General features: G+C 43.0%; 1 protein-coding gene across 7 annotated transcripts; it reads left to right on the top strand.

Annotated features, from left to right (window-relative positions):
* The first annotated feature begins 17,450 nt into the window (after positions 1-17,450).
* On the top strand, positions 17,451-71,513 carry ccdc14 (coiled-coil domain containing 14). Of its 7 annotated transcripts, none has more exons than XM_068034544.1 (13): positions 17,451-17,733; positions 30,159-30,214; positions 32,055-32,130; positions 32,257-32,329; positions 32,987-33,118; positions 40,289-40,516; positions 40,713-40,807; positions 45,710-46,250; positions 48,553-48,694; positions 52,611-52,693; positions 53,697-53,915; positions 54,010-54,139; positions 70,331-71,513. In XM_068034544.1, the coding sequence occupies exons 1-13, from the start codon at positions 17,674-17,676 to the stop codon at positions 71,322-71,324; spliced, it is 2,829 nt and encodes a 942-aa protein (XP_067890645.1). In that variant the 5' UTR covers positions 17,451-17,673; the 3' UTR covers positions 71,325-71,513. The 7 variants fall into 7 exon arrangements, with proteins under 7 accessions (XP_067890645.1, XP_067890644.1, XP_067890643.1 ...); XM_068034543.1 differs by having other exon boundaries at positions 45,713-46,250; positions 54,007-54,139; positions 70,331-71,512; XM_068034542.1 differs by having other exon boundaries at positions 54,007-54,139; positions 70,331-71,512.
* The last annotated feature ends 576 nt before the right edge of the window (positions 71,514-72,089 follow it).

Below are 72,089 nucleotides of genomic sequence, written 5' to 3'. Positions count from 1 at the left end.
GGGTACTGCCTGTGTGGAGTTTGCAAGTTCTCCCTGTGTCTGCGTGGGTTTTCTCCGGGTGCTCCGGTTTCCTCCCACAAGCCTAAAGACTTGCAGGTTGATAGGTAAATTGGCCATTATAAATTGTCACTAGTATAGGTAGGTGGTAGGGAAATATAGGGACAGGTGGGGATGTTTGGTAGGAATATGGGATTAGTGTAGGATTAGTATAAATGGGTGGTTGATGTTCGGCACAGACTCGGTGGGCTGAAGGGCCTGTTTCAGTGCTGTATCTCTAATCTAATCTAATCATACCACTCAATATCTCTCCAGTTGAAACGAATGAACAGTCTATGGTGGGTAGGCGTTCAAGGTAATTCATCTGCAGCAGGCATCATACAGACCTTTCAGCAACAGGTTGCAGCAGCAGGTCTATTTACATTTTAAAGTAGCAGTCTAACAGTGGAAACTTTCTTGGGAGCTCAGAAACTTCCACAACACAAAAGTCAACAGGATTTACTCTCAGCAAAGGAGCCTTCTCTTTATAGCACAGCAACTACAGAACTCATTCTTGAGGCATGGATTTTTGACGGGAGGCAACAGCAACTTGTCACACTTGAAACACAGGTTTCCTTTCTCCAAAGCAGTTTCTCCACAGAGTATAGCAATTCCTCTTTTATCTGGGTCTCTTCCTCTCCCTTCAGGCATAAACGGCAAGTAGGATTTTAGTTCCCATAGAGTAGATTTTCAACTCCTTCAAAGTTCTTTTGACTTCATGAAGAGATTAGAATTTTACTTGATACAGAAATTATTCTTCAAGAGAAAGAGTTTTCTGGGCTGTATTCCTGGCCAGTCTCCAGCAGTAACTTTTTTTTAGCTGCTCGCAGCTCACCTGGTCTCTTTTTCTGCCAAAATGAAACTGAAAGCCTTTGTCACAAACAGTAAGAGTCACAAGACAATCGTAAAACCTTCAGATGGCTTGGATACAAATTTCCCTGCAGCCTGGACTTCAAATACCACAAGTCTCTGCAGTCACTTTCACAGAAAATAGCAACAGGTCTTAAAGGCACACAGACCTCTTTTTTTATTAAAAAGCAAAACACTTATGATAAGGGACACGGACTGCTTCAGTATCCGAGGAATTGTGAATGTTACTGAACATAGTACAATCACCAGCGGACATCCCACTTCTGACCTTATGATGGAGGGAATGTCATTGATGAAGTAGCTGAAGATGGTTGGGCCTAGGATATTATCCTGAGGAACTCCTGCAGCAATATCCTGCGGCTGAGATGACTGGCCTCCAACAACCACAACCAACTTCCTTTATGCTAGGTATGACTCCAAACAGTGGACAGTTTTCCCCTGGATTCCCATTGACTTCAGTTTGGCCAGGGCCCTTGATGCCACATGGTCAAATGCTGCCTTGATATCCAGGGCAATCATTCTCACCTCACCGCTTGAGTTCAGCTCTTTTGTCCAAGTTTGGTTCAAGGCTGTAATGAGCTCAAGAGCTAAGTGGCCCTGGCAGAACCCAAACTGAGCATCGGTGAGCAGGTTATTGCTGTTTAAGTGGCACTTGATAGCAGTGTCAACAACACCTTCCACCACTTTGCTGATGATTGAGAGTAGACCAATGGGGCTTGGCTAGGGTGTGGCTAATTTTGCAGCACAAGTCTTCAGTACTACAGCCGGGATATTGTCAGGATCCACACTCTTTGCACTTTCCAGTGCCTTCAGCCGTTTCTTGATATCATGTGGAGTGAATCGGATTGGCTGAAGACTAGCAGCTGTGATGCTGGGGACCTCAGGAGGAGGCCAAGATGGATCATCCACCCAGCACTTCTGGCTGAAGATCGTTGCAAATGCTTCAGCCTTTTCTTTTGCACTGATGTGCTGGGCTCCCCCATTATTGAGGATAGGGATATTTGTGGAGCTCTGATGCCAAGGTCCCATCGACAAAATTAGATAAGGTCCATAACCTCTAAAAGGTAGTTAAGCAATGGTGTAAAAGACGGTATCAAGCTAAAAAGGAAAGCTTACCCAAATGCAGGGAAAAGTGAAAATGGTTAATAAGGAAATGGCAAACTTATTAAATGAATATTTTATATCTGTTTTCACAGTGGAGGGAGAGGAGAATATTCCAGCAGTACAAGGGAACTTAATAATATGTCAAGGGATGGAGCTTAGTAAATATAAGGGAAAAAATGATAATGGAGAAAATAATGGGACTTCAGATAGACACATCTCAAAGAACTGGTGGCTTCCACCCAAGGGTATTTGTAGAATTAGACGAGGAAATTGCAGGTGAGTTATCATTGATTTGGGAATTGTGCCGTTGCATAGGAAAATTGCAAATGTCACTCCATTATTGAAGAAGAGTAGGAGAGAGAAACAGGTAACAGCAGACATGTCAGTCAAATGTCAGTTGTGGGGAAGTTACTAGAATCTGTTATTCGAGACAGTGACTGAGCACCTGGACAAATATGAGCTGATCAGAGAGTCAGCATGGATTTGTGAAAGGTAGATCATGTTGAAGTAATCTAGTTGAATTCAATGAGGAAGTCACTAACATGGTAGATAGTGTATGCAGATCAGGTCTATATGGTCTTCCAGAAAGCATTTGCTAAGGTCTCACAAGAAATTATTAGCAAAAGTGAGTTGTTTGGATTTGGAGGCAATCTTGCCACATGGGTCAGAAATTAGTTGGGAGGCAGAAGACAGAGAGTAGGGACAAAGGATTAGTTCTCTGATTTAGCTTCAGGACTTCTGGCCCTTCCTGCAGGGTTGCCACTTCTGTCGGGATGGTGATCCTGTAGTCAGTGGCCAGGAGAAGATTAGTGGTTTTATCTCCACCACCCATCCCTCACCACCCTGTCAAATGAATGGAAATAAAAATCGGGATTTATGTAAGACTAACTGCTGTCTCACCATCATCTATTTTAGACTATCGTACAAAGTCAAGATCTACCCCCTCTATTTTCAGTAGATGTTGGATAGCTTTAGTTAAAGGATACTCTTTGTCTTCTCTAGTCTTCTGTAATACTGTTTACCTAGCTGATGTGGAAAGCTACCTTTACAAATACAAAGTCTATTCAGCAGAGTAAAGGGTTATATTAGTTAAATTGTGAGGTTGTACCAGCTTTAAAGATGTCTGCAAACGCGACATGAAGTCCAGTGACATTGACCACAAGTCGTGGGAGTCAGTTGCCAGTGATCGCCAGAGCTGGCGGACAGCCATAAAGGTGAGGCTAAAGTGTGGCGAGTCGAAGAGACTTAGCAGTTGGCAGGAAAAAGACAGAAGTGCAAAGAGAGGGCCAACTGTGCAACAGCCCCGACAACCAATTGTATCTGCAGCGCCTGTAGAAGAGTCTGTCACTCTAGAACTGGCCTTTATAGCCACTCCAGGCACTGCTCCACAAACCACTGACCACCTCTAGGTGCTTACCCATTGTCTCTCAAGACAAGGAGGCCAAAGAAGAAGACCAGCTTGTCACAGGCAGAGATAAGTGTGTCATTTAACTGTTCTTTTTCTTTTTTTCTTTTGGGCCTCCTTATCTCGAGAGACAATGGATACGCGCCTGGAGGTGGTCAGTGGTTTGTGAAGCAGCGCCTGGAGTGGCTATAAAGGCCAATTCTAGAGTGACAGGCTCTTCCACAGGTGCTGCAGAGAAATTTGTTTGTCGGGGCTGTTGCACAGTTGGCTCTCCCCTTGCGCCTCTGTCTTTTTTCCTGCCAACTACTAAGTCTCTTCGACTCGCCACATTTTAGCCCCGTCTTTATGGCTGCCCGCCAGCTCTGGCGAACGCTGGCAACTGACTCCCACGACTTGTGATCAATGTCACAGGATTTCATGTCACGTTTGCAGACGTCTTTAAAGCGAAGACATGGACGGCCGATGGGTCTGATACCAGTGGCGAGCTCGCTGTACAATGTGTCTTTGGGGATCTTGCCATCTTCCATGTGGCTCACATGGCCAAGCCATCTCATTTAACTGTACAAGCTAGATAACAATCAAGGAAGGTGACAGTTAAGACAGCTAACTCAGATCAGTCATGTGCAGAAGCTGGGTTTAGCTGGAAGAGAGAATCTACATCGAACAGATAATCCCACCCTGAACACCCTCACCAACTCAATGTTGCCGCTCATCTATAGAGTTTAATGTTAGATTAATCTCACTGATAACATATCAGTCTCAAACACTGACCACAACTATAATTTGTTAATCAGTGATCCAGCTAATGCTGAATTATGGTAACATTACTGAATTGCCTTTGCAACCTGTTATTAATTTTGTTATGTAACTGTCTTATTAATTATTGGTCATTCAAATTGCTACTATTTATGTCAATTAATTGTTTGTACAATCTGCTTAAACTTAAGTAGTGATTATTGTGGTTTTTGGGGTTAATAAATAGTTGTTAGTACATGATTTGTTGTCTGACTATTTCTTTAATAATTTGACATGAAAGGGTTAATTCACTCACTCATTTGTTCGTATCTTAATTTTGGGTTGGTGATGTAAATTCATATCAAATGTGAACTGGGTAATGTTAGGAAGTTCAGCAAGTCAAACTTAGGCATTATTCACTCCAAAACTTCAGCTGGGCTGTAAACCCCTAGTGGTTCTTTAGTAAGAAGTTAAAGTGAGAGAGTTAAGGATTCATCTGGTCTCTTGATGTATACTCGTTGGAATACTAAACCCAGTGTTCTTATACTGTGAAGTTCTTTGCGATGTCCTGAGGAATGAAAGGTGCTATATAAATAGAAGTTTGCTTTTTCTTTATAAAAACACATTTTAGCTTGACAGAAAATAGTGGAATTTAGGATGGAAGATGACATCTAGTCTTAAATTCATCATTTTCAGAACAGCAGTCTTGTTACAGTGAATGCACCTTCACAATTGAGTATATACCGCAGGGCAAGAATTATAGCTGGGGGAAAGGAAATTATGATGCGATTAGGCAAGATTTAGGATGCGTAGGATGGGGAAGGAAACTGCAGGGGATGGGCACAATCGAAATGTGGAGCTTATTCAAGGAGAAGCTACTGCGTCTCCTTGATAAGTATGTACCTGTGAGGCAGGGAGGAAGTTGTCGAGCGAGGGAGCCGTGGTATCGCTTGAGAATTACAAGCTAGCCAGGAAGGATCTAAAGGGAGAGCTAAGAAGAGCGAGGAGAGGACACGAGAAGTCATTGGCGGATAGGATCAAGGAAAACCCTAAGGCTTTCTATAGGTATATAAGGAATAAAAGAATGACTAGAGTTAGATTAGGGCCAATCAAGGATAGTAGTGGGAAGTTGTGCGTGGAATCAGAGGAGATAGGGGAAGCGTTAAATGAATATTTTTCGTCAGTATTAACAGTAGAGAAAGAAAATGTTGTCGAGGAGAATACTGGGATACAGACTACTGGGCTAGATGGGATTGAGGTTCACAAGGAGGAGGTGTTAGCAATTTTGGAAAGTGTGAAAATAGATAAGTCCCCTGGGCCAGATGGGATTTATCCTAGGATTCTCTGGGAAGCCAGGGAGGAGCTTGCAGAACCTTTGTCCTTGATCTTTATGTCGTCATTGTCGACAGGAATAATGCCGGAAGACTGGAGGATAGCAAATGTTGTCCCCTTGTTCAAGAAGGGGAGTAGAGAGAGCCCTGGTAATTATAAACCTGTGAGCCTTACTTCGGTTGTGGGTAAAATGTTGGAAAAGGTTATAAGAGATAGGATTTATAATCATCTTGAAAAGAATAAGTTCATTAGCGATAGTCAGCACGGTTTTGTGAAGGGTAGGTCGTGCCTCACAAACCTTATTGAGTTTTTCGAGAAGGTGACCAAACAGGTGGATGAGGGTAAAGCAGTGGATGTGGTGTATATGGATTTCAGTAAGGTGTTTGATAAGGTTCCCCACAGTAGGCTATTGCAGAAAATACGGAAGTATGGGATTGAAGGTGATTTAGAGCTTTGGATCAGAAATTGGCTAGCTGAAAGAAGACAGAGGATGGTGGTTGATGGCAAATGTTCATCCTGGAGTTTAGTTACTAGTGGTGTACCGCAAGGATCTGTTTTGGGGCCACTGCTGTTTGTCATTTTTATAAATGACCTGGATGAGGGTGTAGAAGGGTGGGTTAGTAAATTTGCGGATGACACGAAGGTCGGTGGAGTTGTGGATAGTGCCGAAGGATGTTGTAGGTTACAGAGGGACATAGATAGGCTGTAGAGCTGGACTGAGAGATGGCAAATGGAGTTTAATGCGGAAAAGTGTGAGGTGATTCACTTTGGAAGGAGTAACAGGAATGCAGAGTACTGGGCTAATGGGAAGATTCTTGGTAGTGTAGATGAACAGAGAGATCTTGGTGTCCAGGTACATAAATCCCTGAAAGTTGCCACCCAGGTCAATAGGGCTGTTAAGAAGGCATATGGTGTGTTAGCTTTTATTAGTAGGGGGATCGAGTTTCGGAGCCACGAGGTCATGCTGCAGCTGTACAAAACTCTGGTGCGGCCGCACCTGGAGTATTGCGTGCAGTTGTGGTCACCGCATTATAGGAAGGATGTGGAAGCTTTGGAAAGGGTGCAGAGGAGATTTACTAGGATGTTGCCTGGTATGGAGGGAAGGTCTTACGAGGAAAAGCTGAGGGACTTGAGGTTGTTTTCGTTGGAGAGAAGGAGGAGGAGAGGTGACTTAATAGAGACATATAAGATAATCAGAGGGTTAGATAGGGTGGATAGTGAGAGTCTTTTTCCTCGGATGGTGATGGCAAACACGAGGGGACATAGCTTTAAGTTGAGGGGTGATAGATATAGGACAGATGTTAGAGGTCGTTTCTTTACTCAGAGAGTAGTAGGGGCGTGGAACGCCCTGCCTGCAACAGTAGTAGACTCGCCAACTTTAAGGGCATTTAAGTGGTCATTGGATAGACATATGGATGAAAATGGAGTAGTGTAGGTCAGATGGTTTCACAGGTCAGCGCAACATCGAGGGCCGAAGGGCCTGTACTGCGCTGTAATGTTCTATTTACAAAAAATACTTAAATGGTGCAGAAATTTGATGAATCCAAATTATTACATCCCTCACAATGATCTATCAGGTTTCTATGTTATTAAACAATCAGAATTTGGGGGTCAGTATACTGAAGTGAAATCTGCTGTACTGATTCTCCACTACTGTCTGCTTTTAAAGTCTTATAAGCCTGATCTGTAGTTTATAGCTTACGTTTCACCCTCAATAGTATTTATTCTTCTGCTTTTGAAAGTTAGCAAAATACGAGAGGGTTTAGTCGATTCAGTGAGCCAATTATAGTAACAATGGTTTCTGTTTGATCCACAAATCACCAAATATTGGATATAAAGTCTCACTCTGGTTAATAGAAAGTGAGGGCTTACTTATGGACGTGATCTTCTGGAAAGAATATAACTAATATCTAGTGAAGACCTAAAAATGATAGCTGTGCCGTCATCTAACCAAGATAAATTCACCGCACACAAAAACATTATTGTAGGAAAGGATTAGCCCATCCGCGATGTCCTTCAACAGTCAGATGATGACCGCAAAAACTGTCTGCTTGACTTGCATGAAGATGGCTTTCCTATATATTTGAGGCAGTCACCACTGCCAAAAACCTCAGCCATACCTTTCACACATGCCTTAATTGACATATATTGTATAGAACATTTCATGCTGTTGGTTCAGGTAATATGTTTAGGAGCAGGGACTTATATGCTTGCCCACTCAACATCAATACCTCTTTCAATGCCAATATGTCTTTTCTGAGGTGCCCAAAACTGAACACAGTTCTTCAGGTGGAGTCTGACCAAGGCTCTGTACGACTCAAACATCACTTACTCATTTCTGAATTCCAACACTCGAGATAAAGACCAACATTCCGTAGGTCTTTTTGATTGCATTTTGTACCCGTACACTAGCTTTTAGTACTTTGCATATACGGGTAAGTCACACTTACCCACATTATTCAACTAGAGCAGACAGACATTTAACACAGTGGCAAAGGGTCACTCTAAAATTCCTGCTACCACTGAGTCAAAAAGTATACAAAATTATGAGGGGCACAAATAGGGTAGATAGGAAAAAACTTTCTCCCATAGCGGAGGTGTCAATAACCAAGCGGCATAGGTTTAAGGCAAAGGGCAGGAGGTTGAGAGGGGATTTGAGGAAATTTTTTTTCACCCAGAGGGTGGTTGGAATCTGGAACACACTGCCTGAAGGGGTGGTAGAGGCAGGAACCCTCCAACATTTAAGAAGTATTTAGATGAGCACTTGAAACGCCATAGAATACAAGGCTACGAGCCAAGTGCTGGAAAATGGGATTGGAATAGATAGGCTTGATGGCCGCACAGACACAGTGGGCTGAAGGGTCTGTTTCTGTGCTGTATAACTCTATGACTTTAAACGCCCAAATGCTGCAAGTAGCAGTCCTGCTTACAACTGCCCTCACTGGAGCAAATGCCGCACAATACTTTACAATACAAGTGACTGTCCCCATTGAAAATTACCTTGATGGTCTGAGACTTCTCCAAGAAATCTGGGTTCCCTAGAGTCCTCTAATCCTGGTCTCTTGTGTGTCACCTGTGACGAAAACCCCACATGCCAAATGGAAAATATTCATTTCATCATGTGGAACTTTACCTGATACTTTTACTGAGATTGTTACAAATACCTTTTAAAAAACAGAACAGCGAGCAACCAAGACAGCCACACAGAATTTGCACATGAGAAGCCAAAGGCCAGTTGCAAACAGAGGTCATTACCCACTTTAGCGAGGTGCTCTCTGATTAAATTATTTAGAATGGTTTTGTCAACATGGTTATCAAAAGCCATCGACACCCATTGACTTCGAAAAAGTCAACTCCCCACTACCAAGTATGTCTGAACAGCCTTGACTTTCAAAGATCATTCCAGAAGATGCTGATTCAAACACAAAGAGGTGGTCACATCACATGACAGCTTGGGACAGAGAAACATAGAAAATAGGAGCAGGAGGAGGCCATTCGGCCCTTCGAGCCTGCCCCTCCATTCATTATGATCATGGCTGATCATCCAACTCAGTAACCTGTTCCTGCTTTCGCCCCATATCCTTTGATCCCTTTAAACCCAAGACTTAAATCTAACTCCTTCTTGAAAACATACCATGTTTTGGCCTCAACTACCTTCTGTGGTAGTGAATTCCACAGGTTCACCAGAAGAAATTTCTCCTCATCTCAGTCCTGAATGGTTTACCCCGTATCCTTAGACTATGACCCCTGGTTCTGGACTCCCCCACCATCGGGAAGATCCTTCCTGCATCTACCCTGTCAAGTCCTGTTAGAATTTTATAGGTTTCTATGAGATACCCCCTCACTCTTCTGAACTCCAGCGAATATAATCCTAACCGACTCAATCTCTCCTCATACATCAGTCCCACCATCCCAGGAATCAGTCTGGTAAACCTTCGCTGCACTCCCTCTATAGCAAGAACATCCTTCCTCAGATAAGGAGACCAAAACTGCACACAACATTCCAGGTGTGGCCTCACCAAGGCCCTGTACAATTGCAGCAAGACATCCCTGCTCCTGTATTCGAATCCTCTTGCTATGAAGGCCAACATACCATTTGCCTTTTTTACCGCCTGTTGCACCTGCATGCTTACTCTCAGTGACTGGTGTACGTGAACACCCAGATCTCGTTGTATATTTCCCTCTCTCAGTTTATAGCCGTTCAGATAATAATCTGCCTTCCTGTTTTTGCTACCAAATTGGATAACCTCACATTTATCCACATTATACTGTATCTGCCATGCATTTGCCCACTCACTCAACTTGCCCAAATCACCCTGAAGCCTCTCTGCATCCTCCTCACAACTCACCCTCCATCCCAGTTTTGTGACATCGGCAAATTTGGAGATATTACATTTAGTTCCCTCATCTAAATCATTAATATATATTGTGAATAGCTGGGTCCTAGCACTGATCCCTGCGGTACCCCATTAGGCACTGCCTGCCATTCGGAAAAAGACCCATTTATCCCTACCCTTTGTTTCCTGTCTGCCAACCAATTTTCTACCCATCGCAAGTCCAAATAAACCACATCTACTGGCTCTCCCTCATCAACTCTACTAGTTACATCCTCAAAGAATTCTAGTAGATTTGTCAAGCATGATTTCACTTTCGTAAATCCATGCTGACTCTGTCCAATTCTACCACTGTTCTCCAAGTGCTCTGCTATAAAGTCTTTGATAATGGACTCTAGAATTTTCCCCACTACTGACGTCAGGCTGACTGGTCTATAATTCCCTGTTTTCTCTCTACCTCCCTTTTTAAATATAGTGGGGTTACATTAGCCCTTTCCTATCCTGAGTGGTGTGAAACAGGGCTGTGTTCTCGCACCCACACTTTTTGGGATTTTCTTCTCCCTGCTGCTTTCACATGCGTTCAAATCCTCTGAAGAAGGAATTTTCCTCCACACAAGATCAGGGGGCAGGTTGTTCAACCTTGCCCGTCTAAGAGCGAAGTCCAAAGTACGGAAAGTCCTCATCAGAGAACTCCTCTTTGCTGACGATGCTGCTTTAACATCTCACACTGAAGAATGCCTGCAGAGTCTCATCGACAGGTTTGCGTCTGCCTGCAATGAATTTGGCCTAACCATCAGCCTCAAGAAAACGAACATCATGGGGCAGGATGTCAGAAATGCTCCATCCATCAATATTGGCGACCACGCTCTGGAAGTGGTTCAAGAGTTCACCTACCTAGGCTCAACTATCACCAGTAACCTGTCTCTAGATGCAGAAATCAACAAGCGCATGGGTAAGGCTTCCACTGCTATGTCCTGACTGGCCAAGAGAGTGTGGGAAAATGGCGCACTGACACGGAACACAAAAGTCCGAGTGTATCAGGCCTGTGTCCTCAGTACCTTGCTCTACGGCAGCGAGGCCTGGACAACGTATGCCAGCCAAGAGCGACGTCTCAATTCATTCCATCTTCGCTGCCTTCGGAGAATACTTGGCATCAGGTGGCAGGACTATATCTCCAACACAGAAGTCCTTGAAGCGGCCAACACCCCCAGCTTATACACACTACTGAGTCAGCGGCGCTTGAGATGGCTTGGCCATGTGAGCCGCATGGAAGATGGCAGGATCCCCAAAGACACATTGTACAGCGAGCTCGCCACTGGTATCAGACCCACCGGCCGTCCACGTCTCCGTTATAAAGACGTCTGCAAACGCGACATGAAATCGTGTGACATTGATCACAAGTCGTGGGAGTCAGTTGCCAGCATTCGCCAGAGCTGGCGGGCAGCCATAAAGACAGGGCTAAATTGTGGCGAGTCGAAGAGACTTAGTAGTTGGCAGGAAAAAAGACAGAGGCGCAAGGGGAGAGCCAACTGTGCAACAGCCCCAACAAACAAATTTCTCTGCAGCACCTGTGGAAGAGCCTGTCACTCCAAAATTGGCCTTTATAGCCACTCCAGGCGCTGCTTCACAAACCACTGACCACCTCCAGGCGTGTATCCATTGTCTCTCGAGATAAGGAGGCCCAAAAGAAAGAACATTAGCTACCCTCCAATCTGTAGGAACTGTTCCAGAATCTATAGAATCTTGAAAGATGAGCACCAATGCATCCACTATTTCTAGGGCCACTTCCTTAAGTACTCTGGGATGCAGACCATCAGGCCCTGGGGATTTATCGCCCTTCAATCCTATCAATTTCCCCAACACCATTTCTCTGCTAATACTGATTTCCTTCAGTTCTTCTCTCTCACTAAACCCTGTGTTCCCTAACATTTCTGGTATGATATTTGTGTCCACTTTTGTGAAGACAGAACCAAAGTATGCATTTAGTTGGCCAGCCATTTCTCTGTTCCCCATAATAAATTCCCCTGTTTCTGACTGTAAGGGACCTACATTTGTCTTCACTAATCTTTTTCTCTTCACATACCTATAGAAACTTTTACAGTCAGTTTTTATGTTCCCGCAAGCTTGCTCTCGTACTCTATTTTCCCCTTCTTAATCAATCCCTTGGTCCTCTTTTGCTGAGTTCTGAACTGCTCCCAATCCTCAGGTCTGTCGTTTTTTCTGGCAAATTTATATGCCTCTTCCTTGGATTTAATGCTATTTCTAATTTCCCTTGTAAGCTATTGTTTGGCTACCTTTCCCGTTTTACTTTTGCGCCAGACAGGAATAAACAATTGTTGCAGTTCATCCATGGACTCTTTGAATGTTTGCTATTGCCTTTCCACCGTCGTCCCTTCAAGTAACGTTTCCCAATCTATCATAGCCAACTCGCACCTCATACCTGCGTAGTTTCCTTTTCTAAGATTCAGGACCCTAGTCTCAGAATCAACTATGTCACTCTCCATCTTGATGAAGAAATATTTCATATTATGGTCGTTCATCCCCAAGCGGTCGCACACAACTAGATTGTCAATTATTCCTCTCTCATTGCACAATATCCAGTCTAGGATGGCCTGTTCTCTAGTTGGTTCCTCAACGTATTGGTCTAGAAAACCATCTCGCATACATTCCATGAATTCCTCTTCTACTGTATTGTGACTAATTTGATTTGCCCAATCTATGTGCAGATTAAAGTCACCCATAATTATAGATGTTCCTTTATCGCATGTGTCTCTAATTTGCTGTTTAATGCCATTCCCTACATCACCACTACAGTTTGGGGGTCTATATCCAACCCCCACTAACATTTTTTGCCCTTTAGTCTTTCTCAGCTCTACCCATACAGATTCCACCTCGTCTGGGCTAATATCTTTCCTCATTATTGCGTTAATTTCCTCTTTAACCAGCAATGCAACTCCACCGCCTTTTGCTTTTTGTCTGTCCTTCCTAAATACTGAATATCCCTGGATGTTCATTTCCCATCCCTGGTCACCTTGCAGCAATGTCTCCGTAATCCCGACTATATCATACCCGTTTACATCTATTTGCGCGATTAATTCATCCACTTTATTGCGAATGCTCTGCACGTTCAGGTACAAAGCCTTAAGGCTTGTCTTTTTAACATTACTTGGCCCCTTCCCACCATTTCTCACTGTGGACCTGTTTGATTTTGGCCCTTGATTTCTCTGCTATCACTTTTCTTATTCCCCTTACTGGCTTTTGTTCTTGTCTTTGATTCCCCCCTCCTCTGACTCCTTGCAAAGGTTCCCATCCCCCTGCCATTTTAGTTTAAACCCTCCCCAACCACTCTAGCAAGTACTCCCCCTAGGACATCAGTCCCGGTCCTATCCAGGTGTAACCTGTCCACTTTGTACTGGTTCCACCTCCCCCAGAACCGATCCCAATATCCCAGGAATCTAAAACCCTCCCCCTCACACCATCTCTTCAGCCACATATTCATCTGATATATCTTGCTATTTCTACTCTGACTAGCACGTGGCACTGGTAGTAATCCTGAGATCATTACCTTTGAGGTCCTGCTTTTCAACTTACTTCCTAACTCCCTATATTCTGCTTTTAGGACTGCATCCTTTTTTTTAACCTACGTCGTTTGTACCAATGTGTACCACGACCACCAGGCTGTTCACCCTCCCCCTTCAGAATGTCCTGTAACCGCTCTGAGACATACTTGATCCTAGCACCAAGGAGGCAACATACCATCCTGGAGTCTCTTTTGCGGCCACAGAAACACCTATCTATTCCCCTTACAATTGAATCCCCTATAACTTTTAGAACTTTTTAGAAGTTTAGACTTTTAGAACATTACAGCGCAGTACAGGCCCTTCGGCCCTTGATGTTGCGCCGACCTGTGAAACCATCTGACCTACACTATTGCATTCCTGCACGTTTTACTCCTCCCCTGTGCAGCAGAGCAAACCGTGGCGCAACGAATTGGGCAGTTGCTGCTTTCCCCTGAGAGGCCATTCCCCCAACAGTATCCAAAGCAGTATATCTGTTTTGCAGGGGAACAGCCACAGGAGATTCCTGCACTGCCTGCCTAGTCCCCTTGCTCTGCCTGGTGGTCACCCATTCCCTTCCTGCCTATGGGGTCTGAGCCTGTGGTGTGACCACCTCTCTATACGTGCTATCCACAATACTCTCCGCCTCGTGGATGCTCCACAGTGTCCCCAGCTGACGCTCCAGCTCCGAAAACCGGGCTTCCAGGAGCTGCAGCTGGAGACACTTCCTGCACACATGCTGGTCCCAGGTACTGGAATTGTTCCCGGCTGCCCACATAGAACACGAGAAGCACACGACTTTGAGCTCTCCTGCCATGACTTTAATCCTTTAAATTAAACCTTTTGGAAGATCTTAATATCAAGTAATATCAATTACTCTAAGGCCCTTCTTCCCTGGTCCTCGTTACTACAGAACTCTCTAAAAAACACTACTTACTCTATATGAAAATAAACTGTAGACCTTTCTTACATTAGATACTTACCCAGCTATTTAGAGCTATTCCCTAACAGCAGTGACTCACCAAACAATCACCTTGCAGCTTTCCTGTGATGTCACTGTTGGCTTTTTTTTTCAAAACTCCAGCGGTCTGGAAGAGGTCCGATTGCTGTCCGCTCCTGAGGGTAAGTGAAGGCCCCGAGCCTCGCGCTGGATTTATCCGCTCCCGGTTCTGGTTGTTTCCACACAGATCCGACTGCTCTCCATTCCTGAAGATCCTGAAGGGACCACTCTGGAGATTTGTGAGTGGTGACTCAGAAGTCAGACTGCAACTTTAAGCCAGCAAGAGAGCTGTAATCTCTCTCACTTTCCAGTAAAGTTCCAGTTAAGCCTCAGCTGCAAACACACAGCCCAGCACAGCCAGCAACCAGGGGACACGGATGAAGCCCCTCTTTTGCCTTTCGGAACCTGAGAAGCAAGCCTGAACCGTATGTGACCCAGCGAGGACTTCAGGACTACAATTTCAACTAAGGACTCTGGCACTAAGCTTCAGTATTTAAATTCCATTTATTTTACTGCAACCTCTCAACTTTTTTTTCCTTTGCAATCTATTTGTGTGCGTGTGTCTCTCTCTTGTGAATGTGAGCATGGACGTGTCACGTATTTTAGTAAGTTTAATCGGTTTAGAGTGTTAAGGTTAATAAACTTACATCTTTCTTGTTTAAACTCAAGAAAACCTGTCTGATTAGTTCATTTGCAATTATATCTGAGGAACAGGAGCAAGTGCTCACTGAGGTGGTAAGTTAAATCACTGTATTAAAAGGATTTTTTTTTTTTATTCATTCATGGGATGTCGGCGTCGCTGGTCAGGCCAGCATTTATTGCCCATCCCTAATTGCCCTTGAGAAGGCGGTGGTGAGCTGCCTTCTTGAACCGCTGCAGTCCATGTGGAGTAGGTACACCCACAGTGCTGTTAGGAAGGGAGTTCCAGGATTTTCCCACGTATGTGCTGCCCTTGTCCTTCTAGTTGGTAGAGGTCGCGGGTTTGGAAGGTGCTGTCTAAGGAGCCTTGATGCGTTGCTGCAGTACATCTTGTAAATGGTACACACTGCTGCCACTGTGCGTCGGTGGTGGAGGGAGTGAATGTTTGTGAATGAGGTGCCAATCAAGTGGGCTTCTTTGTTCTGGATGGTGTCAAGCTTTCTGAGTGCTGTTAGAGCTGCAACCATCCAGGCAAGTGCAGAGTATTCCATCACACTCCTGACTTGTGCCTTATAGATGGTGGACAGGCTTTGGGAAGTCAGGAGGTGAGTTACTTGCCGCAGGATTCCTAGCCTCTGACCTGCTCTTGTAGCCACGGTATTTATGTGGCGACTCCACTTCAGTTTCTGGTCAATGGTAGCCCCTAGGATGTTGATAGTGGGGGATTCAGCGATGGTAATGCCACTGAATGTCAAGGGGAGATGCTTACATTCTCTCTTGTTGGAGATGGTCATTGCCTGGCACTTGCGTGGCGCGAATGTCACTTGCCACTTACCAGCCGAAGCCTGGATGTTATCCAGGTCTTGCTGCATTTCTGCATGGACTGCATCAGTATCTGAGGAGTCACGAATGGTGCTGAACATTATGCAACCATCAGTGAACATCCCCACCTCTGACCTTATGATTGAAGGAAGGTCATTGATGAAGCAGTTGAAGATGGTTGGGCCTAGGACACTACCCTGAGCACTTCCTCAGGGTAGTGATGTCCTGGAGCTCAGATGATTGACCTCCAACAACCACAACCATCTTCCTTTGTGCTAGGTATGACTCCAACCAGTGAAGCGTTTTCCCCCGATTCCCATTGACTTCAGTTTTGCTAGGGCTCCTTGATGCCATACTCGGTCAAATGCTGCCTTGATGTCAAGGGAAGTCACTCTCACCTCACCTCTTGAGTTCAGCTGTTTTATCTATGTTTGAACCAAGGCTGTAATGAGGTCAGGAGCTGAGTGGCCCTGGCAGAACCCAAACTGAGCGTCACTGAACAATTCTGCAAGAGCAACTCACCTAGTCCCATTACCCTGCCTTTTTCCTGTAGTCCTGCAATTGCTTTTCTTTTCGGATAATTATCCAATATGCATAATTTTAATATAGTTCAGAAATCATATAATGCTCACAACTTATAAAAAGAGCTGCACATCTTTGAAAGACAGCAAATTTTTCATATGGCGCCAGATATACCATTGATTTGGATTGGGAGTGCTTACTGTGAGGAAATTGTCGTATTTACAAACTGATTTCTCCTGGATTAAGGACGCTGGGAGCGACAGTCCCTCAGTCTGAGAGCTGCTGGCCAATCATCGATGGACCCCGAGGCTACTAGTGAGTGATGGGGGCAGAGGAGGGTTTTCATGTGGTGGGGCTCATGGGTTGTAGGGGGGTCAGCAGCAAGGGCAGGGAGCTGGATCTCAGTGGGCCTTCCCTCCCTTCCTGTTGCTGGGTCTCTTGATCAAGCACTAAGTGCCTTTGAATGAGGGAACTCTCCCCTCCCCTGGAGCTGGCAAGGAACCCGCAAGGGTTTGCTTCTCACGCTCCCTGTGTGGCAACAGGCCTGTCCGCCGCTGGGCTAATACTGCCAGTGGCGGGAAGAGGCCCTTAATTGGTTATCAATTACTCAATTGGCAGCGGGGCAGGAAGACCATTCACAGGCCTTCCCGCCACAGACTTAATTGGGGTGGAGGCGGGAAGCTGGTGGGGTCCCCCACCACCCCGCCCAATTAAATGCCCTTCCCACCTTTAAACTCACTACTGGGAGAGCATAAAATCCAGCCCAATGGGTTATTTTTAAGTATAGGCTTATTTGGCGATGACAATACCTTGGTGCGTTTGATGTGAACAGCGGCATAAACAACTGCTTCCCCGCGAATTCTCTTCCCCGGCAGCGCCAACTAACGGCTTGCCCCGCGCCATCAACCGCCCTGCCTTCGAAATTCCGTCCCATCTGATAGGATGGCGCTGGGACGGTGAACCTGTGATTGACAGCATCTTTCACCACTCACAGAGCAGAGTTCTAAATAGGGGTGGATCAACCCGCAACGGGACCAATCAATTGTTTCGTCTAAGGCGGAAATTCCGTTCATTTGCCTCTGACAGCTGGAGATGTTGATAAAAGGCAAACCTGCCATTGTAAGTTAAGAGAAAACGATATTAGTTGGACAATTTATTTACTAATTTCATTTAGTTAGTGTATTTTGGATTGAAGCAGTTGCAAGTTTTACTTGCACATGTTTGGTGGGTAGGCGGGGCAGTCTACAGCGGCGGTGGTATTTGAATTGCTTGTGCTGTGAGGTTGTTCGGGAAAAACCTTGGTTTTCTGGCCTGAAAATGCCTGTCGGATACAATCGGGAGAAAACAATGAGGATGAAAATAACCAAGGCTTCGAAGGTAAGAAGTGCTGAGAATCGATGCATGCATTTATTAGAGTTAACTGTCAAATTTTGAAAGTAGTAATATTATATTTTAGTTTGCACATTATGCACGCAATTGCATTTAATTTAAATTCCATTAGTTACTGTGAATGGCTGCTGATATCCAAATAATCCGTTTGAAAATTAGCAGAGCTGGCTTGTCGTTAGGTTCTGTTTTGTTTCCGTTGTTTGTTTTTTAAAAAATTACTTCATATGTTTCCCTCATGTGAGACTTGTAGACACAGACGCACCAGTTGAGCGTAACATTTGGACTTGGGAGGCTCTATTGTCGAAGGTGTCATTTTATGGAAGAGACGTTATACGAAAACACTGTGCATGTCCAGGTATACCTTAACGATCCCAGGTGGCCGTAACATACTTCATAACACTTTTCCGCTCCTCATGCTTGGGAATGGGACTGCACAATTGAGTGGAGATGGAAAGCAGTTTGAGAACTTAAGATAGTCAGAAATTCAAGGCCCTTATCGTAGAAGAAAAATACACAATCGTGAAATATGTTGAGGAGCACCTTGGAGAAGTGAAAACAAGTTGAGACACATTTAACACCTTTCCCACCTAATGCCAAATCAGTTTGCTGAGCTGGTACAAGCAGACCAGAGCAACTAATCCTGGGTCATTCGGTCTCATCTTGACTGGAAAAATGAACGATTTGACAACGAACGGGAACCAACACTGTTTCTGCATTGTAGATAACTATTTCAAAAACAACCATGCAATTGAGTCAATTTCAAAACCTGGGAGTTATGCCATGTTTCCACAGAAATTGTTGATAACTGGATGTGTGAGAGAATTCCTTAAGTATTTCTCCAAAAGCACATCTTGTAAGCTGGTAACTGAGTGGGAGTAAGAATTGGAATTTGGTGAGAGTGGGAAATAGCCTGCGGGTAGGTAGTACAAAAAACTGCTTTTTATTGAACTGCAATTTAAATTTTCATATTGTCATGGAATGAGGTGATACTTAGTAGCTTTGGTGGACATCTGATCTTTTCTAGTAGTCTGAAGAGACCACGTCTGCTGACTAGGTCAAAGGCTTTGGTGAGATCAATGAAAGCAACGTAGAGGGGCATCTGTTCGTGGCATTTCTCCTGTGGCTGACGAAGGGAGAACAGCATGTCAATGGTCGATCTCTCTGCTCGAAAGCCATACTGTGCCTCAGGGTAGACATGCTTGGCCAGCTTCTGGAGCCTGTTTAAAGCAACTCAAGCGAAGACTTTCCCCACTATGCTGAGCAGGGAGATTCCACAGTAGTTGTTGCAGTCACCGCGGTCACCTTTGTTTTTATAGAGGGTGATGATATTGGCATTGAGCATAGCCTGTGCTGCTCCTTCATCCCAGTACAGGCAAAGTATTTCATGTAGTGCTGAGAGTATAGCAGGCTTAGCACTCTTAATAATTTCAGGGGTAATGCTGTCCTTCCCAGGGGCTTTTCCGCTGGCTAGAGAATCAGTGGCATTACTGAGTTCCGATTTTGTTGGCTGTATGTCCAGCTCATCCATGACTGGCAGAGGCAGGGCTGCATTGAGGGCGGTCTCAGTGACAACATTCTCCCTGGAGTACAGTTCTAGGTAGTGCTCAACCCAGCGGTCCATTTGCTTGCGTTGGTCAGTGATTGTGTCCCCTGATTTAAATTTGAGGGAGGCGATCTTCTTGATGGTTGGCCCAAAAGCGCTCTCAATGCCATCATGCATTCCTCTGATGTTTCCGGTGTCTGAGGCCAGCTGACTATGACTGCATAGGTCATTTGCGCAGCGCCTGGCTGTTCTTTGTGCAGCGCTTCTGGCTACTTTAAGTGCTACGGATGTTAACTCGCTGGGGGCTTTCTTGTAGTTCAGCAGTGCAATGCGCTTAGCGGTTATGACGGGTTCCAGCTCTTCATTATGACATTGAAACCAGTCTGCATTCCGCTTCACGCGTTTGTCATAGTTGACTCATAGACTTCATTCCATGACAATATGAAAGGCACAATTCAGCATAGCGGTGCCTCATCAGACCCCTTTCCTATCCTGAATGGTGTGAAACAGGGCTGTGTTTGGGATTTTCTTCTCCCTGCTGCGCTCTCATGCATTCAAGTCTTCAGAAGAGGGAATTTTCCTCCACGCAAGATCAGGTGGCAGGTTGTTCAACCTTGCCCGTCTAAGAGCGAAGACCAAAGTATGGAAAGTCCTCATCAGGGAACTTCTCTTTGCTGATGATGCTGCATTAACATCCCACACTGAAGAGTGTCTGCAGAATCTCATCGACGGGTGTGCGGCTGCCTGCAACGTATTTGGCTTAACCATCAGCCTCAAGAAAACTAACATCACGGGACAGGACGTCAGAAACGCTCCATGCATCAATATCGGCGACCACGCTCTGGAAGTGGTTCAAGAGTTCACCTATCTAGGCTCAACTATCACTAGTATCCTGTCCCTCCAATGCAGAAATCAACAAGTGCATGGGAAAGGCTTCCACTGCTATGTCCAGACTGGCCAAGAGTGTGGGGAAAATGGCGCACTGACACGGAACACAAGTCCACGTGTATCAAGCCTGTGTCCTCAGTACCTTGCTCTACGGCAGCGAGGCCTGGACAACGTACATCAGCCAAGAGCGACATCTCAATTCATTCCATCTTGGCTGCCTCGGAAGAATCCTTGGCATCGGGTGACAGGACCGTATCTCCAACACCGAAGTCCTTGAGGCGGCCAACATCCCCAGCTTATACACCCTACTGAGTCAGCAGCGCTTGAGATGGCTTGGCCATGTGAGCCGCATGGAAGATGGCAGGATCCCCAAAGATACATTGTACAGCGAGCTCGCCACTGGTATCAGACCCATTGGCCGTCCATGTCTCCGCTTTAAAGACGTCTGCAAACGCAACATGAAGTCCTGTGACATTGATCACTAGTCGTGGGAGTCAGTTGGCAGCGATCGCCAGAGCTGGCGGGCAACCATAAAGGCGGGGCTAAAGTGTGGCGAGTCGAAGAGACTTGGCAGTTGGCAGGAAAAAAGACAGCAGCGCAAGGCGAGAGCCAACTGTAACAGCCCCGGCAACCAATTTTATCTGCAGCACCTGTGGAAGAGTCTGTCACTCTAATATTGGCCTTTATAGCCACTCCAGGCACTGCTCCACAAACCACTGACCACCTCCAGGCACTTACCCATTGTCTCCCGAGATAACGAGGCAGAAGAAGAATTTAAATTTTACATTTTAACTACTGCCTCTTTTTGTCTGGGTTGATAGAGTGGTACTGGACAAGAGCCCAATGTTGCCAGGACAAAAACCACCAACAAACTAACAAGTATCTCTCTCCAAAAGGAGGGCTCGCAAATACTGATGGCACAGTAAAACTAAAAATGCATGTTTAAGTGTTAAATACAAAATCTGGGCATTCTATACTTTTGGATAAATAAAAGTGGAAAGCTTCAAGTGAATTGGTGGACACCATGTGATCCTGTTCCAAAGTCATCTAGGCTTCCATAAGATCTTCAGAGCAGGACGTAGTCATAGCAATCCTCTCCATGGATTCTACACATGGTAGTTTTTGCTCGGCCCAATAATAGTCCTACCTAGAGGTCATCCAATCCCCTCACCTGCCCCAGTAAACTGGGTGAGTAAAGATGGCATAAAATGAAGGCCCAGTTGTGTGCCATATGAACTGCCCTATCGGTAAGCTTGATGAAGACAGCATTCCCATATATTTCAGAGGCCATTGCCGCAGCTGATGGGCTGACAACTTTGTCATGGCTTTCATACATTCACCCTCTTAAGATAGCTGTTTGCAACACTTTATACCATGTTTCCAGATTAACCAAAAAGAGATTTGAGTTGGTAGTTGCCCTTGCCCACTCCCTGGGGCCTGGTTTTGAAGGGATGCCATGTTGTAAAGTGCCACAATGGCATACAGTTCTATGTAAGTTAATCATTTATGCAGGGTTTTTGGGCTCTACCAATCCTCACACAAAGATCTCTACTCCAACTATAAATTAAGGTTATAAATTTATAAAACAAACTTGATCAGGCCACAAGGAATTAAAGCAGTAAATTTCAGTCAACAAAGAAACAGGCAGGTCTATGTAGCCTTGCAAGATGGTAAGAGAGGTGTTTCAATGAAACCAGGATGAGTATGAACGGTGGTGGGGAAGTGCTATCTTCACCCAGGTAGGGACATCTGGGCAGCACAATGCTACTCATGCAAAATCTTCATCTAGGCAGTTCATTTGTAGTGTTGATTTCTATTCTAAATTATGTCACATTCGCATAAGCCTAGCCCTGACCTGACTTCTCTCTCTCTTAGGCAGTAATAACTAACAAAAGCAGTCTCTTTGCCAATCCTTTCTCCTCCTCCTCCTTCCTTAAACCTCTTGCACCACAGCAGTTTGGAAAATGAACAGAAACAAAGGCCAGAGAACAGTCCATCTACGTTCCTCTGTCTCCCTTTTTTTGTTTCTCTCGATGTTTCTTGGTTAGATAAAGGGCCAAGACCGAACAACTCTAAATCTATCTTCTGTCTTTTGCTCTTGCAATCCTTTTTGCTTTAGAACTGGAGTCACTAGTCAGTCAGTTGGCGTCCAATACTTTGCCTGTTTCATCTGGGCTGATGGAGTAGATAGAGAAGTCCAATGCCACCAGAACAAAAAGTGCCAACAAATCCTCCCCTCTAGAGGAGAGCACTGCAGATGGTCTAGTCAAACTAAAGGTGCATGCTTTAGTGTTATAAGATGACTTGCTTATCTTTGACAAAACAAGTTGTGTTCTGCAGTGCTTACTGGTTGCAGAAAGCTTCAAGCACACTGCATGGTCACATTCTGAGGTAACCCAGGCTTGCACAAGTTCTCTGAAAAGAACTAGCAGTTGGAGCAACCCTCCCCACAGACTCTGAGTTCTGGAAATTAATACTGGTGGTTGACTGCTGCCCACCAGTTGAAACTGGTTGATGTCTGTACTCTTGCAAGCCATCTCCATTGTGTACTAATTAGAAGTGAGGTGGCAACAATTGGTATAAGGACTATTAAAATGAGACTTTGGTGAGTAGAAATTAAGTACGGGGCGAATTAGGTGCTTGATAGAATAACCAATCTTAGTCAAGTAAAATCAGCTTTAAGGTGGGACAAGCTAGCTAAACCTAAAATGACAACACGGCAAGGGACAGGGATGCGTCATTCCTGCAAGACTGGAGTTTCAAGCATGTGGTGTTGGCTTGGGTGAACGCATCTTTGGGCAGTTTCACTCGTATTGTTTCCATTTCCTTCTCCAGTTAAGATTTGTGACTTTGATAAATGGATCGCATTCAGGAAGAATTTTGAGATGCTGAGTTGGACAATGGAGGGGAATGATGAGTGACTATCTGATAGGCAGAAAAGGTTAGAACGGCTTTGAATAAATAGCTTTCCAACAACAACTTGTATTTATATAGCATGTTTCTGTCCCAAGATGCTTTTAAAGGAGCGTTAACAAACAAAATTGTGCACTGGACTACATGAGATATTCGAACAGATGACCAAATGTTTGTTCAAAGAAGTCTGTTTTAAGGAGCGTATTAAACCTCTGTGCCTTTTAGGAAGGAAATTCCTAATGTTGAGGCCTAGGTAGTTGAAGGTACAGTTGCCAAAAGTGGAGTGTTTTAAAATTGGGGATGTGCCTGTGTGGTAAATGAAAACTCTGAGCAGGGTCACCAAATAAATATCAATGGCATCAACGAACAAGAGATGGCTTGATATGGAGGGGTGTCAGCAACATACCTAGAAATACAAAAGCAAAATAGTGCAGAATTCTGAAATAAAAACACAACATGCTGGAAATACTCATCTGTGGAGTGAGAAATAGAGATAACATTTCAGATCTGAGACATTTCTTTGGAACTGGGGAAAATTAGAAATGTAATGGGCTTTAAGCAAGTGAAGTGCGGGGGGGGGGGTGGGGTGTGGAGAGAGGAGGGAGGAGAAGAACAAAAGGGTCTGTGATAGAGTAGAAGACAGGTGAGATTAAAGGACAGTTGGTGCAAGGCCAAAGGGAGCGGTAATAAGACAAGTGAAGAAACAAAAGTTGTCTCGGAGGCATGAATAGCAGAATAATGAACAGCTGCTGTCCGATGGAAAAAGAGACCAAAACCGAAATCTGCCCAGAAAAAGGAAACCATGGCAGAGACTATGTCTGAAATTGTTGAACTCCATGAATCCAGAAGGCTGTAGAATGCCTAATCGAAAGATGAGGTGCTGTTCCTTGAGCTTCGGTTGAGCTTCGTTGGAACACTGCAGGAGGCTGAGGACAGAGGTCAACTTGAGAGCAAGGTGGGAAATTAAAATGACAGGTGACCATAAGCTTGGGATCATGCTTGCGAACTGAATTAACTTGTTCAGCAAAGCGGTCACCCAGTCTGTTTGGTCTCCCCGATTTATGTAGCAACGAATACAGTATACTAAATTGAAAGAAGTGCACATAATTCACTGTTTTATCTTGAAGCAGTGTTTGTGACCTTAGGTGAAGCATTCCAAACGTGCTGTTCCACTACACCGTGGTCCATTCCTTAGTCACCTGCAAAACCCTCTCCCCTTTCCCATGACACCTTTTCCATGCAAGTGCAGGCAATGCAACACCTGCCTATTTACCTCCTGGCTCTTCACTTTCCAGTGCCCCCTGAATTGAAATCCATTTCTCCCACACCAATCTTTGAGCCATGCTTTCAACTCTGATCTTCACCATATGCCAATTTGCTCACAGTTCTGTTCATAATCCACAGATTATTACCTTTTTTTTTTTTTTGTAGTTCTGCTTTTTAATTGAGTCCAGACTGGCCAAGAGAGTGTGGGGAAAATGGCGCACTGACACGGAACACAAAAGTCTGAGTGTATCAGGCCTGTGTCCTCAGTACCTTGCTCTATGGCAGCGAGGCCTGGACAACATATGTCAGCCAAGAGTGACGTCTCAATTCATTCCATCTTGGCTGCCTCTGGAGAATACTTGGCATCAGGTGACAGGACCGTATCTCCAACACAGAAGTCCTCGAGGCGGCCAACATCCCCAGCTTGTACACACTACTGAGTCAGCGGCGCTTGAGATGGCTTGGCCATGTGAGCCGCATGGAAGATGGCAGGATTCCCAAAGACACATTGTACAGCGAGCTCGCCACTGGTATCAGACCCATCGGCCGTCCATGTCTTCGCTTTAAAGACGTCTGCAAACGTGACATGAAATCCTGTGACATTGATCACAAGTCGTGGGAGTCAGTTGCCAGCGTTCGCCAGAGCTGGCGGGCAGCCATAAAGACAGGGCTAAATTGTGGCGAGTCGAAGAGACTTAGTAGTTGGCAGGAAAAAAGATAGAGGCGCAAGGGGAGAGCCAACTGTGCAACAGCCCCGACAAACAAATTTTTCTGCAGCACCTGTGGAAGAGCCTGTCACTCTAGAATTGGCCTTTATAGCCACACCAGGCGCTGCTTCACAAACCACTGACCACCTCCAGGTGCGTATCCATTGTCTCTCGAGATAAGGAGGCCCAAAAGAATAGTTGCTCATACTTCCTCAGCAGAACTTCTTTCTTAGTCCTACCAAGGACTGTGAGTCATGCCTGTAAGGGAACCCCAGCCGCAGTGCTGGAGGACCTTGGCCTTTATCAAAGAGGTATGAGGTTCTTGCTAACTGTGTGGATGAGGACAAAATCTGCAAGGTAGACAAGCAAACTTCATTCAAGTCAGGAAGTGAAAAGGAATGTGGTAGGGAACTGTACAGCCAAGTGGATAGATATTGTTCTCTTCACCTGCGACTGGGTATTCTGAATGTTGTATTGTCTGCCCAGTGCCAGAGTTAAGGACATCTCGAGGCTGGGGAAGAATTTGGAGTGGGAAAATCCAGTTGTCATTGTCCGCCTAGGAACCAATGATATAGGTAGATCTAAGAATGAGCGAGCTTGAGGAGCTAGGGTCGAAATTAAAATGCAGAACCTCACTGGTAATAAGCTCTGGATTGTACCTGAGCCACATAATTAAATTTGGTTAAATGCCTGTCTGAAAGGAATGGTGTGGGAGGCAGTGGGTTGATTCATGGAAACTGGCACTAGAACAGTGGGGGGACAAAAAGGAGCTGTAGCCTTTGGGATGGGCTGCACTTAAACAGGGTTGGGATCAGTGCCCTGGTGAATCAGATAACTAGGGTATTGTAAAAACAATATGCAACAACAGGTCTGGCTACATTTGGTGAGAGAAACAGTTGACTTTTCAGATTGACCTTTCATCATAACTGGAAATCATTAGAGATGTAACATGTTTTAAGCAAGTACAGAGGCTAGGAAAGTGTGGGGTGGGAAGGACAAAATAGAAGGTCCCTGATGGGTTGGAAGACAGGGAAATTAAATGACAAATGGGAAGATGGTGCAAGTCAAAAGGAGTTGATAGGACAAGTAAAGAAACAAAAGATGGGTCTGGAGGAGGTGTTCAACAAAAAAAAAAATTCATTTATAGTGTCTTTCATGACCACTGGACATTGGCTTTACTGCCAATGAAATACTTCTGAAGCATAATCACTATCTTAATGTAGGAAATGAAGCAACCAATTTGCACATGGCAATCGCGCTCTCTCTCTCGCTCACAATCTGTTTTGTGATGTTGATTTGAGGCTTAAATATTGGCTAGGACACTGAGGATAATTTCCCCTGCTTTTCTTCAAAATAGTGCCATGGGATCTTTTACATTTCCCTCTCCTCTTTCCCTCCCCCTGCAAAGTAGCTAGATGATGCCTTGGTTTAACGCTCCATCTGAAAGACAGCATTTCTGACAGTGCGGTACTGCACTGGAGTGTCAGCATATATTTTTGTACTCGAGTTGTGGAGTGAGCCTTGAACCCAGGATCTCATGACTCTCAGGAAAGAGTGCTGCCAACTGAGCCACGGCTGACACACAACTTCTGTGCCCCATGTGAAGACTGAACTTGTGACCTTCAGATTGAGACTGATGCACTACCTACTGCATTAACGAGGCTGTAAATGGGGGGGTGGGTGGGGTGGGTGCTGCTGTCCAAAAGGGGACAGAGCTTATGATCTAAAGTTGAACTCCGTGTAAAATACCTAATTGAAGGATGAGGTGCTGTTCCTCGAGCTTTTGTTGAGCTTCATTGGAACAATGTCAGAGGCAGAGATCAGAGTGGGGCAGAATGGACAGCAGCTCTTGGTGTTTATTCTTCCTTATGTCATTTCATCTCTACTGCTTTCCATCCCTTTTGTTCTCCTAACCATGCTGCCCACCATCCCTATTTCTCTGACTCTGTACTTGTTTAAAACCTGTTACATCTCTAACCTTTTTTCAGTTCTGATGAAAGATCATGAACCTGAAACATTAACTCAGTTTTGCTCTGTTGCTCTACAGATGCTGCCAGACCTGAGTATTTCCAGCTTTTTTATTTTTATTAGTTCAGATGGGCTTTAAATTGATGAGGGGGAAGGTTGTTGGAAGTATCAGGAAAGGGTAAATTGAAAAATAATGAAATACTGAGGCTGTAGAGCATAATACTTTGGATTAAAAAGATGCAGAGTGGATGAGGAAGGAACAGAGCGCTTAACAAAAGTAATGGCGTATTCATGACTTTTTTTTCTTTGGCTTCCTTATCTCGAGAGACAATGGGTAAGCGCCTGGAGGTAGTCAGTGGTGCGTGGAGCAGCGCCTGGAGTGGCTATAAAGGCCAATTCTAGAGTGACTGGCTCTTCCACAGGTGCTGCAGAAAAATTTGATTGTCGGGGCTGTTACACAGTTGGCTCTTCCCCTGCGCCGCTGTCTTTTTTCCTGCCAACTGCTAAGTCTCTTCGACTCGCCACACTTTAGCCCTGCCTTTATGTCTGTCTGCCAGCTCTGGCGAACGCTGACAACTGACTCCCACGACTTGTGATCAATGTCACAGGACTTCATGTCGCGTTTGCAGACATCTTTAAAGCGGAGACATGGACAGCCGATGGGTCTGATACCAGTGGCGAGCTCGCTGTACAATGTGTCTTTGGGGATCCTGCCATCTTCAATGCGGCTCACATGGCCAAGACATCTCAAGCGCCGCTGACTCAGTAGTGTGTACAAGCTGGGGATGTTGGCCGCCTCGAGGACTTCTGTGTTGGAGATACAGTCCTGTCACCTGATGCCAAGGATTCTCCGGAGGCAGCCAAGATGGAATGAATTGAGACGTCGCTCTTGGCTGGCATACGTTGTCCAGGCCTCGCTACCATAGAGCAAGGTACTGAGGACACATGCCTGATACACTCAGACTTTTGTGTTCCGTGTCAGTGCGCCATTTTCCCACACACTCTTGGCCATTCTGGAGATAGCAGTGGAAGCCTTTCCCATGCGCTTGTTGATTTCTGCATCTAGAGACAGGTTACTGGTGATGGTTGAGCCTAGGTAGGTGAACTCTTGAACCACTTCCAGAGCGTGGTCGCCGATATTGATGGATGGAGCATTTCTGACGTCCTGCCCCATGATCTTTTTTTCTTGAGGCTGATGGTTAGGCCAAATTCATTGCAGGCAGCCGCAAACCTGTCGATGAGACTCTGCAGGCACTCTTCAGTGTGAGATGTTAAAGCAGCATCGTCAGCAAAGAGGACTTTCCTTACTTTGGACTTCGCTCTTAGATGGGCAAGGTTGAACAACCTGCCCCCTGATCTTGTGTGGAGGAAAATTCCTCCTTCCGAGGACTTGAACGCATGTGAAAGCAGTAGGGAGAAGAAAATCCCAAAAAGTGTGGGTGCGAGAACACAGCCCTGTTTCACGCCACTCGGGATAGGAAAGGGCTCTGATGAGGAGCCACCATGTTGAATTGTGCCTTTCATATTGTCATGGAATGAGGTGATGATACTTAGTAGCTTTGGGCATCCAATCTTTTCTTGTCGTCTGAAGAGACCACGTCTGCTGACAAGGTCAAAGGCTTTGGTGAGATCAATGAAAGCAATGTAGAGGGGCATCTGTTGTTCACGGCATTTCTCCTGTATCTGACGAAGGGAGAACAGCATGTCAACGGTCGATCTCTCTGCACGAAAGCCACACTGTGCCTCATGGTAGACGCGCTCGGCCGGCTTCTGGAGCCTGTTCAGAGTGACTCAAGCAAAGACTTTCCCCACTATGCTGAGCAGGGAGATTCCACGGTAGTTGTTGCAGTCACCTCAGTCACCTTTTGTTTTAATAGAGGGTGATGATATTGGCATCGCGCATGTCCTGAGGTACTGCTCCCTTGTCCCAGCACAGGCATAGCAGTTCATGTAGTGCTGAGAGTATAGCAGGCTTGGCACTCTTGATTATTTCAGGGGTAATGCTGTCCTTCCCAGGGGCTTTTCTGCTGGCTAGAGAATCAATGGCAACACTGAGTTCCGATTTGGTTGGCTGTATGTCCAGCTCATCCATGACTGGTAGAGGCTGGGCTGCCTTGAGGGCAGTCTCAGTGACCACATTCTCCCTGGAGTACAGTTCTAGGTAGTGCTCAACCCAGCGGTCCATTTGTTTGCGTTGGTCAGTGATTATGTCCCCTGATTTAGATTTGAGGGGGGTAAATAAAAAGAAATAAAGCTAAAAGCATTCAAAATAAATGAATTTAAAAGCAGATAGAAGTCAGTGGGTTTGATCTAATAGCCATTACAGAGATGTGGTTGCGGAGTGACCAAGGTTTGGAATTAAATATACCTGTATATTTCTCATTTAAAAGAGGCAAAATGGAAGAGGAGAATGATCTAGAATATGATGATTCTGATATAAAATCGTCTCAAGACAGTAGATAAAAGAATTTGGTGTTTTCATTGGGTCTTGTGTGTCTCCATTTTTCCGTCTTCCTTCCTTCAGTCTCTTATTCCCCTTGCTCACTCTGTCTTTGAGTCACTTGCTGAAATAAAAATGCATAGCTTTCAATTAAGTTCAGTTGAAAACTGACTTTAATCATCCAGGTTGCCTTTAAATTCTCTTGGATTGAGGCATATTTGACTTCAAGTAAAGGCTATATTGGCGGGGGTGGGAAATAAACATTCAAAATAGCCTTTACCTGAATAAAAACTTTCAAAGCTTTACCCTCTGATTTCTCTTCAAATAATTTTGATGAACAACGAAGCAAATATTTTTAGAAATTGAACAAAAACACTTGAACTGTGGCTACCAAATGCTACTTGTGTATGCTGGGAAATTACACAATAAAACTTAGTGTGGTGGTAAAGTGTTGATACAGGGTTTCCTAAATGTTAACATAAGCATTCTGACATTGTGACACGTATGGTTTTTGATATTATTACATAGTTAATGTGCATGAAATTTGTATAAAATGTCAAGGGATCAACCCACAGTGATTTTTGGTCATCCTTTTAAAGGAATGGCCCATGTAATATAGTCAGAAATTGTCAACTTATTTCAGGATTTATTTTGTTAATGTATAAAAATGGTCTAATTTTCTTGCTAGGCACTCTCTTCAGGAAGGTTAGTAGGTGCTTCCAAGCAACGGACTGGAAAAAAGAGGTAAGACCACTTTCTTCTTTTTGAGTTATTAACTGTTAACTGAAGCTTTTAATATTTACTAACATCTTTGTCAGCATTGTCACATTTTAGGTATTAACTTCTGAGGGGGAAAATACAGCAGCTGTTAACATTTACATTAGAGGCAAGCTAAGAATACTGACAAAAAGGGCAATTTAGTTTTTTAGGAAGATGTGTAATAATGTTTTGAATACAATGTTAGGGGTCTTTTTTTAGAGGCTGCTAACTTTGGCCAGAATTTTATGTTGCCGGCTGAAAAGTCGGGGGCAAGCCCCACTCCGCTGGGCCTGGGGAGCCACACCAGGAATCTTTGCTCCCCAGGCCCTTAATTCCCTTTGGGTGGGATTTCCACCTTGAAACAGGAAGTCCTACCTAATGGAGTTGTCAGCCAATCAGCGGGCTGGCAGCTCTTAGTCCCAGCAGCGCCACTGGGAGTGGTGGCCACTTCTGGGCCTACACCCAGCAATCGGAAGCAAGAAGGGACGATGGCCCCCGAATGATAATTGTCCCCAGCAGGGCCCCAAAAAATTATCCAGACCCCAGTGAGGCAAGTGGGGGCGGCCCTCTGGGAACAGGAGGGTCCCTCCCCAAGCCTGCATGGAGTCTGCCCGGTTTTACCTGGTGTTCTTAATGCCTTTGCCGTCCTGGTAAAATATACCAGTAGTGGCAGGAGGAGGCCCTTAAGTGCCTATTAATTGGCCAGTTAAGGGCTTGGCCTGGGGTGGGCGGGCCATTTCTCACCACCACCCCACATAAAATTGCAGCAGAGGTGGGAAGGCGTATAGAAAGGCCCACTTCCCGCTCAATTTTACAGCCCGCCACCAGCTCGCTCGTTGCAGTGGCTATAAAATTCCAGCCTTTTTTTTTTCTACACCAGGCTTTCAGAAATACAATACTAGCTATGATTTAGTATGTGGGCTTCTATGCTCTTACAAAATTCAATAGATTTTTTTCATAATTGTGGAATTATAGAAGATTGGAAGCAATATAGCTCTTACTGTATTGTACAGTGCCACTATATACCCTTTTTCTTAAGATAGTTGTGTCTTAACATGCTCATTCAGTAGTTTTCTTGATCGTGTTCTTAAAAGAAGAAAAGCTGTATTCCACTGAATTGCATCATCTGAGATGTTCTAAAAGGAAGCAATTATTGGTGCCTCAGTCTTTTATCAATGTTGCTTCTTGTACCAACCTAGCTGCAAGATAATAGGTGTCAGCAGTGACTCAGTTGGTAGTGCACTCGCCTGAGTCAAAGTTGTGGGTTTAAGACTCACTTTGAAGACCTGTGTACAAAAATTTAGGCTAATTCTTCCGTGCAATACTAAGGGAGACGTGCACAGTCAGAGGTGCCACATTCCAGATGACACGTTAAACTGAGGCCCTGCCTGCTCTTTTAAGGTGGATGTAAATGATCCCATGGCACTATTTCAAAGAGGAGCAAGGGAGTTATTCCTGGTATCCTGGTCAATATTCACCTTTCAATCAACATCACAAAAATAGATCTTGTTATTATCATGCTGCTGTTTGTGGGAGATTACTGTGTGCAAATTGGCTGCTGCATTTCCTACATGACTACACGTCTTCAAAAGTATTTAATTCTCTAAACTGCTTTGGGACATACTGAGGTCATGAAAGGGGCTATATAAATGCAAGTCTGTCTTTTTAATGCCTTGGAACAAAAAATGGTGTAAGAAATGCAAGTGGGTTTTAAAATATTTCTTGTGACATTTGACATTATGTAACAATTGAGGTAAAACAGTTCACCTTCAAATCGACATGGAAAGCAAAGGTTTTATGGAATCCATTTTTGTTTTCTTGCTAGGATTGCAGGTGGAAAAGCTTCAATAACCTCTGTAGAGTCTGGTTACTCTCTGTATTCCACTGATTCTGAGGATCAGGTATAATCTTTTGAAGACTGATTCTTCTGGTTTTAGTTACAATAATTGTGCATTTAAGTACTGAATTAATGCAGATATGAAGAGTTTTATCTGGCACTCAACCATAAGTTGTCTTTTTTCCAAAAGGTTACCAATATTCATAAAGGCCTTGACCGATGTGCAGCTTTATTGCAGGATATTTTGAAAAATGAGACCACAGGTATATTTTGCATTGTTTAGTTCTTTACATGATCAAAATGTGATGCTATATCATTTTGAAATATGTCAGCATTGATTTAATCTGTTATCTCATTTGCATGAGAAACTTCACATTGTTATCATAAACACTAGCTCCATCAGCATCTGAAAAGGTAAGTTAGTATTTTGGGTAGGCCTGAGAATGGATTTCATTTTTGAGGGGTGAAAAGTGCTGGATGCTTAGGCAAAAAATCATTTTTGGCAGGTTATGAATATGCATTAAAGGACATAAACAGGTAAAATAGCTCATTTTAATAAAGGTGAGCAAAGTAGAATGTTAAAGAAAGAAACCGGTAGGAAAATGGGGAGACAAAGGTCTAAAATCACTACAGTCAAACCAGAGAACTAGAATATCCAGGAAGAAAGTATACTGTTCCTGAAATTTTAATTGGAACTAAGACTGTTCAAATCGAAGGGGGGGGAATTGAAGTGATGAGCCTTGGGGAGATTGGGTTCATTCTTGTAGACAATAAGTTTCCTCTGTTTTCCTACACAACGTTTCTGATCACAGTTGGAGATTTCACTTCAGCAATACACCTTTTTAAATCTGGCAATGCAATGTCAATATTTACACATTAGAAAATGTACTGATGCTCTGTTTTATGCAAACCACTGTTAGATGTGAAGGTTGCTCCTCTGAATTCAGGGAAGACAAAAGCAAAAGTAACATCAAGCAAAAGAGAGAGCACCAAAAAAGAAGTCAAGAAAAATGGTCCTGTTTCCTGTGCTGACTGTGTGCAAAAAGGCACTGGTGAGTTATAGAAGAGGCAAATTAATATCATGGCTTTTTGAATAATGTGGGTTTCATACATCTATCATTTATGAATTATCTGTTATTTTACATGGAAGAAAAGTAGGGAAGTATTCTACCCCAAACTTTTTTTTTTTTTCTTTGCTTCTGCTGGGCTAGTATAATTGTAAAGTCTCACTGCTGTAACTTGTATTGGAGATATTTCTTGTCACTTGTAATATTACTCTTCTACATATGCCAAGAAAAGATTACTAATGTAGAGCAAAAAGTTTTTACATGAAAATCTAATGAAAACAGAGATTCTGTTAGAGGTGTGTCGAGCACTTTATGTACCTTAATTTCAATGAAAACCCTTTTCCAGTCAATTTACCAATCTGAGTGACAGATCAGATGAGTTCAGTACTTTTGGTGTCCATCACTTCTCACAGCCATGTAAGTGCCCTGGAGGACCTCCAAGTTAATGAAACATGAACACCTCGGCATGCCAAATCATGTTTTCCATCCTAGCTCCTAAATTTTTGCTTTCATGAAGGGACCTACACAAGATCAGATAAGGCATGACTTGCCTATATTCCACTGATGATCTACCTCTGGGAGTTGGTCTTCAAAATGGGCCTTCCATCACTAATGAGTAATGTCTTGTTTATATACACAAGCCATTGGTTTTCAAAGCCTTCATCTTTTTTAATTCTAACTTTTATTTTTATTCGTTCATGGGATGTGGGTGTCATCAGCAAGATGAGCATTTATTTGTTTACCCCCCCCCCCCCCCCACCTTGCCAAATTGCCCTTAAACTGATTGCTAGTAAGTCTTCAACTACCAACTCCATTTTGGCCTTTTAAGCTGAAGCTCCATTTTGAGAACACCTTTCATGCAAATTTATAGGCCATTTCCTAACAGAAGCATTGTGGCGAAGGGAAAGCCAAGGTTTGAAGGACTTGGGCAGATGAAAGTGGTTATGGATGCAACAAACTGGTCACAGTCAAGGAGATCTGTGACGGAGACCATGGCTGGAATATTTCCCTTGGACGGGAGTTGTCCACTGACAGTCGGTGGCGATCCAGTCTGGATTTTAGTCCCCAGGCCCTTAATTGGGCTTAGGTGGGTCTTCCACCTCATTAATGCAGAAAGTCCCACCTAATGGATCTGCCGGCCAATCAGTGGGCCGGCAGCTCTTAGTCCCAGCAGTGCAATGTCACAATCCACATTGAGAGCAGGGAAACAGCACTGCTGCCGGGAAGAATATAGAGGTAAGCTTTTAATTTAAATCAAACATCATAGGCAATCGAGTAGGTGATTGGTTTGGGAAGAAGCTACCTGCTTGGTGAGTATCTGGTAAGTCATTTAAGGTCTGTTCTATTTTAAATGTAAAGGATTAGTAAAGGAACTAGTGGTAAAATTGAATAAAATAATTAAGTAGTTAACTAAAACACAATAAGGATGGCAGGACAGGTGATGTGTCACGGCTGCAGCATGTGAGAGCTGCTGGATGCCAGTGTGATCCAGGGCAGACATGTCCGCAGTAAGTGTTTGTGGCTCGAAGAGCTTCGGCTCAGTGTCATTGAACTGGAAGCCAAGCTGCAGACACTGACACATCAGGGAGGGGGAAAGTTACCTGGACATTTTGTACCAGGAGGCGGTCACACCCCTTAGGATAGCGTCTTCTGATTTGGTCAGTGTTCAGGTACAGGAAAGTGTGGCTGAAGTTGAGGCAGGTAAGGGGACCTAGAGGGCAGGAGCGCAGGAACCTTGGCCTTTGCGATTCTCCAACAGGTTTGAGGTTCTTTAGCTTGTTTGGATGAGAGTGGGGGCTGCAGGCTGGATGAGTAACCTGACCATGGCACCATGATGCAGGAAGCTATTCAAGTGGAGAGAGAAAAAAGGAACGCAGTGGTGGTAGGGGACAGTATAGTTAGGGGGATTGACAGTGTTCTCTGCAGCAAAGAGCAAGAGTCCAGATGGCTGTGTTGCCTGCCCAGTGCCAGGGTTCGGGACATCTGCTCAGGGCTGGAGAGGAACTTACAGTAGGAGAGGGAGGATCCAGTCATCATGGTCATGTAGGTGCCAACGGCAGACAGGACAAGGAAATAGGTTCTGTGTAGTCAGTATGAGGAGCTAGGCACCAAATTAAGAAGTAGAACCTCAAAGGTAGTAATTTCTGGATTATTACCTGAGCCATGTGCAAATTGGCATAGGGCAAATAAGATTGGGGAAATTAATGTGTTGCTGAAAGACTGGTGTACTAGAAGTGGGTTTTGGTTCATGGGGCACTGGCAGCAGTACTGGGGAAAGTAGTGGCTGTACCATTGGGATGGTCTACACCTGAAGCGTGTTGGGGCTGGTGTTCTAGCGAGCCGTGTAACTAGAAGTAGAGAGGCATTTAAACTGAATAGTGGGGACAAAGGATCAAATTTGGCAAGATATGGTAAATCGGAGTAGAAACCAAGCAAGAGAGGAAGGTATTAATATGGGAAATGATCGACTGTGATAGGAAGGGACAGTGTGCAAATCTAAGAGTAAATCAACAGATAAGGCTAGAGGTTACAAAAATAATAAAATGACAAAACTCAAGGCTCTATCTGTACGTAGCATTCGAAACAAAACCGATGAACTGAGAATGCAAATAGAAATAAATAAGTACGATCTGATAGCCATTAGAGACATGGCTGCAGGACAACATAGATTGGGATCTGAATATTGAAGGGTACATGGCATTTAGGAAGGACAGGAAGCTAGGAAAAGGTGGAGGGGTAGCTGTTAATTAATGGTATTAGCGCAATAAAGAAGGATGACCCAAGTTCAGGAGACCAGGATCTAGAAGCAGTTTGGGTAGAAATGAGAAATTATAAAGGCAGAAGGTCACTTGTTAGGTGGCCTGTACATCACTTCTACATTAACCACACTGTAGGACAGGATATAAAGGAAGAATTAATAGCAGCTTGTCAGAAAGGTACAGTGATTAATTATGGGAGATTTTAAGCTACATATTGACTGGAAAAATCAGTTGGGCAGAGGTAGCCTAGATGGGTACATAGAATGTTTTCGGGATAATTTCTTGGGAACAATACGTTCTGGAGCCAACTAGGCTATAGTTGACCTGATATTTTACATCAGTGATTTCCTGACAACGCAGTGGCCCGCTGACGTCGTCAGAGCGCGACAAGCTGTGCAGAGGTGCAGCTACATCATGCCAGGACTAGGTGGCGTGTGCACTGGATGATGTCGCACAGTGCCAACGTTGTCACGTATCCGTGCCTGTTTTTCTTTCTACATCGCCCGCCCCCCCTCCCCCACACCCCGGCAGATTGTTCCCTGCGTTCTAAGCCGCGCTGCTTCCCTCTTCTAAGCCTGCCTTGCTTCTTCGGGCGGCCTGCGGAGTCTGATCAAACATTGGAGCAAGTGACTTAGAGGAGGGAAGCAGCATGACCTAGTGCTAGCGGCTTGGGGGGGGGAAGAGAGAGAGTGGGGGGGGGGGTGGCACGAGCAGGGAACAGTTGGCCAGGGAAGTGGGCGAGGAGCAGTGAGGTCTGGAGAGAGTGGCTTGGGGGGGGGGGGGGGGTGGTGGGAGGAGGGAGTTGCTGATAGGGAGGAGGGGGGAGAAAGTGAGTTGCTGAGTGGGGAGAGCAGCCAGTGGGGCGGGAGCTAGCAGCTGCGTTCAGGTGAAATCCGTCCTGGTCAGTCATATAAACAAATCTCCGTAACGAATTGGCAGCAGTTTTTATACTCTGATTTTTTCAATCGGGGTGACAATTCACTATCTTCCATTGGAAGATAATCATAACATTTCTTTTGTATTTAATAGGATTACTGGAATATTAAATGGATATGAGGATTACAGTTAGTATCCTATAACTACATAGCATATTACTGGGCTTCCATCCAACTTAATGTATGGTTAGTTTGATAGGAAATGCTTCTGGCTAGATTGTTTCTGTGATAAATTGGGCAGCAGCATCTTTAATTCTGGTAGCTGCCTGAATGTCACAGACACTGACATTCCAGTTGAAGAGCCTGCATTTGATCATGTGCAAGTACTGTGCCACCTACTGGTTATGTTGGCAGCAAATGCAGACATCTTGCATTCTGTTTGAGGGAGAGAAGAGTGGGTCCAAGACTAGTATTTTAAACTTAAATAAGGGCAATTACGAGGGCATGAAAGCAGAGCTAGCTAAAGTGAACTGACAAATCAGGTTAAAGGATAGGTCAATAGAGATGCAGTTAAGGGGATATTTCAGAATACACAGACTAGATGCATTTCAATAAAGAAAAATTCCAAGGGTGGGAGCCACCATCTGTGGTTAACTAAAACAGTTAACGATAGTATAAAACTTCAAGAAAAAGCATATAATTGTGCAAAGATGGGAGGCTGGTCAGCAGGCTGGACAGAATATAAAAGACAGCAAAGAATGACAAAGATTGATGAAGATAAAATTTAGAGTATGAGAGAACGCTAGCTAGAAATATAAAAAGAGTTTCTAAAGATATTTCAGAAAGTTAACAAAGTGAGTTTTGGTCCTAATAAAAAGTGAGCCTGGGGAATTAATGGATAATGAGATGGCAGATGAATTTTGAACAAATATTTTGCATCGGTCTTCACTTGATACAAGTAACATCCCAGTATTAGCTGTAAGTCAGGAAATGGAAGGGAGGGAGGAACTCAAGAAAATTACAATCAGCAGGGAAGTGGTACTGAACAAATTGTCAGCTGCAGCTCCAACAAGTCCCTGGGTCCTAATGGACTTCATCCTAGTGAGATAGTTGATGCATTAGTTTTAATTTTCCAAAATTCCCTAGATTCAGGGAAGGTTCCTTTTTAGATTGGAAAATAGCAAATGTAACCCCTTTTATTGAAAAAGGGAGGAAGACAAAGCAGGAAACTACAGGCCACTTAGCTTAACATCTGTCTTAGGGAAAATGTTAGAAACTATTATTAAAGACGGTATAGCACGGCATTTAGAAACATTCGAGGTAATCTGGCAGAATCAACATGGTTTTGTTAAAGGGAAATCATGTTTAACCAATTTATTGCCGTTCTTTGAGGGAGTTACATGTGCTGTGGATAAAAGGGAACTGGTGGATGTATTGTACTTAAATCTCCAGAAGGCATTTGATAAGGTGCCACATCGAAGGTTATTGTAGAAAATAAAAGCTCGTAGTGTAGGGGGTAACATATTGGCATAGATAGAAGATTGGCTAGCTAACAGGAAACAGAGTAGGCATAAATGGGTCATTTTCTGGTTGGCAAGATGTAACAAGTGGTGTGCCCCAGGGATCTGTGCTGGGGCCTCAACTTTTTACAATTTATAAAAGGAACGAAGGTATGGTTGCTAAATTTGCTGATGAGACAAAGATGGTTAGGAATGTAACTTGTGAAGAGGACATAAGGGGGCTACAAAGGGATATTGATGGGTTAAGTAAGTGGGCAAAGACCTGGCAAATGGAGTATGATGTAGGAAAGTGTGAAATTGTCCACTTTGGCAGGAATAATAAAAAAGCATATTCTCTAAATGGTGAGAGATTGCAGAGCTCTGAGATGCAGAGGGATCTGGGTGTCCTTGTGCATGAATTGCAAAAGATTAGTATGCAGGTACAGCATGTAATTAGGAAAGCAAATAAAATGTTATCGTTTATCACGAGGGGAATTGAATAGAAAAGTAGGGAGGTTATGCTGCAGCTATACAGGGCATTGGCGAGACCACATCTGGAGTACTGTGAACAGTACTGGTCTCCTTATTTAAGGAAGGATGTAAGTGCATTGGAGGCAAGACGGAGAAGGTTTACTACTGGAATGGGCAGGCTGTCTTATGAGGAAACATTGGATAGGCTAGGCTTGTATCTGCTGGAATTTGAAGAGTAAGAGGCAACTTGATTGAAACATTATAAGATCCTGAAGGATCTTGACAGGGTGGATGTGGAAAGGATGTCTCCCCTTGGAGAATCTAGAACTAGGGGTCACCCATTTAAGACAGATGAGGAGAAATTTTTTTTGAGTGTTGAGTCTTTGGAATTCTCTTCCTCAAAAGGTGGTGGAAGCAGAGTCTTTGAATATTTTTAAGGCAGAGGTAGATAGATTCTTAATAAGCAAGGGGATGGAAGGTTATCAGGGGTAGTTGGAAATGTGGACTAATCATTCAGCCATGAACTTACTGGTGGAGCAGGCTCAAAGGGCCAAGTGGCCTACTCCTGCTCCCAATTTGTACGGCTATATGCGAAACCATCTAGGTAATAGCCATCTGTCATTTCACTACTCCCCAGATTATCATGTAGAAGCTTGTGATACTGCTAGTAATTTAGATTTAACAAAGGTATTTGTCAGTATTTCCTTTTACTTTTTAAATAGCTATATTCTTTAATGTGGGTTTATGTCCTATTTGAAAATGAAGACCAGGAATTTTCCATTTCTCATTAAGGTTATATTTTTTACTTTTTGTTTGAAACAACTTTACAGTATATTGAAAACAAAAAAAATTCTCATTGGCTCATGTGAAATGCAGAAAGATCATTAATTATGATAACTTGGAATATTTCAAAATATTACAGGAAAGACTTTTTTAAAAAAAAAAACTGATTTAACAGCTTGTCAAGAGCTATACTGACAAATAACTTGATTAAATCTAAATCACCAGCAGTTCCCATATGTGAAACTCATGAGTTCCTACCTGTGTAACTGAGTCCCAAAGCTTTCTGCCAGATGGCTATCGTGGCAGATGGCTATTATCTGGATTGTTTCACATAAATTGCACCTCCGGTGGTTCGATGATGAGCAGCACTGATGGTGTCCATGGAGAAGTCTGGAGCCTAGACTGTCTGGTCTCCCATCTGATGGAAAATGTATAGTGGCCAGCAGCCTGTAGAGGAACTTAAGTGGAAAAGGTAAAGCCTTTAAAGATCCATTCAGAGCATCATAAATTGTCTGTCTGCTTTTGGGATTTTTGTTCACAGCTGTTCCTTAAAATTGCATGAATTTCCAGATTGCTATCTGATTATAGGATTTGTATTCCCAAATCACTTCCTATTTTGAGATTTTTAAATGATTACATATGCTTTCAGAAATCATGTAAATATTTTCAAATTCTTACTGTACTGACAGCTATTTTAATGTGAACAGTTTGTCTTGTGCTAGGCTAATTTTGCTAAATTTCAGATATTTATTTTATACTTCGTTTCAGCACCAAAGTTCAAGATGACCCCTGATGCAGCAGATGTAGGTGTGAACAACACTGTGCATCTGTCAATGATGCCGCAGTTTACAATTCCATCAAGCCAGCATTCTCCTGTTAGAAATCAGTGCCTCTCTGATCATGTACAGACACAAATGGGTCTTGTAAATGGCCACACTCCAGTAAGTCCCTCTAATGGGATACCTGCCCGACCTTGCTACACAATTTTGGATTCTGGCAAGTACCTGCTTAATGACTTTACAGTAAATGTCAGTCAAAAAAACACTTTCTTTTTGTGTTTTAGAATGCTTAAGACATTTGCAGATAGTGTGTACTTAGTATAATTTAAGTTTCTATGTGCCAATAAATAGCACACCATCTTTTTTACTTGAATGAAACCAGTAGCTACCATAAACAAAATGTGTTTTCTTAGGATCCCAAGTTGTTCCAACATTTAATTGTCGACTACCTACCTCTACACCAGCTATGTCTCCAAAGAATGCTGAGCATCCATCAGTAATACAATCTGTGAGTATATAAATAGGTTGTTCTGTTAGATATTTTATTCACAATGTTTGGGACATTATAATGTAAGTAATCCTTAGACTAGCAGATTCAGGGGAATTCAATCTCTCTGGACTAACCAGATTTAAAAAAATGTCACCTTGCACACTGAAGCTTTAAAAATAAGTATTTATAACTACTAGGAAATTGGGTTTATTGCTGTAATCTAAATTACTGAAATCCCGATTACATAAACATTTTAAATCTTTGCTGCCCTGTTTCATTTTCTTTCTCTGTATTTCCTTTTTTTTCCATCTAACTTGTTTTAGTTTAACTTTCATTTTATGCCTATTCTTAGACTTCTCTGACTATCCCAGCATTTTTTTGCACTTTATCTTTGGCCTCATTTTTCCCACTGTCTATTTTTAGAAATGCATTTAACTTCAGAGAAAATGCCATTTCATTCATTAAACATTAGCCTCATAGCCCTTTTTTTTTCAGCCAATCAAATAGCTGGACATTTGTTCTTTTTAATTCATGCCAATAATGGCATGGGAAAGGCTTCCTTCAACCCATATGCATAATCCAAGAAGCGATGAGGTGGATTTGTGGCTAAATACTGCTACAGGGATGCAACGGCTCTGGCCTAAACTGACCTGTCACTCACTGTCTTGTAAGGACTTTCAGCCAGTCTATTTGTGAAAGTCCCTCACTTGAGGAACTGGATTTAGCAGTGAAAAATAAAGACTTCCATTTATCTAGCACTTTTCATGATCACCAGATGTCTCAAAGTGCTTTTACAGCTAATGAAGTACTTTTGAAGTGTAATCATTGTTGTAATTGCTGACTAATAATTTGGTATGTGACATTGGTCTTCTACATCAAGGTAGTTGATTCATTGCATTGGTCTTGCCACGAAACCCAAAGTTTGTTGTACATCAGTTGAGGAAACTGAGATTTGTGCTGCTAGATGGTCTTGCTTGGAGGTTGACTCCAGGTTTGGTACCTGTAATCATTGGGTTGCAGAGAAACGAGAAGCTGCTGCTGAAACTCTGCACCATAGGTGGTGGAACTACTATTCAATGATGCATGTTATTTTTTCCTCTGGCTTTTCTTTTTGTGTTGCTCATCATCCAACTCTAGATCCTGGTAGCTGTTTGCTTTGAAAGGCATCCCATTTGCACTTGTCATTATTCTGATGCACAACTAGTAACTACCCTTTTTGGAGGGCAGATAAGCAAGGTCTCTGGATTAAGTTGGCTTAAGATTCTAACTTGGTTTAATTGCGGTGTTCCTATAAGGAAAAAGTATGCACTCCGTGTTCAGCAAACAAAAATTATGCTCCGTTGTTTGGTTTGGAGGCTTTTAAGCATGGTAATGTCAACAATCTAAAATAATCGTTCTTCCTCCATTTAAAAAAAAAAAAAAAAATCATACCTTTTAAAACCTAGGATGGCCTGTATCTGAGAGTTTTAAAAGAAGTGGCTGCAGTGATTGTGAATGCATTGGTTGGAATCTTCCAAAATTTTTAATTCTGGAAAGGTCCCAGTGGATTGGAAAACCACAAATGCTGTCTGCTCCCATCTCTTTCTCACGGAACTGAAGACACATGAACCCCAAGAGACAAAAGTCTCCTACAGTGAACAAGGTTTAAGAAGAATACTGGGCCCCAACGAAAAGCAAGACTACCTACAAAAGAACTATAGTGAGCTCGAAGCACAATAACAAGAAACTCTTGATATTGCCTCAAACCTGCCAAGAATGAGGCACACATTATTTTGCCACGTGAACATTAAAACTTAATATTGTTGCCAGGAAGAAAAGAGGGCTTAACAAGGAATTTCCAGGCCCCTTGCCGGAAAGACCTGTTTTTTTTTTTTTTTTTTTTTTTTTTGCATACCAGCAGCCAGTGTTGGAACAAAGGAACCAGTCCCTGCTTCCCTCTACACACAAGACCTGGTCAGACTAGGTTGGTCAATTGACTAACTGGCAGTTCGTGGTTTTGAATTTGAACTTGCCACAGAGTTTTAAAAACTCTGGAAAAGTGTTTGCTCCTGGACTGAGAACCTCTCTCTTTTGTCTGCCCTATCTCTTTCTTGTGGAACTAAAGACCTGTTGAAGACACATGAGCCCCAAGAGAGAAAAGTCTCCTACAGTGAACAAGGTTTAAGAATACTGGGCCCCAACAAAAGACAAGACTACCTACAAAAGGACTACAGTGAGCTCGAAGCAGAGTAATAAACTCTTGATATTGCCCCAAGCCCCTCTACTCTTTTTTTTTCTGTCTCTATTTGCATGTGCGTATCGCACATGCATGCTAGTATGGGGCGCGGTATGTATTCGTAGGCATTAACCAAATTAGAGATTAAGTTTAAGTTTTAATAAATTTCGCTTTTTCTTTAAACCTAAGGAAGTCTGTTTGTGCTCATTTCTTTGCCTTTATAATTGGAAAGTGGTGAACAAGGATTCACCAAGGGGGAGCTCAAAACAGTGGATTTAAAAATTAAATCCTGTTGCAATAAGACCAGGTGAAAGGGATCCCTAGACACCTTTCTCACCTGGTTGTCACAATATTAATGACTTGGATGAAGGGACTGGGTGTATTGTAGCCAAATTTGCTGATACAAAGATGGGTAGGAAAGTAAGTTGTGAGGAGGACAGTGTCTGCAAGGGACATAGGTTAAATGAGCGGGCAGAAATGTGGGGAAAATGAGGTTGTCCACTTTAGCGGGAAGAATAGAAAAGCAGAATATTATTTAAATAGGGAAAGACTGCAGAATGCTGCGATACAGAGGGACCTGGGTGTCCTTGTACGTGAATCACAAAAAGTTCACATGCAGGTACAGCAAGTAACTAGGAAGGCAAATGGAATGTTGGCATTTATTGCAAGGGGGATGGAGTATAAAAGTAGGGAACTCTTGCTACAACTGTACAGGGCATTGGTGAGACTGCACCTTGAGTACTGTATATAGTTTTGGTCACCTTACTTAAGGAAGGATATACTGGATTTGGAGGCAGTTTAGAGAAGGTTCACTAGGCTGATTCCTGGGATGAAGGGGTTGTCTTATGAGGAAAGGTTGAGCCAAAACTCATTGGAGTTTAGAACGAGATGTGATCTTATTGAAACATAGATTCTAAGGGGGCTTGACAGGGTAGATGCTGAGAGGATGTTTCACTCGTGGGGAAATCTAGAACTAGGGGGCACAGTTTAAAAATAAGGGGTCTCCCATTTAAGACTTAAATGAGAAGGAATTTCTTCTGAGGGTTGTTAATCTTCGGAATTCTACATCCCAGAGAGCAGTGGAGGCTGGGTCATTGAATATATTCAAGGCTAAACTAGATAGATTTTTGATCTACACGGGAGTCAAGAGTTATGGGGCCAGGCAGGAAAGTGGATTTAAGGCCACACTCAGATCAGCCATGATCTTATTGAAAGACTGAGCAGGCTTAAGGGGCCAAGTGGCCTACTTATATTCCGCTGCTCCTATTTCTCATGTTCTTATACAAATTTGTCCAGAAGTGGTACATCATTGCCTTTGTTGACCGTCGTTTTCTGTTGAATGGATTTTTTTTTTTCTTAAAAAGTTCGGGATGACAACAGAGTCTTTAATGAAGAAATTTGGGTTCATTGAAACTCTGAAATGATATGCCACAACAATAGTTTGGCTGGGAGGGGTTAAATTATTCTGAATTATTGGTCCACAGTTACTGGCAAGATTTAAAAAAAAAAATCCAGTTCTCCTTGTTTATTCATGGATTTTCCTACTTTTTTAGTTTCTGCATAGTGCCACCCAGTGGCAGAAATGGAGTACCACTCTAAAAATGTCAGTGTTGAAATCTCATTCAGTGCTATTTAGTGGCAAAATTCAATAGCACAGCTGCAACATTTGACTATCGTCTGACTTGTTAACAGTTTTTAAAAAAAAATGGAAAAGTTAGTGGTGAGAAAAGGTTGATTTTTGTCCATCACAATCTATCTCCCTAGCACCCTAATTTTCATATTGTTAACATCCAGCTTCACTGAACACGCCAAATGTTTGTCCTTAGGCTTACTATTCCTGGTTTACTTTTGCCTGTCCAAATAATTTATTATGTTCTATATCTTCCTGAGTCCATCCCTTTAATTGTGATATTTCTAGACTGTATTAAAAATCTTCTTGTACCCTATCCAACGCAAATGCATTTTGTGCTATGGCCACCATAATTGAGCATGATCCTCCAAATCTGGTTTCACCAGAACTTTGTAAATCCTTAGCATAACCCAATACTACAAATGCTGGGAATCCAAAACAAAAACTGCTGAATACACTCAGCAAGCCTGGCAGCATCTGTAGAGAAAGAAGGAATATTAATGTTTCGGGTGTAGCTCTTCATCAGAACTGCTTAATAAAAAAAAAAAAGGGCTCATTTAAAGTATTGCTATATATGGACTCCTCAAGGGTACACTTTAAAATAGTTTCCATTATGTTATCGGTTATTGATAGGCTAATATTAGATTGGTTGACCTTTTAAAATCTAGAGACAGTAAGGTAAAATTTGTCAGGGCCTATCAGTGCTGCATGGGCAATGCTTGTCCAAACAGAGGCCCAAGGCTGACCCAAAATTGGGTCTCTGACAGTTATCTAAATAAGTTGGGTAAACTGTTGGCACTAATTGCACCGCTTCAGGCAGCTCGCCTTTCAGGAGGATTGAATTCTGGGGCTCTTACCCAAAGTCACTGCTGGCAAGGCAAGTCCTGGAAAGAGGACTGGGAAGGGCACTCCTGCTCCTCCTGGCTTCACCTTAAAATTCTAATTAACTAGGATTGCTATACTTTCATAATAAATTAAATTCCTTACATGCAAGCTTTTTGAGCACTGTTTTCAGGCTTACTATCTTGCCAAATGCTTTTATTTGTATATTTTAACTTTTTTCCATTGTTTTTAGCAGAGTATGCCCAGTGACCTTTACAATCAACCTGTTGCTCATGGAGGGTTGAACTTTTTGCCAGCTTATTCAGCTTCAGCTACCATTGCCCCTCCATTCCAACCTCTGGTGACTTTCGCTCCATCTGCAGTCCCACCTGCTGCGCCTGCACATACTTTAGCTCACCTGGTTTGTGACAGTGGTGGAAGTCACAGCTTGATTAACCAAGGCCCGCAACAACTAAAAGAACAAGAGCTACTAAAGTGTATCCAGTGTCACGTAACCCAAATGCAGCAGCAAGGGGAAGAGCCCAAGCAAGTGGTTTGGAAAGCACAGGTACAGTCCCAAGGGACTGACAAATCAGATACTGAACAGAGTGATGGAAATACAAGTGAAGATGATCACAATTTAGTGGATATTACACCAGTAAGGGACACCAGCTGCCAGACCAGTTTTGACAAACATACAAGACCTAAAAAGCAAAGCCCTGACACAACAGCTAAGAAAGTGAAAACTATCAGATATCTTCTGAGTGAACTGAAGGCCCTGGTTGCTGATCAAGGTATTTGCAATAAAGTCTGTGATTTACTTTTTGGCAGGTGGAATATCTACTAGTGATTCACTCTATACTTAAGCACCTGTCTGCACTACAGCTTCGCACTATTCAATGCTATTCCGAAGTTTTATGTCGGGCTCCAAACTTTATTTGTCAAATAGTGATCACTCGCTGTGTTTGATTACCAAAGCAAAATGTTGTTTCTTGTCTGTTTTGAATAGCTATCCACAAAATGTAAATCTTTTGGTCCATGACATAAAATCCAAATTTTGATCAAAAACTATATGAAATGGCATTTTGTCTACTTTTTCTAAAGTTACACAAATTTGACAAATTTTAAACTTTTTTTGCAAATAATTCCTAAAATTGTATTTATTAGAGCCAAGTACAAATGCAGTAGAAATCTAAGTTTCAATTTTGCCACCACTTTGGTTAATGTATGTTTGCTGTTTAAAATATATACTAAGGAATGCTTCAGGATTATAAGAGAATGAACACTATTATCTAATTGTGGACTACTACATTGTTGAAAATAGTAAAACACCATTCAGTGGTAAGGGTTTAACTGTTAAGCTAAAGTTGTAAAGGATCTGCATTCCAGACCCAAGTCATTTTCCTCAGTTAGGTGAGTTTCATTCATAAGTACAGGAAGTCCATAATGAGAAAATACGATTCAGTTCATCAAACCCAATCTATCCACAGCCCATCCAAGATTACTCTGCCACTCCACCACCTGCTGATTCCCTCCTTTTTTAAGCAGTTTCTTTCCCTGGGGGCAGGGGAAATGTGTGGTGGTGGGGAGAGGAATCAATGAGTGCTGATTGAGGTTTTTTAAAAAAATCTCAAACCTTGCTTAAGATGAGAATTTAGTACTTGTCTTTTTTCATGTGTTAATTATTATAGCATGTTTACTTTAACTGTTGCTATAATTTTCATTATTTTAAAAGCTACATCATATTTAGTCTTGATTCTTTTTTCAGCAGAAAGGTCATCCTGATCACTCCTCTGAGCACTTTCCAAGCCATCTATATAATCTTTACCTCAAAGATTATATAGGTGAATTAATGTAACCAAAATTACATGCCATTCTCCAGAATTGGCCTCATCAGTGAACTTAGATGTCAATATAATTTCCCTGGCATTGCATTGCAACACATATTAAATTACAATCCAGTGCCTGAATTGCATTATTAACCACTGCACTGATCAGATGATTTCAAACTACGACTAGTGATCACTACGAAATAGTTTTCTTTTCAGCCTCAAACATGGATCTTAAAATATTGCTCTTTAAAATTGTAGGCATTTATTGTCACTTGTTCCATTATGCATTATCCCATATTTATGTTCACATCATAATTGACCTGCTTTATTTCTGCCTATTATTGCTTACTTTGTCTTGGGTACAATATTATCACCCCAATATCAACTCAGCTTGTCTGGTAGAACACTCTCTCACCTCTTGAGTCAAAAATCTGTGAATTCAAGCCCAACTATCAACCACCACATCACCTAGTTTGTCACAGCAATAGTGAGGGAATGCTGCATTGTGACAAATTTCAGTTGAGACTTTAAGCCAAGGCCGATCTTCCTGCTTAAGTGGATTATTTGAAGAAGAGCAGGAAGTTTTCCTGGCCAATATTTTTCCTTTAACTAAAAACAAATGATCTGGTTGGTCATTCCTCCTTCCCTCCCTCCTTCCTGCTAAATTAACCAGCATTGGAATGTCCTGATGGTATATAAATGGAAGTTCTTCTGTTAAATTAATTTGCAAACTATCTATCTAGATATTTTTGCATCTCTTCCATTGCTCAAACAAATATAAATAAAATAATGCAACTTTTCCAGGAGTCTTCCAACTACAGGAATGTCTCGTTGATAAAGATGTGGATAAATTCAACATTTACAAATATCTTATCAACTTTTTCTGATTTTTGTCACTGTGTGCAGTATCTTGCTTATTTGCAATTACTTAAAACTTAATGTAATTAAGTTGGCATGTCAGAAAAAAAGAGAATAGGGAATCCTGACGAGGTGGAGGAATTCAGAGCGTATCTGTACATGCATTTTTGCAAGTTGCTCACAACTTGTAATATCAGTACTTGTGCATAACTTTACTTCAATATGCACTTGAGGAATCCCTTCATTCTTGATTTATGCAACTTCATCTTATTCTTGGATAAATATTTAACATTGCAATCATGATCTATTGCATTACAGGTAAGGTGTGCATTGATGGAGATCAAAATACTAACATGCAATAAATTTTGACAGGCTTTGTTAAATATTAATGTCTTTCTGTTGGCAGATGACTCTGAGGTTCTCAAGTTGATAATTGAGCTAGAGGATAGTATCTCTCTCCTACCAACTGTGATTGGAAGCACTAATGTACAAGCAGAAATAGCTATGAGTCTACAACCTCTACGCAATGAGAATGCCCAGCTGCGCAGGTCAATGGTATTTAATTCCTAATGTCTGCTTTGCTCTTTATTTTTCCTTTACTGTCATGCTAGGCCCCCCCCACCTGCCAAGAATGAAGCACATTAATTTTGTCATGAACATTGATTTTTAAACTTGCTGGAGTGAGAAAATGATTTGTTAAACCGATCAGGTGTGGCTGGAAAAGATATTTGCATATTAACAGACAGTGCTTGGAAGGACAAAGGACCATTCCCTGACACATTCAACCTACAATGGACCTTGATCACCAGGGATTGTGTGTAAGAGGAGCATTCCAGAGAGCGAGATGAACAAGCTGAAATGGCTTGGGTTAACTAGGGGATAACCGAGTAACCCCAGTGAAAGCATAGCCAATATGGAGGAGTGTAATTCAAGGCTGGGTACAGAATTGTTAAAACCAGCTCAACTAATTATAAAATTCAATGAGGAGGATGTAGAAGAACTTTTTGTGTCCTTTGAGAAACTGGCAAGGCAGCTAAAATAGCCAGCTGAGACCTGGCTTTTTTTTTTAAACTACAAGCTAACTGGAAAAACCCATGAGATTTATTCCCTGTTGCCAGATGAGAGTTCATCAAATTATGAACTGGCAAAAAATGCTATCGGGGCATATGAATTAGTGCCTGAAGCCGATCGCCAAAAGTTTAGAACCCTCAAGAGGCAAGCTAATCAAACTTATCTGGAGTTTGAAAGAAGTAAGCAACTGGCTTTTGACCAATGGTTGAGGGCTCTTAAAATACAGCTCAGCTATGAGAATCTCCGAAGTAATTCTTTTAGAGGAATTTAAACACTCTCTTCCACTCCATAAAGACCCATGTGGAGGAGCAGCGGGCTGAGAGAGCCCAGCAAGCGGCCATTCTAGCTGATGAGTTTGCTTTAATTTATAAGAGGTTCTCCCAGGGGAGAACCTTTCCTAGTCACCCCACAAATTTGAAAAGGACAAAGGGTGGGAAGGTGATAGGAGCCCAAGCAGTCCTGGGAGAGAAAGAAAAGCATGAGACATAGGGGGCCCTCCTCTAGCCAAAAGTGAAAGTGCTGTGAGCAGTAAGAGCGAGATGCGGAAACCTGTATGCTTCCATTGTAATAAAGCAGGGCATTTAAAAGCTGACTGCTGGAAACTAAATGAAAAACCTGTAGGGTTAATTAGGCACATCTGCTCAGTGAAGAAGGGACCCTGATGGAAAGCACAGTAGAACAAGCTGTGGCTTTAACTGCAGTAAGAGTGAGACCCAGGAAGCTTACTATGGCAAGTTCAGGAAAAGCTATCAGGGTTTTGTGTCTGAAGGGAAAGTAGCCCCATGTGCTTCGAGTGGGGGCAAGCATGCCCATGGCAATTGTGAGACACGGGCCATAGAACTTTTTTTTTTGCTGGAAAAAGGCCTGACCCCTCTTTTTTTTTTTTTCTACACCCCCCCCCCCCCCCCCCCCCCCCCAGAATCTGCAGTGTACACCAGAATGGTATTGGAGGACAGCGTATGCCTGCACCTGGAGTGCGACCTAGTTTCGGGACTGGTGACTGTAGGGATTATCCCTGGTTTTCCTGTGGCCGAGGTTGACCCCCCCCCCCCCCCCCCGCTCCAGTAGTGAAAGTAAGGCCGCAGGAGGTCAGAGACAGGGCAGTGGCAGGAGATGAACCCCTGCAGTTTTCCTGTATGCGTAGTGGATCAGGCCATGATCAAACCAGCTCCCCAGAGGAGACTGCATTGGCACTGCAGGCAGTTGACCATGAGGTCTGCCTGTCTGAGACTTTCTTTGGAAAGTTAGAAGTCCCAGGGAATGAATTAAATGGATTTTCACTAGCTGAGGCTCAACGAGCCAACCCAGTATTGAGCGTTAGCACAGGTTGCCCAGTCTAAAGTGAAGCAGACGGAGTCCCTGACTTCTATTTTTTTTAAAGAATGAGGTACTGATGAGGAAATGGAGTTCTCCTCACAGACCTGAGAGCAAGGAGTGGACAGTACTTCACCAGTTAGAGGTGCCACAGAGGTACCAGAGAAGAGCGTTAAGACGGGCTCACGAGACTACAGTGGCTGTACATCCCGGTATACAAAAGATCAAAGCCTGCATAAGACAAGCAGTTTGACTGACCCAAACTCCACAAAGATGTGGTGGAGTACTGCAGAAGTTGCCACATGTGCCAGGTTGAGGGGAAACCTCAACCTACAGTGAAACCTGCACCCCTAAGTCCTGTACCGGTGTTAGGAGGACCCTCCAAAGAGGGCTGGTGAACTGTAAGGGACCTCTGCTGAGAACAGAAGGGGACAGGCAGGCACAAGGCTGGTAAAATTTTAGAAAGGGAAGGGGAAAAAGTGACCAAAAAGGCAGGTTAAAGGAAGTCTGGGAGGAATCCCGGATGGAAACCCCTACTGTCTGGTCAGCCAACCCTGAAAAATGTGAAGTTAGATCCCCACATCCTCCTATGTAAATGCAGACACTAGAAGCACCCTACCAGCGTTGCTAACAGCATTTACAAGAACCTGCAGATACAAAGAGACCTCTAGTGGGGGAGAGAAACTGAGGGTGATTCCTCGCCGAGTCAAGTGCCACAGGGGAGTGCAGTATTCTGCACAAATTCCTGCAGGCAGGAATGTCCCAGAGGAAAAGGAGAGATTGGGAAAGAATCCACCCCTGCAGATAAACAAGAAAACCACTGATCCCCCAAAGTCAAAAGCTTTTGCATGACTCAGCAAAGCACTGAAAGAGAGTTCAAGATAGATGTGCCCACTACTGACTCTTCTGGGGGGAAAAAAGATTACATCAGCAGGAACAAAGACCCTAGGCAGCCATGGAAATAGGCAAACGGGAAAAAAATACTTCTCCAATAAAGAACATGTTTACTGAGATGCCAATGGGGGAGGGGGTGGGAAGTTTTTATAAGTTTTTAGGATTTGTGAATGCATGTTCTTTTTCTGTATCTTATTTTCTCTCGACCCTTTTAATGAAGTGCGCTTTTCTCAAATCTCATTTCATTCCGCTGGGTGTGGAGCTGTTGTGCTGCCAAGAATGAGAGACATTAATTTTGTCATGAACATTGATTTTAAACTGTTGCTGGAGTGAAAAAATGACTTGTTAAACAGATCAGCCATGGCTGGAAAAGACATTTGCATATTAACAGACCATTCCCTGACCCATTCAACCCACAATGACCTTGATCACCAGGGATTGTTTGTAAGAGCAGCATTCCAGAGACTGCTAAGGTGATGCAATCCAGGACTGGTTAGACCAGCTGGTCACATGACTAACTGGCTGTTCCAGGGTTTTCTTTTGAACTGGCCACAGAGAATTTGAACTGAGTGTCTGTTTGCCCCTTGGACTGAAGATCTCTCTCCTGTCTGCTCCCATCTTTTTCTCTCAAAGCCCCCCACTTACCCTGTCGCCGGGGTTTGCCTGACTGATCCCATCAGCCTCATTTACCTCTTCCAGGGTTTATATCACTTTTCTCTAGTCCTCCGGTACTGTTCCCAGTGGAACTCCAGTTGGCAGCAGCTCTGGAGGTGGAAACTCGTCCCTTAAATGGGCAGCTTCCCCGACAGCGGGCAGTTAGTTGGCTGCCCACCATGGAATTCCAACAGGGGTCTAATAGAGGGCTGAGGCAGATTCTCCCTCCCACCTTCAGTCCCGCCGCCAGAATCTCCATCACCGGAATAAAATCTGGTCCTCTGTTGCTTCCTGCACAGATGCTGCCAGACCTGCTGAGTATTTCCAGCATTTTTTTTTGTTTCGGATTACCAGCATTCCCACAGTATTTTGCTTTTAGCCTTAAGTCTGAGCTTGTAATATCTGCACTTTGTATTTCTTCTGCCGATTTAAAATTTTAGCTTTTATTTAGGGTGCCTTAACTTTGGTAAACATTTGATGCCGATCTGATTTTAGTTCTGACATTAAGTTTGTATTTTTTAAATTTTGTAGACGGCTAAGGATAGTAAACCAGCAACTTCGAGAGCGAGAAAGAGCCGAAAAAGACTCTAGATCTGTAGAGTATAACTTTGAAGGTATATAACTTTTTATTAAAGTTTTTTTTTATTACAGTCTAAACTGCTCATTCTTGAATCCGTGCAAATATATATCCTTTAAAAGGAAATACACTTGATTGCTTTTTTTAAAAAAAAGTTTCATAAGAAATGCACTAGCCTTAGTAAGATTTCCTTTCACATGCTGATTTCCTTTTTAGAAATTAATAAAAACAAACACAAATATAATTGCTTATAAATTATAGCTATTACCTCAGTAATTTAACTGATTCTCAGCAACCTTGTTGAATCAAAATCATCTTTGTGTTGGCTGATCATTTATGAATATGAATACAAATTTTGTTGTTTGCATAGATCTAAAATGCATGGAAAGAGGCAGTCCAAAAAATCATGAACCTTATAAGGTTGTGTGCTCTATAAGTATCATTTTTATAAATGGTCAAATGAGGAATACCTTTTATTGTCTAATTTTTACATATAACATAAAATTAAGGGTGCAAGCAAAGGAATACTCTTACAAGAATTGTGGATTAACAGTGATTCAATTGTGTAATTTAACAACTACTGGTAGAAAAGTACATTTGTAACTTTCCTTCTGGAAATTTTAGAAGCATTTTAAGACTTCTAATTGGATTAGCAACGATGATATTTGAAGCCATATTTATCAGTGTGTACATGACTAAATTTAAACTTTCAAGCTTTCTGAAAGTATGATCGACTCGATCCCTTGCCCTTTGTCCAAAACCATTTAAATTTTTCTTCAATTATTTATTCACTTTTAAAATCTATTATGAAATCTGCTGCCACTACTGTTTCTGGGCATTCTGTATCAAAACGTTGCACATTCCATTACTTAATCCGAACATGTACCAAAGTTCTTTTGGGCATGAAAGTGGTCTTTTGCTTTCAATGGAAACGAAAATTAGATGGGGCTGTTGATTCTCTCTGTGTTGCCCATTTTGATCTACTGCCGAAGACCAATTTCTCCCCCTATTTTCTCTGGATTTATTCACACTTTTTACAGTGATCTCCTTGCAGTCCATGAATACAACATTGCAGGCCCAACTGAGAGAGTCTGTAAAAGGGCTTGAGTCTTTGCAAAAGAAAAATGAAGAGTTGCTGAATGTGATAGACAAACAGAGAGAGGAGAACAAGCAGCTACTCAGATTGGTGCAGGGAAAAGAACAGGATTTATTCCAGAAGAGCCAGCAGTGTGAGATGGACACAACTCGAGTCAAAATGGGTAGGTCAGAAATGTTTTTTTTGTAATTCGAGTTCTATGAATGGTACCAGTAGTGAGACACAAATTCTTACTGATTCTGCTACTCCTATAGAAGTAGGTGAAGCCTTGACAAAAATGAGAACCATTCAGCTGAAATTGGAGGCCTCCGAGAAGGAGAATCAAATCTTGGAAATAACACTACGACAACGTGATGCCGAAGTGAGCAGATTACGAGAACTAACCAGGTAATACAGAGAACTTCGCTGGAGATTTGAAACTTGAGACTGTTTGCTCTCCACTTTTCTCCTTTTATATAATTACTTTGGACTAATGATTTCAGTCTGTAAACCATCATCTTGTATCTTAAAATATATGGCACTGGGGACAGACCATTGGATCACATCTTTTGTGCCTTTTCCTGGGACATTTGGTTTTAAATCCAGCAGACTGATGAATCTCCCTTTATTTGTCAGTTGTTAAGGGCCTAAGTGAAATTTTGTTTGGGCAGTGTCATCACAGTTCTTTATGGATATGAGTCTGTTGCACAGCTGTCCATAAACACTAATGGACATTAAATGTGCAATCTTAGATAGCCTGACATTAGAACGGCTAGTATAAAATGTAGATGTGTTACATGCAATAAGGATTATTCTCTCTCTATGTTCGAGTTGAAGTATGTTATATAGACAATAACATGGAGTGCATGTTTCGAACACCCAGAAGGGTTATTTTTACTCCATTCATGGGCATAATGGGCAGATGAAGTGGTGTAGGGAAGTGTGAAGTTATTTACTTTGGGCATAATAGAAAAGCAGAATATTTTTTTTTAAAGGTGTGAAATGTGTAAGTGTTGATGTTCAAAGTGACTTTAGTGTGCTTTTACAAGGAGCGCAGGAGGTTAACATGTGGGTACAGCAAGCAATTAGGAAGGCAAATGGCATTTTGGCCTTTTATTACCAGGGGATTGGTGTATAGAAATTAAGAAATCTTGCTACAGTTGTACAGGATTTTGGTGAGACCACATCTGGAGTACTGTGTGCAGTTTTGGTCTCCACATTTAAGAAAGGATGTTCTTGCATTGGAGGCGGTACAGTGAAAGTTCACTAAATTGCTCCCTGGGATGAGGGGGCTTCTCCTATGATGAGAGGCTGAGTAAATTGGCCCTATACTCTGGAGTTTAGAAGAATGAGAGGCGATCTCATTGAAACATACAAGATTCGGAAGGAGCTGGATAGGGTAGACGCTGAGAGATTGTTTTCGCTGGCCGGGGAATCTAAAACACTGGCACAGTTATGGGTTATGGGGATGATCATTCAGGACTGAGAGGAGAAATTACTTCACGCAGGGTTGTGAATCTTTGGAATTCTCTACCCCAGAGGGTTGTGGATGCTCCATCGTCGAATACATTTAAGGCTGGGATAGACAAATTTTTGTTATCTCTGGGAATCAAGAGATATGGCAATCGTATTGAATGGTGGAGCAGGTTCGATGGGCTGTATGATCTACTCTTATTCCTATTTCTTCTTGTGTAATGTGCTTATCATCTTTAAATGCCAACAGCGCTATTCCATTCCTCAGGCTGAATTTTGTTCCCGGCCTGACGTCTGGTTCCGTGGCAGGGGAGGGCTAGAGAATCGGAGCAGCATTGGCCATCACAGAACCTGGCGCCAGGATTGCCGGGCCTGATTTTCCCAGCGGTGGGGAAGCTCTGCGATGGGCCCTGAGTTAGCATATTTAAATTCCCTTTCTGCATTCATTTAAATGGAATTGCCTGTGATCCTACTAGCTGTTTCTAATCTTGAGCTCGACATGTGGCACTCACATGCCTTCACTTTCCTGTCCTTGAAAAGCTGGTGCCACCGAGGCAAACACCACACTTGTTGCTACTGCATAGTAGCAGCGTGAAACAGCTAGCTTCACCTCAAATTTTTGAGGTACATTACCCTTCCAGTGTATATTGCACAATCGTATGAACGGTCCTAAGGCTTGTCATTTTCGGCCCTGAAAAGCGCCCAGTCTACCTGAAATTACGTGTGGTGTTTGCCACTAACAGGATGCTGCCGTCAAGCCAAAAAGACGCCCTGCCTATCGCGCAAATGAGTAATGTGATATATGAATTTCAATCCCAGTGTGATACTAGGTATATAGGCCGTACGCCCCAAAGACTGGCGGAGCATATCATACATGTCCCTTCCGCTGTTCGCAACGGGCAAGTACAGGCCGTACCCAGCCAGCTTGTGCTTGCAAAACTCAAAACACAGTGTCCAACATTAGATGTGATTCTGTAATTGGACAACATTTGCTAAATAATCCTCAGTGTGCTAAGAGTTACGCTGACAACCAATTTAAGATTCAGTAGGGCTCGCAGTGTGGCGCATTTGCACGTAGTGGAAGCTACATATTAATACACAGGGCCCTGTTCTTTGCAGACAGAAAGAACGTATATACGCATTGCACCTGTTTTAGCTAAACAAAATAAGTGACGGCAATTCGCTGGTGCATTCCTCAGAGCAATGCCTTCACCAATCAGTCAAGCTGCCTGGTTTAAATTTCAATCAAAGCTTGGCAGTTAACTGTCAGCCACTGTAAACTGGTATGTTCTCCATGGCAATGCCTCTACCAATCAGAGTTCACTTGCCAGCCAATCAGCGCACTCTTCTCATACCAGATAAAGTTGTTGTTTTCCCTTACATTGGTATTCTTGCAGTTTGTCCTGATGAGTGCAAGACAAAAAGCTTCAACATGTCTCTCTTATCAGCAATACTCAACTTCTATTTATATCGGATTTTTTTTTTTAAAAAATGCAAAGTGTCTCAGATGAAAACTGGAGTTAAACAGTGATGAGAAGAGTTAAGTAAGATGACCTTAATGCTCACATTGTGTGGTTTTTACAAGAAGGAAGAAAGGTAGCAAGGTTAGGGAAGTTTTGGGAGGACATTAAAAGTGCGGGATCAAGGCAGTTGAAGACTCTGACCAAAATTGGAGCAGGATTAAAAAAAAAAGACTTGAATTAAAAAGAGCTTTTCACAATCTCAGGGCATCCCAAAGTACTTGCAGCCAATTAATTAATTTTTTTGAAATGTAGTCACTGTTGTAACATAGGAAACAAGGCACCCAATAAGTGCACAGCAAGATTCCACTAATAGCCATGTGTTAATGAATGGTTAATTTGTTTTTATGTAGTGATTGAAAAATAAGTATGGGCCTGGATACCAGGAATTCTCAAGCTTTTCTTTGAAATTGTGCCATGGGATATTTTACATCGAACCTGAGAGGGCAGATGGGGTCTCTGTTAAACATCTCATCCGACTGTGTGCAGTACTTCCAGCCTAGATTTTGTTCTCAAGTTCCTGGAGTGAGACTTGAATCCATAACCTGCAGACTTAAAGAGCACTGAGCTATGGCTGACACTGTGGGATGCAAAGGATGGCCAAGTGGAAGAATATAGGGACAAGTTGGCACATGAGCACTGAAGTTGCAGCAGTGGCGAGGGGCAGTGCTGTCAAGGAACATATAGATGAGGACAAGGATTTTGAATTCATTGCATCAGAGGATTGTGAACTCGGGTTTGGTGAAGATTGGTAATGTGGTCTTTAATGTCCAAGCTGAGAAACAGCCCTTCCAGCAACGCAGCACTTCAATATTGCCTTGAAATGTCACCCTAGATTATGTGCATGACTCTGAATAACTAAGCCAAGCTGACCCTATAAGTTGGCAAAACTGGAATGCTAATGGCTGTCATGTCAGGAATATAGATTTGATTATCATGAGCACTACGCATCAGCACTTGCGTAACAGGTTTTAGTGGGGGGGGGAGAGAATGTTATGTGACACATGAAGTGGTTTTGACTTGTTTTTGCCCCCTTGCCCAAAGGTTATCCTTTTAAACCAGCTACAATTCATGAAGGTTTATAACAACACCTGCGCCACCTCTGTCAATATCATTACAGATGTGAAGTTTGTTGTCTGTATGGTTACAGATTTTAGAGGAAATCTTAACACATGACTTTCAAATTTATGCAGACTTAATAATTATTTAGGTTTTGAATATGATATACTGCTATTTAGTGCATGAGGCTGGCGATAAATTTTTGACAATCCTTGGGAACAGGTAATGAGCTATCGGAACAAAGCGAGAACTATCCTTTGCGGAGTGGAGTCAAATCGAACAAACTGTAAGCTTCATCGAAAGGCAAGTAGATTTTAACCAGCTCCCAAGCTCCTAAGACCAAAAACTGCAGTTTAGGAGGTCATTATGAGCTGTTCGAGGTCCAACCTCACATGGAATACTGTGTATAGACAGCTCTGGCCACCATATTAAGAGAATGATATCCAAGCATTGGAGAGGGCAAACAACATTCATATTGAAAGCTGGTATGAAGCACTTTGGTTAGAAGGTGAGATTGCAGAATCTGGGAACAGTTATGCTGGAGAAGAATTGATTTTATCCAAAAAAAATCAATATTGTGAAAGATCTAGACAAGATAAATGTCCATGTGTACAGAAGTACAGATTTTACAACCTGATGAGATAGCCTTAACCTTTGAAGGAGGGTGAAGAGACAGTTCAGGTTACTACTTTATTCAGAGGATGCTGCTATTAGGAAGCTTCTACCAGACTATCCTAACTGCTCATTAGTGCCTGGAGCTGTCTCAGTCACTGTGTTGGTTATGTAACACTTCCCAAGAGGTTTGGGTGAAGGGGATCAAGGTAAAGTTGGCATTATTGGTGGTGTCCTGACTGGTATTGTGATTCATGTTGTAAGCTATTCACAACAGCAAATTTGACTGTGTATGTCACCTTGAGGCTTATGGACAGCATCTTTGTTGTAGGTTTTTTGACAAAAAACATTAGTATCTGTGCCTGTACTTGAGAATGGATGGAGATGAGGGAAGATGCTACTTGTAGTTCATCTTGTAACCTGGTAGTTGGTTCTGAGAATAAAAGGCAACCTGTGGACTCCGGCTTGGGTATTTTTTTCTGGAACTCTTTTTTACTTGAGAATTTTGGTGGGTGGGGTTCAAGGTTGAGCTAAGTTCTCTTTCCTCCCCTTCCTTCTCTTTTGTGGGATAACCATCTCAGTCTTCAGGGTTGCTAGAGGCAGGCGCTGTTTCTCTGAAGGTTACCAATTCCACGATGGGTAGTATAGCAGAGGTTGCTAACTGATTCGCTGGAGGTCGATCTGGTGACTTTTCAGTACTCTCCTCTTGAGAAACAAGAACTTTACCCTGTACTGCAGGTGATCTTGCTGGCACAGTTGAGTTACTCTTGGTCTGGGTGTCAGGAAATATGATGGGAGAAGTGTTTAGAACTAACAGATCAGCTGTCTTAGTGCTGCAATGGCTTAGCACTCACCATTTTTCCAGTCCTCTTTGTACTGGATGGGAAAGTCGGAGGGAATTCTGAACATTTAAGCTGATTTCCTTGTGGCATCTGTGTCAGTAGGTCGGAGATACCACATGGGTGCTGATAGAGTGCAGGGAGCAGTTTTTGTTTTCAAATTAATGTATTTTTTGGCTCACCAGAGTTGTATTCTGGAGTTTAGTGATGGCTTGTCGTCTTGCTGCTTTTTGAATTCTTTGGAGGAATAAACATGGAAATTAAGATTGGAGTCCAGAACTACTTAATTAGGGCATGTTGCCACCCACTTTTATTTTTTAAGAATACTTTTCAACACTAAATATCAGAAAATCCATAAGGGACCTCCTGATATATTTATCTAACCGGCAGACCAATAGTGCACTTGTGACAAATGTACTTGTCTACATTTCTTATACAGTGAGTCCTTGATTTTGTTTCTGCTACTTGCTTTGAATCTATCCCTTGGAAGATCTGACTTGAGTGATGATGTTTGGTGACTCCCTCCCCTCAACATCACAAAAATAAAGTAAAAAAGAGACTAGAACTATCTTTTGTCACCAGACTTTTTAAAAATATTAAACCAAATAAAGATGATGGCAGTGCAGGTAGTGTGCTGCAACTGCAGCATGAAGGAGTTTCTAGAGAGCATCATGATGCAGTAAATGTCTGTCTCAAGGAACATCAGCTTAGAGGAGTTCTGGAATCAGATGTACGCACGTTGCGGGGCTTATGGGAGGGAGAAATTTATCTGGACACTTTTAATTGAGGAGGCAGTCTAACCCTTAAGTTAGATGGTGGTACAAGTGTGATTAGTGATCAGGGAAAGGCAGTGTGACTGTGAATTAGGCAGGTAAGAGGACCCAGGATGCAGTGATGAAGACAGCCTATGACTTTATCCAACAGGTACCAGGTTCTTTCTGCCTGTGTGGATGGGGGCAAAAACTGCAGGGTGGATGAGCATACAGTTCATGGTACAGGTGGCCATTCAAGTGGGGGGAGTGAAAAGAAATCTGGTAGTGGTAGGGGACAGTATAGTCAGGGGCAATGCTCCCTTCTAAGGTGCATGCTTGTGCAACTGCGCAGTAATCTGGAATGTACTACCCATTGAAATAAACAAGCTCAAGTGTGGGGAGGGGCTGTGCATAAACCCAATGGCACAAATGCAAGCTTTTGGAGAGAGTTGTTAAAAAGTGCAGCTGTGATTGGAGGATCAGCGAGCTCGAATGCGAGGAGGGGGAAGGTGTCCAGAAGTGAGCAGCATGCAGCAGGAAGTGAAGAGCCAGGCAAGGCCTCAGACCCGGGAGAAACTGGGCTTCAGAAGGTGAACGCAGTCCGGATCCATCGATCAAGGTTTGTGGTAGGAGACTCAAATTCCCAGTAGCCAGTTAGCCTGTGAGGGGTGGGGCTGAGCTGCATAAAAATGATTGGGCCCACAGGGTATGTCGGTGACAGCCCCATATTAGAGTGAGACTTGGGAGTGCTCCTCATTCACCAGCTCTCAATGCTGCAGGATTTAACCTGGAGCCGAATGGCCCAGAAAGGCCTGCAGCACCTAATCTGCCTATAGCACTGACTGAGCCACATATACCAGCCTGGAAACCACAGGTTAATTGAAGCTGTCTAGGTTAATGGGTAATGGATGAAAGACTAGACTATGTGGGTTTCATTTCATTGTTTGATGAGATGAATGGATTTTTAAGATTGTTTATGATCTAAGCCCAGATTTTCAATCTGTATGTATCCACCCCCCTCCTTTCACATTTCATTTACTCTCCTGAAAATGTGAGCTCTTGTGTTGGGAAAGGGGAACTAACAGTCCAGTTGTGGGATATATGAGAAGAGGTGGAACAGGACAGGTAAGGATAAGACTGCTACCAGTGAGCAGAGAGGTAGAATGGGAGCCATTGTGGGCAAGAATGGGACCCAATGGGGGGGAAGAGGGGCAAGAACGGGTCATGAGGGAGGGAGGGCAAGAATGGGACATGTTGGGGGTGGCGGTGGTAGGGCAAGAGGTGAATAGGACCAATGAGCGGTGGAAGTCGACTGGGACTTTTTTGAGGTGAGGAACAATGGTACCAGTGGAAGGAGAGCAAATGTTTCCTCCAAGGTGCACATGTGCGCGGCCACATATTGATTTGGAATGTACCTTGCATTGAAATAAACAGGCTGATCACAACTTTGACAGGTCAGTGACTTTTAAAATGTGAGCTGCCTATGGACAAAGAAATAGTGCCCAGAGGATTTTGTAGCTCCCAGAGTAGAAGGAAAACTTAGAGAAAATTGGTACAGGGAATAGGTACAGTTCTCTGTAGCCCCGACTGGGAGTTCTGAAGGTTGTATTGCCTGCCCAGAACCATGACTTGAGAGGAACTTGGGGTGGGTAGAGGAGGATTCTGTTTTAGTGGTCCACATTGGACCAACAGCATAGATAGAACTAGGAATGAGGTTCGGCTGAGAGAGTTTTAGGAGCTAAAGATTGAAATTAAAATGCAGAACCTCACCAGTAATCTCTGGATTGTTACCCGAGACGTGCAAATTGGCATAAGGACAAACCGATTAGGAGGTGAGTGGTGTGGCAGGCAAAGGTTTCTATTCATGGGGCATTGCCACTAGTACCGGGGAAAGAGGAAACTTTTCTGTTGGGTTGAGCTCCAGTTAACTGTGGCTGGGACCAGCGTCCTGGCAAATTGGATAACTCAAGCGGTAGATCGGGCTTTAAACTAATGAATGAGGGTGCAGTGGGAGGATTCAAAAAAGCGTAAATTCAAAAGCAATAAGAGAAATGTTAAGGCCGTAGAGCAGAGTAGTGATTTGGGTAAAAATAGTCAGTGAGACAGGAAGGGATGGAAAGATCAACAAAGGAAAAGAGCAGTAGTGACCCGGGTGACATCAGGGAAAGAGAAAAAAAATTTAAGATAGTCACTTTCGTTTTGCAAAGCATTTGGAATAAAATAGATGAATTACTAGCACATATAGAAATTAATGGGTTTGGTCTAACAACCATTACAGAGACATGGTTGCAGAGTGACCATTGTTGACAATTAAATATTCCAGGATACTTGACCTTTAGAAGAGATTGCAGGAGGAGGAGTTGGCCTGATAATAAAGGATGGAATAAAGTCAATAGAGAGAAAGGATCTCCGTTCAGAAAATCGAGATGTAGAGGTAAGAGGTAAGAAACAAGGGGAAAACAATAGTGGGAAAAGTCTATAGGCCACCAAATAATAGTCATAAGGCTAGGCAGAGTATAAATCAGGAAATTAGAGGTGCATGGAATAAGGGTTATTTTTCATTAAAACTTATTTTTCATTTGGATTGGGCAAATGAAATTTGCAGTAATATTGTTGTGGACAAGTTCATGAAATGAATTCAAGATTTTTTTTTTTTAAAACTGGATCAGTATGTAAAGAACCAAATAGGGAACAGGCTATTTTGGATCTATGCAGTGAGGAAGGAGTATCTGGGGAAGAGTGATCATAATATGGTAGAATTTTACATGGAGCTTGAGTGATGTAGTTAAATCTGAAATTAGGGTCTTAAATCTGAACAAAGCAAACTATGTAGTTATAAAGGGGCAAGTTGGCTAAGGTAGATCGGGGAAACTAGATTAAAAGATATGACTAGAAAGCCATTGGCTAACATTTAGGGAGTGAATTCATAACTTGTAACAATTACACATTCCCTTAAGGAATAAAATGAAGGAATGAACAGATATGCCGGACAACTAGTTTAGCCATTCACTGCCAGATCTGACTGGGTCACATAAGGCACTATTGGGCCCTGCTCTTGTCTGCTAAACCTGCTCACTATTCCAGGATCATCCTGGAATGCAAAGGTAAACCCCAGCTTCTTTTCTCTACTGCAAGCCGTTTCTTAAACCCCTTTCCCTGTCTCCTCCACCCTCACCTCCATCAACAAGTGCGAGGAGCTCATGGATTTCTTTGTCGCCAAAATTGAGACCATCCGATCAGCTGCCTCTGCCACTTCCCTCCCTTCCCCTAACCCATCGTCTGAACTTTCTCTAATGCTCCCCCTTGCTGTAGCCCTGAATTTGTATCTTTCTCTAGTTTCTGTCCTATCTCCCCTCATGTCCTTTCTGAGCTCATCTTGTCCATGATACCCACCTCCTGCTCCTATTCCCACTAAACTACAGACCCATGTTATTGGCATCGTTATTTTCTCTCCTCCGAATCTGAACCCTCCTTTCAAATCTGCTGATATCACTCCTCTCCAAGAAATTAGCCCTTGACCCTTCCATCCTTGGAAACTACTGTCCCATCTCCAACCTCTCTTTCCCCTCAAATCCTTGGACGTGTTGTCCCCTCCCAAATTCATGCCCATATTTCCTGGAACTCCATATTTGAATCCTACCATCAGGTTTCCACCCCTGCCACTGTATCTGAATGACTCTTATCAAAGTCACAAATGACATCCTATGTGATTGTGACAAAGGCAAACTATTCCTACTCATCCTTCTCTAGATGTCTGCAGCCTTTGACACAGCTGATCACGCCATCCTCCTCCATCACTTCTCCAGCAGCGTCCAGCTGGCTGGAACTGCACTTGCCTGTTCCGTCCTTATCTATGTAATCCTAGCCAGAGAATCAAACCGCCATCAATGGCTTCTCTTCCCATTTCCGCATGGTCACATATATGCTGATGACACCCAGCTTTACCTCACCTCTCCACTGTCGAAATATAGAAACGTAGAAAATAGGAGCAGGAGTAGGTCATTCGGCCCTTTGAGCCTGTTCCGCCATTCATTATGATCATGGCTGATCATCCAACTCCGTAACCTGTTCCTGCTTTTCCCCACCCCCCCATATCCTTTGATCCCTTCTGCCCCAAGAGCTATATCTAACTCCTTCTTGAAAACATACAATGTTTTGGCCTCAACTGCTTTCTGTGGTAGTGAATTCCACAGGCTCACCACTCTCTGGGTGAAGAAATTTCTCCTCATCTCAGTCCTGAAAGGTTTACCCCGTATCCTTAGACTATGACCCCTAATTTTGGACTCCCCCACCATCGGGAACATCCTTCCTGCATCTACCCTGTCAAGTCCTGTTAGAATTTTATAGGTTTCTATGAGATCACCCTTCACTCTTCAGAACTCCAGCGAATATAATCCTAACTGACGCAATCTCTCCTCATACGTCAGTCCCGCCATCCCAGGAATCAGTCTGGTAAACCTTCGCTGCACTCTCTCTATAGCAAGAACATCCTTCCTCAGATAAGGAGACCAAAACTGCACACAATTATCCAGTTGTGGCCTCACCAAGGCACTGTATAATTGCAGCAAGACATCCCTGCTCCTGTACTTGAATCCTCTTGCTATGAAGGCCAACATACCATTTGCCTTTTTTACTGCCTGTTGCACCTGCATGCCTACCTTCAGCGATTGTGTATGAGCACACCCAGGTCTCGTTGCAGAGCTCCCTCTCTGTTTATAGCCGTTCAGATAATCTGCTTTCCTGTTTTTGCTACCAAAGAAGCTAAGCTCCCGTTTATCCACATTATACTGCATCTGCCATGCATTAGCCCACTCACTCAACTTGTCCAAATCACCCTGAAGCCTTTCTGTATCCTCACAACTCAACCTCCTACCCAGTTTTGTCATCTGCAAATTTGGAAATATTTAGTTCCCTCATCTAAATCATTAATATATATTGTGAATAGCTGGAGTTCATGCGCCGATCCCTGCGGTACCCCACTAGTCACTGCCTGTCATTCGGAAAAAGACCTGTTTATTCCTACTCTTTGTTTCTTGTTTGCCAACCAATTTTCTATCCATCATTGTCAGATCACTTGTCCAGCATCCAGTACTGGATGAGCAGAAATTTCTCTCAATTAAATATTGGAAGGACTGAATCCATTATTTTCGGTCCCCACCACTAACATTGCTCCCTCACGTCTCCATGTCTCTCTCTGGCAATTGTCTTAGGCTGAACCAGACTGTTCGCAACTTCATATTTGACCCTGAGATCAGCCTTCAACCACATCTGCGCCGGCACTAAGGCTGCCTATTTCTATCTGTAAAGGCACCCAACTCCGCCCTTGCCTCAGTTGTTCTGCTGCTGAAACCCTCATCCATGCCTTTGGTGCCTCACACATCTGGCTGACCTTCCATATTCCACCCTCTGTAATCTTGAGATCATCCAAAAGTCCTAACTCACACCAAATCCCATTCATCTATCACCACTGTGCTCACTGGTCTACATTGGCTTCCGATTAAGCACTGTTCAGTTTTAAAATTCTCATCCATGTTTTCTAATCCCTCTCTATCTCTAATCTCCTCCATTCTGCAACCCTCCAAGATATCTACGCTTCTCTAATTCCGGCCTCTTGCGTATCCCCAATTTTAATCACTCCACCATTGGTGGTCATGCTTTAGCTGCCAAGCCCTTAGCTCTTGAATTCCCTCCCTCAACCTCTCCGCCTCTTTCCTCCTTTAAGACGATCCTTAAAACCTCTCTTTGACCAAGCTTTTGGTCATCTGACCTAATCTCCTGTTGTGGCCTGATGTCATATAATGACTGTGAAGCGCCTTGGGACATTTTATTATGTTATAGAAATACAAGGTGTAGTTGTTTGTAGTAATTAATTTCCACAGGAAAAGTAGTCCAACCGTAGCTAACAAGTTAAGGATAGTACTAGATTAAAGGAAGTGGATTATAGTGTTGCCGAAAAGGGTAGTAAGCCTGAGGATTGGGAGGATTTTAAAATTCAGCAAAGGATGATAAAGTAACTGAGAAAGAAAGAGAAAACTAAGTGTGAGGGCGGCACAGTGGTTAGCACCGCAGCCTCACAGCTCCAGCAACCCGGGTTCAATTCTGGGTGCTGCCTGTGTGGAGTTTGCAAGTTCTCCCTGTATCTGCGTGGGTTTCCTCTGGGTGCTCCGGTTTCCTCCCACAGCCAAAAGACTTGCAGGTTGATAGGTAAATTGGCCATTATAAATTTCCCCCCGTATAGTTAGGTGGTAGTAAAATATAGGTGAGGATGTGGTAGGAATATGGGATTAGTGTAGGATTAGTATAAATGGGTGGTTAATGGTCGGCACAGACTCGGTGGGCCGAAGGGCCTGTTTCAGTGCTGTAACTCTAAATCTAAAATCTAAACTAGTTTGGTGAAAAAGTAAGCTGGGAGAAGGAAGCAAGAGGCTGCAAAAGGATTTAGACAGGTTGAGTGAGCAAGAACACGACCAACGAAATATAGGGCTGGATCTTGTTCTCCCGCAGGCCCAGGTTCTGTGGCGGTGGGAGGGTGGGGGCCTGAAGATGGCTCCAGATGAGGCCCACCACGGATCTCAACACTGAGGGCTTGGCCCGATTTCTCCCGGCGGTGGCAAGGCTCCGTGGCTGTTTCCCTGCCACTGAGCGATGGGACCACAATTTAAATATTCAAATCAATAAAATGAATTAACATACACTTACCTGCGATCTTGAGGGCCTGCCGTGATCTTTGGCGAGGCGGCCAGCACTCCCGCACCTTAATTCCCGTCTGGGGAAAGGTAGTGCCACACTAGTGGGAAGCGGGGAGGAGGTCAGATTTTCAGTGCAGGAGGCGTAGCGGGTGACGGGGTCAAATAACATAATGGGTGTAGGGGATGGTGGAAAGGGTTGAACTGTAAACTTCGTGCAGTTTGGGGTCTAAAGGTCAGATGTTAAAAGGCAAGTGTTTTGGGGGGGGGGGGGAAAGAGGGCAAATGGGTAATGTAATTGTTATTGCAGGGGGTGGGAAAGAGGCTTTAGAAATTTCTTTAATTTTGGGGGTTGTGTTTAAAAAAATTTAAATTAGGCGGCAGGGCTGGCTGCCCTTTAAAAATGGTGCCACTGCCTGCGCACAGGCAGCTGACGCCATTGCCGGGGACGGACAGCCCGCCCCTCTTCAATATTTGGGGGAGGCAGGGACAGGCTGGCCCAGCTATTTAAATGAGCCACCATGCTTAAGATCACAGTGGCTCTTTGGCACGCGGCATGAGCTTGCCACTGAAATTAGCGGCAGGCTCTTAAAATCCAGCCCATAGTGTGGAGAAATGTGACGTTAGCCACTTTGATGGGAAAAATAGAATAGCAAAATAATTTTTAAACTTGTGAAATTATGAAATGTTGATGTTCAGAGGGATCTGGGTGACCCTGGACACAAGTCACAAAGTCACCATGCAGGTATAGCAGGCAATTGGGAAAGTAAATGGTATGTTTGCCTTTGTTACAAAGGAATTGGCATATATGTCTTACTGCAATTGTATAGGGTCTTGGTTAGACCACACCTGGAGTGCTGTGTAAAGTGTTTGTCTCCTTACCCAAGGAAGGATATATTTGAATGAAGGTTCACCATTCTGAGATGAGGGGATTGTCTTGTAGGCAGAGTTGAGTAGACCACGCCTATATTCCCTGGAATTAAGAAGAATGAGAGGTGGTGTCATCGAAACATAAAATTCTTAGGGTAGATGCTGGGAGGATTTTTCCCCTAGCTGGGGAGGCTAGAACTAGGGTTCATGGTCTCAGAATAAGCGATCAGCCATTTAGGACTAAAAATAGGAGACCTTCTCAAAGGGTTGTGAACCTTTGGAACTATTTGCCACAGAGCTGTGGCTGTTCACTTATTGAGTGTGTTCAAATCAGACATCAAAAGATTTTTTGATACTCAGGGAATCAAGTTGCTTAGGAATCATACAAGAAGGTGTAGCTGAGATAAATGATGAGCCATGCTATTGAATGGCAGAGGAGGCCAAAAGGCCTACTCCAGCTCCTATTTAAGTTTTTATATGAATTTGATTTATGCACTGGAAATATGCCAATAATGAGGAAATTCAAATCCAAACCAAATTCAAGCGTTTGCTGGATATGTAGTTGCACTACTTCAGTTTTAAGTTTTTAATACTGAATACTATTCTGCTTTCTTGCCATGTATAACACAAGACAACATATTAATGAACACCTGTGACTTATCCTTTAAGTATGAAATTTGTCATTATACACCCAGCATGAAGCATTTCAAAACTTCAAACTTGCCTCCAGAATGTAGTCGAACTTTTAAGTGTCTTTTTATTGCTGCTTATCACACATTATTTTGATATCCTAGATTTCTATTATTTCTTCTTGTTACTTATTATTTTTAAATGCTACATTTTCTTAGAGTGATGTGGTTGTTTTAAACCCCATCCTTTTATATATAATTTGCTGTAACAGAACTGTGTATTTGGGATTGTATCTAGAGAAAAATATTCTTGTAAATCTCCTCTGTACTCTTTCCAGAGTAATTATGTCCTTCCTGTAATAATGTGACCAGAACTGTATGCAATACTCCAGCTGTGGTCCAACCAGCATTTTATACAGTTTCAGCATTACATGCCTGCTTTTTTTTTAAAAAAAAGAATCCTTCAAAGGAAGCAGGTTTGCAACTGTCCATAGCATAATTTTGACCACCGGATGGCCCTCATGGACAGCTGATTGCTTGAGAAATGCATTCAGAGGGGATTATTCCTGAAAAAGAGCATCAAAGTTGTACTCTATGCTAATTTAAGAATTAATAACTTAAATACAAAATAAGAAATTGCTAAAATTTAATCTACACTGAAGTAAAGTCCACAAACAGTGTAAATATTTTACACTATGAATTAGCCAGTCTCATGCTCCCGGTGGGAGCTGCGCTCAAAGCATGAGTCCGAGGTTCAGGGCTGCAGAGAGGGCTACAGAGACTTAGTCCTACTGCAGGACTATCTCCAAATCTAAGCTCCCTTCAAACACATCTCCCCACTGGATATCTGGGCCGGAATTTTATCAGCCCTTTGACGAGGGGCTGGGAAGCAGGAAGACATCAGGGATTTTTTTTTTTTTTTAATTCATTCATGGGATGTGGGCATCACTGGCCAGGCTGGCATTAATTGCCCATCCCTAATTGCCCTTGAGAAGGTGATGGTGAGCTGCCTTTTTAAACTGCTGCAGTCCATGTGGGGTAGGTACACCCACAGTGCTGTTAGGGAGGGATGCTGAACATCTTCCCGCTGCTATGCCATTTTGCCAACTGCTGGGAGCCCAATTGAGCCACTTAAGTGGGAAATTAAAGGCCACTTCCAGCCTTCGTGGACATTTGGCCCATGTCAGGGGTGGGGGATTTACGATTAACCTGAACCTCAACTGGATCAACTACATAAATGCCATGGCTAATCTAGCAGGTGAGAGACTGGATATTCTGCACTAAGTGACTTACCTCCTGACTGCTCAAACCTCCTTCACCTACTCCAAGGCACATGTCACTGTGATGGAATACTAACAAAATGCTAGCAGTTCAATACCATTCAGTATGATGGGCACCTTATCCACTCACTCCACCACTGGCATACCGTGGCTGCAGTGTGTACTATCTACAGGATGCAGTGCAACAATTTGCCAAGGGTTCTTCGGCAATATCTCTCAAATCCCTGGCCTCCACAATGTAGACTGACAATGGCAGTAGGTGCTTGGGAACACCATTACCTACAAGTTCTTATCCAAGTCATACTCCATCATGACTTAGACATATAGCACTATTCCTTTATTGTCACTGGGTCAAAATTCTGGAACTCCCTACCTAACAGCAATGTGTGAGCACCTCCATCACATGGACTGCAACAATTCAAGAAAGCCCACTACCACTTCTCATGGCAACTAGACATGGACCAGGATGCCAACATCTTAAGAATTAAAAAATGTATTTTCTGTTCAGCAACAAAGACAGGGTGGCCCAATTTTGTGGTCATAGTCTGGGCTGCACCATGATTCCCAATACAAACTAATTTCCTTCTTTCCCTCTCACCCATAGCCCAGTTAATACTGGATCACTGTACCTACACAAAATAATGACACAGCCAAGAATGGGTAACAGACTAGGAATTCAAACTTACTCCATCTTAATTAGTGTCCCTCATTCTACAGCAAGAGCTTGCAGGGGATTCCTCTTCTAAAGCACTTTTGTTTTGGTTCCAAACAGATATGAAAGGTGTCCACATTGAAACTGTGGTATTAGTTATTTTTGTAATTGATAGGGAATGTTAACTATTTTCATTAACTGACTACATTGCTTGGTTGTTTTAACAGAAACCTGCAAAATAGCATGGCAAGACTTCTCTCTGACCTTAGCATAGATTGTGTGAAAGTCAAACCCACATCCAAACTTACGAGAAACGCCCTACAAGAATATGAGAAGCAGCTACCGGATGATCCAGCTTTGAGCTCTGTGACAGTTTATCTTAAAAATCTGAACACTAATTCTGACTATGACGCACAAGCTTTATCTTCATGTAAAATACATGAATCTGGACCTCTGACCATTCCTGTTCAACCTTATTTAACATCTGCAACCACAGGAACATACCAAAATAATGGCCCATCAGCAAAGTATTCACCCACAAGTTTTTCCAGTTACAGTGCACAGATTGAACGTCACATTGCTGGAGGACATGAGGACTCTAACCTGGATGAAACCATGTACATTCCATTAGTTGGCAATGCCTCCAAGCAAGAAAATGAATCAGCTGAAAGAAGGAAATGTATACCACCACAATCAAATATAGGATCAAAGTTGTTGCATTATGATGAAAGTTCATGCAATGAACTGGTTGTGATGCCAGGTATTGTGAATGCGTTAGAAAAGCCAGAAAGGGTTGTTCCTGAAGAAATACCTGTCACATACAAGTTAAAGGAGAAAACTGAAGTAAGCGATTGTTCATCAAGAATGGCAGTGGCAGAAAATAATCAGATTCAGTTGAGACCTTTAGACATAACTACTGTTAATTTTCCAGACAATAATACAAGCCTTCCCAAATCCAACGTAAATCTATATACCTCTCTCCCACATCAAAGAAACCGGACGCAATTACATAAAAACAAGTCTTCGGCAGTAGATTCAAGTTTCTCGAGTATTGATTATAGATCAATAAAATCTGACTGGAGCATGTCATCTGTTTCTTCGTTTAATTCTCGCGATGAGCAAGACTTCAGGAATAGTCTAGCAGCCCTAGATGCTAACATTGCAAGACTACAAAAGAGCTTACAGGTGGACCTTGAGATAAATCGATCTCAAAACATTTAAAGACTAATTGACCTTTTTATTTGTAGGTAGTGTATTCTTTTGGCTTTGACTTTTAACGTGTGTTTTAATAGAATGTTATTTTAATACTTTTTGCACTGAACTTCCCCATGTATTAAGCAAGTTTTTAATCTAAGTGTTTTGCAATCATGGATGTTGCTTTTTTTCTGTAATTAGATTTTAATTTCAGAAAATAAACTCTGGTGTTTGCTAATCGAGAACTAAATGAAACTTTTCAGATGAAATCTCTTAATTTTGTACTTCGATACTGTTAACTATAAAAATTAGGCTTCTTAAGAGCATATTACCTTTAAGAGGTTTGTTTTCCTTTTGTTTTTGTCATGTAGTTTGTACAAGCTATGGTCATTTCCAGCAAAGATGCAGGGGACTAATCAGTTTCTAAGCCACTGCCTCTGTTACTTTGAGGTACAACAGTACATTGCTCCTAGGAAATTATTTTCCTTCCCGACATCTGGACATCGCTCAAATGCCTGTGCAAGATTTGGGAACTCAAACTGGAGATCAGGCTTACCCTACTTTGATACTTCCAACACAAAGCAGCACTGCACCATCTTGATTACATCCTGTTTAACCTGGATACATTTTTTATAATTGCTAATGCAAATAAAATAAGCTTAGAGATTTAACAGTTACTTTGGCGTGGGGTGGGGCAGTGCTGATTGCTACCATGAGTTAGGCAAAAGCTTTTCACCTTTTGAGGCCTAGGTTCAAATCCAGCTGAAATTGACATGATGACTTTTTCCTGAA

The sequence above is a fragment of the Heterodontus francisci genome, chromosome 7 (assembly GCF_036365525.1).
Source record: "Heterodontus francisci isolate sHetFra1 chromosome 7, sHetFra1.hap1, whole genome shotgun sequence".
Taxonomy (NCBI): domain Eukaryota; kingdom Metazoa; phylum Chordata; class Chondrichthyes; order Heterodontiformes; family Heterodontidae; genus Heterodontus; species Heterodontus francisci.
The sequence above is the reverse complement of the archived record's forward strand: the minus strand, read 5'-3'. Positions and strand labels throughout refer to the sequence as shown.

Coding starts and splice junctions, on each gene's coding strand:
- ccdc14 (XM_068034542.1), top strand. CDS start 17,674: ATGCCTGTCGGATACAATCGGGAGAAAACAATGAGGATGAAAATAACC. Junction 32,330..32,986: donor TTTGAAAAATGAGACCACAG/GTATATTTTGCA, acceptor AACCACTGTTAG/ATGTGAAGGTTGCTCCTCTG. Junction 33,119..40,288: donor CTGTGTGCAAAAAGGCACTG/GTGAGTTATAGA, acceptor ACTTCGTTTCAG/CACCAAAGTTCAAGATGACC.